Source organism: Gobius niger (assembly GCF_951799975.1).
Source record: "Gobius niger genome assembly, chromosome: 10".
Classification (NCBI taxonomy): domain Eukaryota; kingdom Metazoa; phylum Chordata; class Actinopteri; order Gobiiformes; family Gobiidae; genus Gobius; species Gobius niger.
Window position 1 is genome coordinate 7,397,068 of NC_136861.1, and position 72,089 is coordinate 7,469,156.

General features: G+C 41.7%; 1 protein-coding gene across 1 annotated transcript; it reads left to right on the top strand.

Annotated features, from left to right (window-relative positions):
• Positions 1–203: 203 nt before the first annotated feature.
• foxk2b (forkhead box K2b) lies at positions 204–33,101 on the top strand. Its single transcript, XM_079564442.1, has 9 exons — positions 204–928; positions 19,266–19,460; positions 22,321–22,474; positions 22,635–22,781; positions 25,666–25,859; positions 26,769–26,944; positions 29,759–29,998; positions 30,079–30,267; positions 32,674–33,101. Exons 1-9 carry the CDS (start codon positions 624–626, stop codon positions 32,910–32,912), a joined length of 1,839 nt encoding a protein of 612 aa, XP_079420568.1. The 5' UTR covers positions 204–623; the 3' UTR covers positions 32,913–33,101.
• Positions 33,102–72,089: the final 38,988 nt, after the last annotated feature.

Genomic DNA, 72,089 nt, shown 5'->3' on the forward strand with positions numbered 1-72,089 from the left:
AAAACTAGAGTTATTATTCACATTAAAACACTTGGACACCACAGTGTGTTAGATTAAATATTGTTTCACGGCTATTTTCTCCACTTTTTATACTGTTTTTAGCTAATATTAGTCAATGGAATGGTATGCTAACAGCTAAGCAAAGATGGCGTATCTCCATGGCAACTGTGAAATTCCCCGAACTCTGACCCTCTTTCTGTAGATATGTGGATATTTAACAGTGAACGTTTAAAAATTGGTTTGTTTTATTATTATGGGCGTTGACTGACAGCACAAAAAGTCCAATCCTTGCCGTCCCGCTGCACACACGCCCCGTTACTTTGCGAGAACCAATCGCGGGGCCGTACCGCGTCCCTCCGGCCGATCCAATCTTGCGACAACCCCTTTCTCTCAGCGCTGGTGGGCTGGAGCCGCTGTCCCCTCGGCCTCTCGCATGTTCCCCTCGAAATTTTTGTTTTGAATTCGATGCCCCCGTTGTAAGATTCGCTCCCGTAGCACCGCCACCGCCGCCGAGGCCTCACCGACCCCCGTGTGTTTTGTTTACCCCCCCCCTTCGGTCTCGCTCCTCGGTTATTACTATTTTTTTCTTTCTCCCCTCGTCCTCCTTTTAAAAAACTAAAAGCATGGCTGTGGTGAGCGGCGGGTCGTCTGGGCCACTTGCCCGACTGGAGGGCCGCGAGTTCGAGTATATGATGAAGAAGCGGTCGGTGACCATCGGCAGGAACTCCTCGCAGGGCTCGGTGGACGTCAGCATGGGCCACTCCAGCTTCATCTCCCGGCGGCACCTGGAGATATTCACCGCCAGCGACGAGGGCTCGGGCGGCGGCGGCGGAGGGGACTTTTACCTGCGCTGTCTGGGCAAAAACGGGGTGTTTGTGGACGGCGTGTTTCTCAGACGGGGCGCCCCTCCCCTGCAGCTCCCACGAATGTAAGTCCCCGATAAACACGGATAAAGTTTACCCCCCCACGAACGCCCTAATGAAGCCCACATATCCATTCGTGGTGCGGCACGTTGAAAGCCGTTACACTCGCCGCCTAGATGCGGCTCAGCCCTCGTGCGCTCCCGACTCACCCTCGATCCCGTCATTTAACGCACAATAAAGACACCGACGTGCGCTCGCTTTGCTTATAACTGTGTTTTTATTCCGTCTGGCCACGTGCTTTAGCCTGTTAGCCACCAACAAGTCCGCATCCTGTTCGCAGAGCCATTTTCTTTGTTGACATTCTTTAGCAGCATTAGCCTCCTGCGCTAGCTTTAGCCGCATTCCAACTTCTACTTAGCCTCGACGGGGCCTAAAAGAACGACCACAGTCACACTTTTAAGCCTCATTATCCAGTGTTTAGGGTGGTTTGTTTGCCGTATGTTACCACGTCTTCAAATACACCCGGTAACGTGTTTTATTTTATATACCGGGGCCAGCGCAACATGTTAGCTACATGCAGTCAACGTGTCTTTGGGTACAACAAGGCGTTGCTACTGGAGCTTTTTTTTTTTTTCTAAGCAAAACAATAAGTCACCGTTTGCCAGGGCTTACTAGGTCAACAGTAACACACACACACAGGGATATGCAGGGGAACGACGCTACAACTAATCAATAATCCGTCAGAATGCTACATTATGTTGTGTATTTGACTGGAAGCGTGTGCATGTGCGCTGTTGACACTCCTACTGTGACCTTTGCAACAATTCATTCACAATGCCATGTTGAAATATACCAAAATAGTGTTGCACTTTTTGTCAAATTCAGTAAATAAGATCAAAATGAAAGTATGCGTTTGCCTGCAATGAGAATGCTTGTTTGTGCGGTGTAAAGTGTCATTTTTCAGGCAAGCTACAAGATTGAGTGTAAAGACATTGTAGGAGTTGGTCTAATGCAAACCGTATTCACCTGTGGTTGCTTTAAATTAACTATAATGGGATAGAAGGGCTGCACGCTATTATTTAAAATGATCGTTATTGCAATATTATGGTTTGGTTTATTTTGTGCAATTTTACATTCATTTTGTCTTCCAAAATTCACACAGTGTGGATGCTCAAAATGTAGTAGGCTGAAACTTTAGGCTTATAAGTGCCGACTAGGGCTGAACGTTATGGATAAAATTTAATATCTCGATATTCATGCCAGATATCTTGATACGATACAATATAACTACGGGTTTGGTGAAAACAAAGCCTTTTTCCAAAAAATTAGAACACAATACAAAAGAAAATGAAAATCTTTATTGTTTATATCTTGCTTTTTCGATTTTAATATTTTGAATGTTCATATCTTGATATCAATACAATAACAATATATTGTTGATTTGTCGATATTAATATCTTGAATGTTCATATCTCGATATCAATACGATAGCGATATATTGTTGATTTGTCGATTTTAATATCTTGAATGTTCATATCTCGATATCAATACGATAACGATATTTCTTTCAGCCTTAGTGCCTTCCCCATATTCAATTCAATATACATTTACATAACATAATAAATTCTAAGGTCTAAATTACATTGACTTTAGATACATGCAAGTCCGTCCTGAGCTGAACAGATATAGATTTTTAGCGATTCAATCATCAGTTTCAAGCTTCAAAATTTGCCCTGAAGAATGTAGAATGAGCCAAAAGAAACAGAACAATTGATAGGACGAAGTATATCTATAAAAGAATCACTGCATCATTAATCTTACTTTTGAAGATGATAATTGGAGATTAATCACGGGTTTACACTGTAGTTCTTTCTGGTATAGGTTCCAATACCAATATCTAGTGTTGTTTCTAATTATTAAATTCAAAATAATTATCTTTTGGTCCTGTTATTTCCCTGTTGTCATTCCCATCTCCACTACAGTCCCCCCCCCCCTGTAAACAGCAACTAGCCATCACAATATTCACATAAACCTCCAAAATATGGCAAAAGTCTTCCTCCATCTTACTGAAGTTTATATATTTTCTTTGCAACTTGAGCCTAAAAATGGGCTAAGGTTCAGTTTTCATCATGCATTTTAGCCTTGTTTTGGTCACGAATTTGTCTTCTTTTTAAGTCTTGTTTTGACACACGTGCTGACACCTTTGACTTTGTAGATATAGCCATTTGTCTTTGTTTTCTTTTGTTAGCAGTGCAGCAATAGCCACAAAACAAAGTACAAGGGAGTTGAAAGTTTACATAAGTGGGTTGTTCATTTCCTAGAGCAAGTTTTCCGTTCAGAAATGCCCCAGGTTAAAATACTACTAATGGAGTTTGAGGACGATGGCCTTATGTCCTCGTTCGCTCTACCACGAGGCTTGTTTTTCAGCTTTCTCACATTGTAAACAAACTTCCCTGTATCTCGTATCTTGGTAGCTAACCGAGTAGCAGTTAGCTGTAACCACACACAGACACACACATGCTTGTGAATGGAGCCCTGAAACGTAAACAAATGCAGAGCCAGGTCCCGCCCTGCAGCCGACACCAGGAAATGGAGAGAAACTTTGGCCTGGGTTGGAATCGGCCAATGCCCTCGCAGCTTTCCACACTGACTGTTTGGAGTTAAACTGTTGGCAAGCCCAGTTTCTGCCTGTATTTATTTAACACGCAAACACAAGGAGGAGCGTAGTACAATGGAGTCATATATCCGTATTATGTATCGATGCGAGGTGCTGCTGCTGCAAAATGGCGCAAGTCGAGGCAGAACCATTTATCAAAGTCGCAATTTTAACGCGGTCACAATAAGCAAGTTGCCAAGTCTGCAAGTTTTTAAGTAATATTAGGTCTCCATTGGGCCCTATTATGTATAAAAGCTGCTTATCCGGTATTTACTGACTTTAAATATGAATTTCTTGGAACATAGTGACACGGCTCGACGAGTTTTTACAGCACAAGTTTGTCGAGAGTAGAAAATGAGGGTCTAAAGCTAATTAATCTTCCATATTTATTATTCAAAAGTTGCCGTTGTTGCTATCCAATTTCATTTTGAATGTTAAAATTTCCCCTCTTTCGTCTGTTGGAGTGTTTGCAAATATTAAGAATGTATATGTTTATTTGGCACAGATTTCTTTAGCGTTTGTAACATTAAAAATATAGATACAGACGGCGTTGCATCATCGAAGGGGGCGTGGCTTCGTCAAGGGGGAAAGGATTATTTTGGAAAACACAATCTTCCACTCTTTTAGCCATTTTCTGGTGGAATATGAACTTATTTACCACACATACATTAAATCAAGTGTAAATCGGGTCCATATGGATATTTTCTCACAGCAGATTGTTTAGTAGAAGTGAAAAAACGGCTGTTATAGCTAGCACTAGCTATCCGTTAGCATTAGCACGACTGTTATTTATATATTTTTGTGCTGTTGAACCACTTTGCTCCTCTCCATGTCTTTGTTTCTTTATTTAAACTATATTCATAATTCAGCATTTGTCAAAGTAGTTTTTGAATAATTAGAGAAAGTTTAGATTTTTCTCTAAACTTTCTTTAACTGTTTTCAAACATGACCATTCCAGAAATGCCGTCTGTGTCTATACGTTTGTTAAGTGACGTCACGACTTCCGCTTCCTGGTCCTAGCAGACCGGAAAATAAAAAAAACATTAAAAACTCTTAAAAACAACCATCAATATTTCTGAAACTCAGCGGAGAGTTACTGAACCTACTTATTTCTCAGACTCATTAGCCAAAAATGCCGCACCTACTGCTAAGAAAGTAATATTAAAGTCGCTACTTCCGGGGTTAGCGTAGCTGCTGCGCCGTTAGCATTTTTCTCTGCTAACCCGGATGTAACAATTTTAGTAAATAATACTTTTTTGGCATTTTCAGCTATTGGGCCTGATAAATACGAATGTACAGTAACTCTCTGTTGAGTTTCAGAAATATTGATTGTGGTATTCGCGTTTTTTTGTAGTTTCTTGTACATCTGCGAACCCGAAAGTAGAGCTGTGACGTCACCAGTTAACAAACATAGTATTTGTGAATTCAAATGGCTTTTAAAAAAAACCCGTTACATTTAACTTGCTGCTCTGGCAATATTGCAGTAGTGAATATGTCCAGCTCCAGCACACCCCTTTCGTTTGTGGAATCGCTGCAGATCTATGGCTGTAAATGAAGTCAGTTTTCTCATCGTGGCGGATGTTTGTGTTTCTTTTATTTTCTCAGCCTTTGACCCTCGGAGGCTCTGCCCTGGATGTTATTGTCACATGGTGCTGCTCTGTTTTGACTTGCGAGATATATTACGAGAGCACACACAGCTCTGGGCATTTATTTTTGTGTTTTTTTAGAATTTGTGTTAAATTTCCATCTCCGGCTTTGTAAAAGTGTCCACAACAACAGAAACTAGTTCACAATTTGACTTTTTTCCCCCCCCTCGCAATATGATTCTCTCACAAATCACAATTATCAGCTTGGGGGTTTGGAATCGACGGGTCTTTAGCGAGTGCTGTGGTGCTGTGGAGGTAAAAGCTCACGTTGCAGGTTTGTGTTAATGGTGCTGCAGTGGACAGAATTACCTTTTGTTTCAGCAAGCGTATATCTGCTCTATTTGAATGCCGTATTTTCCGGACGATAAGTCGCTCCAGAGTATAAGATGCACCAGCCAAAATATGCCGAATGAAGAAAAAAACTAGGTGTCTGATATGTTAGCGTCATATAAACAGTTCAGATAACTATAGAATAAAGAACATACCAAACCATCTCAGTCCAAATCACTAAATCCATTGAAATCTTCACCCTCGGTGTCACTTCTGAACAATCGCCAGGGCTACGACCTGGGCACGGAGGCGTAGCTGCACCTTTGACAAGCCTCTCCCGGCAGCACGTTTTTCAAGCTCTCATTTGCGGACTCGTTCCTCTAACTGTGGCCATCGAGCTTTTAGCCCGTGAATAGCTTTGTTTTGTTTTCTTCTCTAAGACTCACCTCCGCTTCTCGCTCGCGGCAAACTTTATTTCTGCGGCTCGATTAGCCTGCAGTGCCCTCTGGTGGCATGTGAAGTTATGTATTTGAATTTTTAAAAATAAGGGGGGAAAAATCACATTAGTCGCTCCCCAGCCAAACTATGAATAAAATGTCCCTTATAGTCCGGAAAATACGGTAAACATTTAAGGTCAGTTGGAAACAAGCAGCAAATCTTAAAATATCAATCTGAAATGTATTTTAACTGAAGTTTGACTGGAAGATGTACCCGGCGGGGGATGCATGCACTTTGACTGTTGGTCATGACTCAGAGTCAGTCCAAAACTGTGGATCAAAAACATAAAAATAACTGACCATAGATACAGGCGGCATCTCTGGAATCTCCCATATCTCCCAGTGAAATGACCATGTTTATAAACCATTAAGGGGGGAAACAATTTGGAGAAAAATGTAAACTTTTTTTTCACTTCTACTGAACAATCCGGAAAATATCCATATGGGCCCGATTTACACTTGACTTTGTTTATGTGTGATAAATAAGTTCATACAGAAAATGTTTTATAAGAGTGGAAAATTGTGTTTCTCTAAAGATTGTATTTTCCCCCTCGGCGAAGCCACACCCCCTTCTATAACGAGATGCCGTCTGTATCTATACGGGTTCATTTCAGACAATAATGTTTTAGGTTGACCAGGGAAGCATGATCACATCCACATTGCCATAAAAAAAAATGCAATCTTCCCTCCCCAATAGAAGCATAATCGCAGTTTGCTAAAATCATGTTTATGTTGCTCTTTCAGGTCAGAAGTTCGAACCTGCTCTTGGCCTCAGACTCATGTTTTCTCTGTTGTGTTTTGCGTCGTTTGAAAGGAGCGGGAGCTGCAGGTCGCAGCCTGCTCTGAGGCGCTCGCCGACATGTTGTGAAACTCTCCATTTTCCAAACAAACATTCACTCGTTTGTTAAACTCGGCCCATTTCCAAAAGGGTTGAGCTAATTAGGAAAAACGGCTAATTAAAATGGTCTGCCTTTTTACCTTGCAGCTATTCATGTTCTCAAACATGCATAATAAATCACCAAATCACCGTTATCCTAATATTATAAATTGACACAAGGAGATCCAAGAGGCTAAAATCATTACGGTTTTGCTTCTCTGCTAACACTGCCAAACTAAAAAAGGCATGGTAACTTAACGTTAAGTTTTAATCCTATTTTTTTTCTCATTTCAGCCTCATCCTGGCCTCAATTTGGCATTTTTTTGGGCACAATTCCTGAAAAATCAAACAAAAAATGTTTAAATTTTTTGTCTGATTGCGATATTCAAGACGGCTATCAAATATTGCAATTTTTGTCATATCTTAAAGCCCTTTCGCTAGGGATGCACTGATACTGTTATCGGGTATCGGGCTGATACCACATGCTTGTACTCATACTCGTTCTCATTCATGACAGGACACACCGCTCCACAGAGGAGAGAAAAGAGCTACAAAATGGAGAATTCTTTAGTGTAAATCCAATATTCCACATAGAGCTGACTTTATTACAGACTACACTCCCAAAATCGGAGTCTGTGCTGGATTTAACCGGAGCTAAATGTTGTTAGTGCTGCAGCGTCTGCAGTGATTACAGCATACAGGCTAATGTTGCTACCTAGCCGCTAACTCACGGCTAACAGTTCTGGTTATTCTTACGCCCCTGGTTTTGCCCAGGGGCTTATTCATCTGAAAACCTCACCCAGCGACCAGAAAGAAATCCAAAATAAAGAGATACAGCATGTCCATATTGAGCAAAAATGAGCTGCAGCAAAACAGTCAAAATGCTGAAGCTACTGGATAAGTTGCTATAAACACACGAGAAAATCCACACAGAGCTGAAGTAAAGGCGAAAAGAGACCATTTATCTGCAGTAATAAGTAACATCTCAATACTATTGTTAAAAATAGATAAATGAATAAAGCACAAGCATTGAGGAGCTTTTGGACATGAGCTGTTCTGTTCATCATGGACAGTGCAATACAAATTAAAAATAATATTGAATGAAAATAAATAAAATGTCATCTGTTCAATTCTGATATAACTTCTCTTAAAAGTAGACATTTAAATGAGTAAATGAACTAACCAATCTGCTGTGAAAAAGTCAGTCTATAAACCATCTGTTCACTTCAAAAAGTATGTAAAAGAACATGCCCTGTATTCGGTTTTGGCTAGGGCTGCAACTAACGATTATTTTGGTAATCGATAAATCTACCGATTATTTTTTACCATTAATCGATTAATCGCTTGGCTGTGAAAGGTGCATGGAAATTGTAATTTTTCAATTTTTTTTTTATCACATAGAGCTAAAGTGTCGGCGCTTGAGGACATGTTGATGGAGTAAACTTAAAGTAAACGTTTGTGGGAGGCTATTTGTGCTAATTCTGCTTACTGATTGGACGAGACAAAGACGGATATTTATAAAATTTTACAATGTACAAAACACTGCAGACCCTAACTTTAAAAACAAAGTAAGTTTTCATCCACATTACATCATTTACATGTCTTTTTTGCTCTATTTTAGTCTGTGTTTACTAGAAAACGATTAATCGATTACTGAAATAGTTGACAACTATTTTAGTAATCGATTAGTTGTCGATTAATCGATTAGTTGTTTCAGCCCTAGTTTTGGCAAGTACTTAAATCAAAGCACTCGTATCGGTTTTAGAAAAAGTGGTGCATCCCTACCTTTCGGCCTATGGATAAAAAATAGTATCGCAAGCTCCCATTAAAGTGAATGTTAAAGCACCTCTATCGCCTCTTAAGTGACGTCTTCCTCGGGCGTAAACAGCGGTGGTCGCTAAGGGCAGCGAGCAAGAATCTGTCACTGGAATGTTTAAATAAAGACCTCTGTCAGGGAAGAGTATAAATAAAGGCGACAGGAAGCGCTCGGTGGGAGAGGACACGTCTGGAACTGATTCAAGGAGGAAACAATGGAGTTCAAGCCGACGCCACTGAACTGGAATGAGACTTTAACAATGCTCAGTCTGTTTAACGTTTTTGTCTTTAATAAGTGTTTTGCCCAAGGACACAACACCCAGTTCTGTCTTGGATATAACGCTGTATCAACAAAGTACGTTCCTTTTGAATTCAAACAACAATCGTTTAGAATCGGTTAGAAATTGCGATATTGATCTAAAACAGTGGAAACAAGTGAATGCCCTCTTAGCTCCTTCCATCTCGACCTCTTGCTCCACTTTGCTGTGCAGCTGTTGCAGAAGAAAAGAGTAGATTGGGCCTCGTGTGGCTGTAGTGGAGCCATGGCAAGGGTTTTTCCCCCACAATGAGAGGATTAAGCTTTGCAAGATATGGGAGAGATGTGAAAGTATTTCCTGGATACGTAGAATCTCATGTGGAGCGTTCTCTGAGCGGCCACAGCCACTGGGGTAGATTCAAAGAACACTCAAAGATGTGTGAGTGGTGGGTAGACAACATGGTATAAACCTCCTAATATTAGATTTTTGCAAGGTGCCGCATTCGTGTTGAATTCTTCCACTTTTAAAACCGGATCCGAGTTGCCAATGACGAACTTTGTGTTTTGATCAAATCGTATCAGTAAAAGTTGTTTTTGCTGCAAAATGAATCAAACCCAATCTTTTGTTGCCATTTCCCGAGCACTACTCTATGGGGTATTTAGATCCGCTGCTGAAACTTTCATGTAGAAGAAGTATTTGATAAAACTCGCCTTTGATACGTCCATCTTTTGCGCTAAATTTATCCGGGCGTTTGAACGAGCTGAAGGCAGTTCTCGGCTATTTCTGGCGGCCCCGCGTTGTGTTTAAGAGCCGGGAGAAAAGCGTCTGCGAGGCCAAGAGAAAGAGAAAGCAGCTTGTTTAGACTAACGCCGTTTGATTCAGTGAAAAAAAAAAAAAAAAGTGCTTCTTTACAAAAAGAAAAATCTCGTCTTGTGTTGGCAGTGGCCTCGCATTCCTGAACCGTTTCTCAACTAATGGAGGGCAGGAACATGAATGGAGCATGTTGCAATCGGAAAGAAAAGGAATGGCAGCAATGACGCAAAGTGTGGTGCGGAATCGACCTTTGTGAGCTTTTAACCGTGTTATAGCTTTACTCAAAAAGTTCATTCTTTATCACTCCTTACTGTCTTTTCTCTACATAGATATTATTTCAAACCTAGAATATGTGAAAGGCCAAAGCTGAGGTGCCCAAAAGCAGGTTTCTAGGCCATGTTTATGCAAGTTATGTCCATTTAAATCTACACCTTTCTTTATTATGGCCACAGAATGAAATTTAACAGAACTAAACCTTTTAATTATGGTTAAAAAAACAACCCAACTATGATTGAGGGCAATGAAATGCAATTGTTTCTTTCTTTTACCCTGCATTTGACCCATGTTTCAGTTGGGGCGACCCGTCAGGAGCAGTGGGCGACCGCAGACACGGCTCCAGATCCTGAGCTAGGTTCGTACCTGGCTGGAGGATTAGCCTATTGCACCTGTTAAACGGATGTTTCAGGATTTTTGACGTAGGGCCTCATTTCCTAGTTATCCAGAGTGTTGCTGATTTCTGGAGATATTTTTTTTTTGTAATTCATGCAGTTCTTATATTTGAAGAGTTTCGTGGCGCTAGGCTAGTGCAAGGCTAGGGCATTTCTATGGTATCAGCTAGCCTGAATTAAAAACAATCTGACCCGCTCCACAGAGCACCTGAGGCAAATCACTTATAACACCAGACTAACCATATAAATGTCTGTTATTATATTTAATTATATTAATTATATATTAATAGAATCATTTCAACCATTTTGCATTCAAAACAACTTTTATTTGAGCAGCATCAGCTTCGTGGTTGTATAAGCTACGCAGCAGCGGAGTGATCTGCAAGAAAATGGTCCCTCAAAATGCGATCATTCATATGATGCAATGTCAATTTTATTTATAAAGCACATTTAAAAATAACCATAGTTGACCAAAGTGCTGTACAAGAACTAGGGCTGCTCGATTATTGAAAAAATAATAATCACGATTATTTTTGTCATAATTGAAATCACGATTATTCAAACGATTATTTGTTGCCTTTAAAAAAATCCATCCAAAAAGTGACAAAAATTCAACAAAAAAAGACAAAAATCCAGCATAAAAAATGACAAAAATCCAGCAAAAAATGACAAAAATCCAGCAAAAAAAGACAAAAATCCAAAAATTAAAAAATTTAAAAAAAAAAAATTGAAAAAAAAAATATTGGAAAAAAAATTGAAAACAATTATAATCGTTTTTTTGCGATTATGCTAATTTTGTAATCGTTTACTGTTGTAATCGAAATCGTAATCGAATTTCGATTAATTGCACAGCCCTAACAAGAACAGTAACAATATGTACAATAAACACAATAAAACTTAAACACAGGTAATAAAGGCACAAACTGTGTCTGGTCTACATGGAACCGAAGGCCAAAGCAAAAAGATGAGTTTTTAATTTGGTTTTAAACTCCTCTACAGACTGAGCCGAGCGCACATGTAGAGGAAGGCTGTTCCAAAGTTTAGGGGCCGCCACTGAGAAGGCTCGGTCACCTCTGGACACACGCCTGGATTTAGGAACAGACAAAAGGAGCTGGTCTGCAGGCCTCAGAGCTCTGGAAGGACAGTAGAGCTGCAGCAGTTCTGACAGATGGTCAGTTATATTCCAAAAGTCCACACAGACATTTATATGGTTAGTCTGGTGTTAAAATCTGGAACGTAAACTTGGAAATGGAATCGGGGCTTGAGTGAATTGTTACATCCCTAGAAAGATCCCATCCAGGTGGGAATCGAACCTGGGACCTTCACGCTGCACTACAGTACCTATATACTGCACTGTGATTAACTTGCAGCATGAACTGGACTGAACTGTGAGACAGCGCTACACCCCTTCTGATGATGAATTTCCTGTTTGGAAAGCGTTTATCTAACGAACCTTGAACGCCTTGAAGCCTTCACCTGATGGAACCTCACCCACATGGCCCACGCGGGTCCACCCGGTCTGAGGTAGAATACAGAGTGGCTAGAATAGCACATGTAAAGGATATTAAGCAGGTTTACGTTGTGATTTTCTGTCCAGTACAACAGGGGTAGGCAACGTCAGGCCCGGGGCCCTCCAGCACACAACCTGTGGTCCCCAAGATGATTTAGAGAAATATCATTGTTCAAATCAGAGATCAAGTACCGGTAAAGTAGTCTGAAAATGCAAGAAATAGTGTCAGTATTTTAATGTCCTGTCAGAACATCCCACTTGGTCATATATAATGTTAAACAGTAATTCTCTACTGGCGGGTTGGGACCCAAAACTGGGTCACGTAATCATTTTCAGTGGGTCGCGAGACTATAGGGAACTTTAATTCAATATTTTCCATCTGAAACTGCATGGAAACACTCACTGTGTCTGTTATAATGAATGTTATTGGGTTGTTTTGATCATAATTTCAGTCTTAATGGGAAATCTACGGCTTGTTCAACACAAACTTGTGTGGAAAATACAATATTTTATACGACAAATTACAGTTTTATTTGGGTCCTCGGCTCGTCATCCGAGGGTAATGGTGGGTCCCAAAGCCCTGCCACCTGAGAACTGATGTAAAACATTGGCATTTGCTGAAAATAGTTCTTTACTTGAGGGCAGGGTTAGGCAACTTTGCGTCGTGGAGGGACAATTTTCATCAAAACACCCAAGGGCCGAACCTCAACATTGTAGCCTAAAGTAAAGAACTATTTTCAGCAAATGCCACTGTTTTACATCAGTTCTCAGGTGGCAGGGCTTTGGGACCCACCATTACCCTCGGATGATGAGCCGAGGACCCAAATAAAAGTGTTGTTTATCAAAGCTTATAAAATATTATATTTTCTACACAAGTTTTTGTTGAACAAGCCGTAGATTTCCCATTAAGACTGAAATTATGATCAAAACAACCCAATAACATTCATTATAAGACACAGTGAGTGTTTCCATGCCGTTTCAGATGGAAAACATTGAATTAAAGTTCCCTATAGTCTCGCGACCCACTGAAAATGATTCCGTGACCCACTTTTGTGTCCCAACCCGCCAGTAGTGAATCACTGTTTAACATTATATATGACCAAGCGGGCTGTTCTGACAGTACATTAAAATACTGACACTATTTCTCGCATTTTCAGACTTTAACAGGTATCTGATCTCTGATTTGAACAATAATATTTCTCAAAATCATCTTGGGGCCAGAGGTTGTGTGCTGGAGGGCCGGATTCGTCCCCCGGGCCTGACGTTGCCTACCCCTGCTTTAGGCTACAATGTTGAGGTCCCTTGGGTGTTTTGGGAATGATGACATCGTCCCTCGCCTCCCCCTGCAGTCCAACCTGCTGGAGTTGATCCAGAGCGCAGAGCCAGACCCTTTCCTCACAATAGAGCCTCGCGACCCACTGAAAACGGCTCAGCGACCCACTTTTGGCTCCAATTCCACAAACTAAAACCCACTAGTCTAAACTGCAGCATTCGCAGTTCCTCTAAGGCCACACTGAGACTTGATTTAGTTCTGTGCACTAAGATCGCACAGTATTACCTAATTGATGAGCTAATTGCGAGCGTTGAAATGGCGTTTAATCTTTCGTCCCTTTTCTGAACCTCTCTCCGTAAATAGGCCACAGTCTGTCGCCGCGGAGCCGGATCTTTGTGTGAAACACCTCGCTGCACTCGGCGCCGCTGCCAAAACGGGGCCAGCCTCGTCAAAACCTGCCTCCGCAATTCAAATTAAATTACCGCCGCATTATCTCCGGCAGCTAATTAACCGGGCCGCACAGGGGAGCGCTTTGAAACGGGGCTTTCAGACGCCGCGCCGACAATGGAAGCTCAGGCCTCCTCTGTTTGAAGAATTAACGTGTATCGACAATTTCGACCAACCACAAAGGAGCAGGAGCTGGTGGTGTCTGAAGCTTTGTAAAGGGCCAAGTTATAAAAGCATTAGGAATAATCTGGCGAGATGCCAGTGGCTCCAGCAGAATAAGGTGAAAGTCTTGTTAGTTCCATCTCCGTCTCCTGACCTCAGTATCATTGAACCACTGTGGGGAGAGCTCAAACATGCAGGTCATGATAAACAGCCCAGGAATTTATTGGAAGTGGAGGCTTTTGCCAAAAGGAAAGGGCTGCTTTACCATCAGAAAAATAAAGAACCTCATCCACAACTACACAAAAGTCGCCGAGCTGTCGTCGATGATAAAGGAGGAAATACACAGTACTAAGAGCCGGGGTATGTCAACTTTTGATCAGGGTCATTTTGGTACTTACTTTTTGTCATTACGATTTAAAATGAAGGGGCGACTGTGGCGCTGTTTGTAAAGCGTGTCGTCTTGTATCGGAAGGTCGTGGGTTTGAATCCCAGCTCCCACAATTGCACGCTGCCGTTCTGTCCTTGGGCAAGACACTTCACCCACCTTGCCTCCAGTGTCTGCGTACACTGGTGTCTGAATGAGAGGCTGAATGGGTGACTGGTTCCTTACTGTAAAGCGCTTTGGCCTGATAAAGGTAGAAAAGCGCTGTGTAAGTTGAGTCACTTTTTCAAGGCGAGACACTGCAGGTGAATAGGGAAAAAATGCATATTTACAGATATCAATTTGAAACTTTTGCTGTCGATCACTGGCATAAATGTGAGAAAAAAATACATTGCAAGTTTTCTGTCATTTTATCTTTTCATATAAGAACAAGGTGTTTTATGCCTAAAAATGTCCCAAATTTCCCATCTTTTTGGCAACGAAATCTGAATAATGGATAGAGCTACATTCAAATGTATGGTTTCATTTTATTGATGAATGAGTTACCAAGACTTTCTCAGAGGGGATTTTGGATTTCTTGTTTAGGTTTAAAATAAGCTGTTTTTTAGTGGAAAACTTTGTAAAAATGTAATTTTTGCCTTATTTTTTGACATTCAAAACTTAATAAATGGGGGATAGTAAAAAATCCCTCTGAAAAAATCTTCCAAATATTGTTCAGTCCAAGGCTGGAAAATGTGAAGTCTTTAGGTCCGACTGACGTGGACATAGTGTCGCCACAATGACAGAAAAATGTGTTTGTAGAAAAAGGCCCTTGAAATTGCATTGTCCCATATAAGTCTATGGGGGAACATTGAATCAGCGTAATATTTAAACATGTTTTTGTGAAGATTAGGCATATTTTCTGTTTCCGGGTGAAAGCTTATATGTTCAGAGAACAATTTGGCCAAAAAACCTGAAAACTGAAAAAAAATTAGTTTTGCCTGTAGTGTCTCCCCTTAAAAAGAGCAAACTCAGATGTTTCAGCATAAATGGCTTCACACAAACAAAAAATCCTGCTAGGGTATGTAAACGTAAGACGACAACTGTATGCAAGTCCTCATTTGAACGCTAAGAACCTCCAGAGTTGACTCACTGAGCTTTAGCTGCTGAGACCTGCACCAGCATAAGGACCTGAATGAGAAGCTGGGACTGTGGAGTTAAGAGAGAATTCATTTTTGTTTTGCCTTTAGTTTGACCCGTGTTTGATTTACCTCAGATTTGAACACAAGGTCAGTGGTTCCCAACCTTTTTTCCCCTTGCTCTTCAGACTTGGATTGTGGCGTTGAAATGGTTTGTTGTCACTACAGTTTCTCCTGCCGCCGTGAAACATGAGCGCAGTGACGTGGTAAAGATGAAGGTGTTGTTTCTGGTTCTTGAGCTTCTTTTGAAATTCACCGTCTTACATTTGTTTAGAGTCAAACAAAGTCTGACGTCAAACAGTTAATTTGTGAAATGATGTGGAGCACGTCCTGCCTGTGTCTGTGCTATTCCTCTTTAGACCTGAGAGTTCCTCATTTATTTCCACTTCTTTATTTTCTTTATATAGGGTTATTTGTCTGAATTTTATTGAGATTACGTTAACATAGGGCTGCACAATTTTGGGGAAGAATGTAATTATTCTGAGCTCGTGTTTGTTAGAGCTCTAAACCAGAGTTTCCCATTTCAATATTAGTTTTAATGCTTTAAGTAAAAGGTTTATTAACCCCTTAACTCCCACCTGAATCGAGCACATTTTCTCCAGTTTGGCTTTACCCCAGTCCAAAAGCTTCTGGAAAAAAGCTGTGAAAATAGCAACAAAACTGAGACGAAAACAATGATGGAAATGTGACAAAAAAGTGGGAGAACATTGACAAAAAAGTGACGAAAAAATGATGAAAAAGTGGCAAAAATGTCACAAGAAATTGACGAGAAAATGATGAAAAAATTTACCAAAAAAATGACAAAGATGTGACAAAATGTGACAAAAAAATGACAAAAATGTGACAAAAAAATTACAAAAATGTGACAAAAGTGAGTTGAATACCCAACAAAAAAATGATGGAGAAAAAAATGTGATGACGTGAGGAAAAAGATCCTCTCGGTTCAGGTGGGAGTTAAGAGGTTAACTTAATTTTATATTTACTGTATTTTCTCTATGAAATGTAAACATAAACACCATATAACAAAGCTCCTAAGAGTGAAAAAAACATCTTCAATAAAAATAGCCTAGAAAAAAACTAGGGCAGCATTTATATAAATATAAATATTTATATAAATATAAATTGCTCAGTTATTGAGATTGCATGTTTCTTTTTGTCAACTTGAAATATCCCAATATGCTCGATTTGGTCTAATTCTATATCTCATTCAATAATATATCGATACATCTTAAATGTGGATATATCGCCCAGCCCTGGTCTAAACTAAACCAACAGGAATGAAGTTTACATTTCTTTGAAAATAGTGACATTGCTTTCATTCAAGTTTATAAAAAAATATGGTCAATTATGCTTCAATTGGCGGTTAAGCCGACAAGTTCTGCAATGTTTATGTCAATATTACACACATTTTTCTGCTTAAATTGTTTTCTATTGTGTCTAAACTGCTATTCAAAAGTATTAAGTGATGAAAAGAGACTCGTTGCCACCTGTACAAACCTTGAATCAGGTCATTTCAATCATCGTCCTGTTTTTGGTTTGTGTTTCCTTTAGTCTATTATATTGTTCTCAGATATTGTATTTGCAGCCCTGACTTAAGGCGGCGGTTCTGCGTTTATCTGGCGCTGAATGTGCAGATGTGGCCTGTCACACGCCGCCTGCTCCTCTGTGGATATTAAGTCATAATTTTACCGAGCCGCTGCTTTGTGTTTGTTAATCACATTCAGCGCTGAAACAGGAGACGGGCTGTTAACAAGGGATTCAGCTGTAAACGCCTCACGGTGCTGTCGTTACAGGCAAAACAGAGAAGACGGCCCCAGTGACGCATTCAAAACGGTGGCATTTTCTGTTTTAGAAAAGCTTGTTTGGGTTTGGAGGTTCTTTAGGAGTAAATCACACCTCATTTACAAACTTAAACTTATGCATTGGTTCATATATTTATCATTACATGGAGTTATCCTGCAGCACACGGCTCGTCTTCCTCTCTGTGCAGGACATGGACGTTTGAATCCAGTCCGAGGTCAGTTTATTGACAGGAGTTTCTGTGATCTGCTGGCAGGGCGGCCCGGGACTCTGAATGGAGTGATTAGCGCGGTTAACCCAATGCTTGGTTATAGACGGAGATATTAATTTCACTGTAGTGTACATCCACGATCATAACTATGGCTGAAATACAAACAAAAGCACACGTTGGAGCGCATGTCACCGTCTCTCCACTTGCTATCAGTGTTTATTTCTGCAGAAAAGTACTGAGAAGGTCCTGTAAAATGCGGAGTTGGACCACTGGTGAATGTTTAGGTGTACAAAAATGTATGGGGGCCATCTCAGTCTGTCTTTTAAATGTTTTGAATGGATTTTCCTATTTCTCTTCCTCAGAACAACAAAATTTGCCCAATTGCAGGCTAATGCTAATGCTAAACACAGAAGCACCTGCTGTACCCACTGAAACTACATTTCTTGCAGATATTGATGAAATAAGTTAGAACAGAAACATACTTGGATTTACACATTAAAGAATTAGTAACAGGAATGACGTGACATATTTGACCCCCCCTCTCCAAATGTCCACAAACAGTTCATAGAGTAAAATATGGAAGAGTGTGAGAGTCACTGATTGGTTTACATCTTTGGAAAGTCTCTTCTGAATGAAACAACTTCTTGATTCTGATGTCGTTGGACTGAACCATTAATATGTGGAGAGTTTTTGTAGTTTGGTAACAGGAATGACAAACATTCAGGGACACACATAAAACTGCAAATATTTCATAGAAATCAGATTTGTTTTAAACTTAAAAATAGTAAAATAATGAGATCTCTTAGTGGACAATGTAATGAACTGATTCTTTTGTCGTTCTAGCTACAATTTACACATTTTATACCTTATTAAAGATGAAAAATCACAGGTCAAAAACCCATTTTTATTCTCTTTTCTTAAAGGGACTATAGTATACAGAGTTTAAAAATGTTAAAATTAAGTTTTTTTCCTCCCCCTACATGTTAAATATTAATTAATAAACAGGAGACTAGTCTGGCGACCCTGTCGTAGAAAAGCTACTGCTTGAGGCGGGACTAATGTGGGACAACCGAAGCGCATAGCAGCCAATGAGAACATAGCAGATGTGACGACAGAAACAGCGACAAGAAAGTTGTAGTCTTTCGGACGTTAACAATGGCGCTCCTGCCACACGGAGTTCAGTAAATGACTTCTGTCGTTCATGTCAGAAAAACTTAAGAATACAAGCAAACCGGAGCATTACGTGAAGTGGTTGCTTGTGTTGAAAAACTAAAAAACAAACGCGCAACAACGGGACGCCCGTTCAGGGAGCTGCTCTGATTGGTCGGTTGGCTCCATATCGCTGCGTCACTTCCTTTGAAAGCGCAATGGAGTGTTGCCAGACCCTCTTCTGTAAAGAGGCGGAGTCTGGTTGGCGAGACTAACATGTTCCAGCCATGTCCTAATGTGTCGAATGAGCTCAGACCTGTTCACCACAACTGCCTCTAAAATCCTGCACTGTCACTCAAGAGGGTGTTGCTTCGGGTCTGAAGTGCCGTCATGCACGAGCTTTATATAGAAGGTGCAGTTACACGTATGACCTGAGGTGGCATCGTTTTGGCGGAGTGACTCAGATAAACCTTATTTTATCGTCTCAAATGTCATTCCTCTTTTTCCGGCACCTTAAGCCACAACAGGACCACATTTTATAGTTTTACACTTGAAATCGCTAGTTTTAGTTTAGTTTTATTTCTCTTGATCACTTCCTGCCTCCAGCTGATGTCACTGATGATGTCAGCAGTTAAAGGGTCTATATCGTGTTCTCTTGTGGGCTAAGCGCGTGTCCCAGCTCTAATATTCACCAAACTGACTGTGCTTAAAGAGAGCCCGTTTGCAGACGTGTTAAAGCTGTGCTGTGACTTACTTTGGCTCTGACCGGCTCGTGTCTCCTCTTCCCGCAGGTGCACGTTTCGATTCCCCAGCACCAACATCAAGATCAACTTCACGGCTCTGTCCAGCGGCAAGAAGCTGAAGCGCGAAGCTCCAGAGAGTCCGATCAAGGCGGTTCAGCCACAGATCTCTCCCCTCACCATCAACATCCCCGAGAACATCGCACACCTGATGAGCCCGCTGCCCTCGCCCACCGGGACAATCAGGTACTCCATCACTACTCAGGAGAAAGTACGTGAAGGAGTGTTGAAGAAAAAGGGCAGACATTAGAAAACATGAAGAGCAGTGTTAATTCAAGGTCTCACATCACTGCTCATTTATCAGCCATTAAACCGCCATTTCAAATGTACATTCTCACGGTATGACTTCATCTATCACAGAAACAATTTAAGAACCGGGAAGAGCAGAATCTCTTTAGTAAACTTCGAAAAGCCCATTGTAAAATCCTCTTTGGTCTGTGTTAATGTGTTGGTCTGGTTAAGAGTAATACACATACAGCAGACTCAGGGCTGTTGTTATTTGAGCCCATGTGAGAAAAGAGGCTCATGGACCTTTTTTTTTTACCTTGAGGCGTCACATGACCTCGGTGTGAGCTTGTGTTTGGTATCGCCAGTACTTGAAGACACTTTTTAGGCCAGATTTCACTCTTTAATTTCTTGCGTTTCTTTTCGCAAAGAACAAAGTAACTTGTTTACCTTAATAAATCCTTTCCTCTGGGGTAAAACAAGTGTTAAAGGAACAGGCCACGGTTTTTCGAGTTGATGTGTACCTGTCTGGTCTTTGTGCCGTGGAAGAGTGTGGTAGCTTCCAACTTCACCCCTGTTTGAAGCTATAGGAATACACTGGGAGAGGCCAAATGCGAACAACATCTTTGGTCGTATTGCGTGACTGAGGGCACGCACAAAGACCAGACAGGTACGCATCAACTCGCCTAAGCTCAGGTAAGTAAGTAAGTAAGTAATCTTTATTTATATAGCACCTTTCACAGGCAAAGGCCACAAAGTGCTTCACAGCACAGTAAAAGCAGAAATTACATACAATATAAAAAGGGGTCACAACAACACAGAAATCACAGCAGCCCAAAAGCAGCTAATTAAAAGCTTGAACAAATAAATGTGTCTTAAGTTCGCATTTGAAAGAATCAACAGAGTCAATAGAGCGCAAAGAGGGTGGAAGATCATTCCAGAGCCTGGGAGCAACAGCCTGGAAGGATCGGTCACCTCTAGTACGAAAACTCGTACGTGGAACCTTTAGCAGATTCTGATCCACAGACCTCAGAGCCCGCGCAGGGGTGTAAGGCTGGACCAGACCACTGATATAAGAAGGAGCCTGACCGTGCACGGCTCTGAAGGCTAGAACCAGAATATATCTCAGTTTGTAAAGATGGTGGCCTGTTCCTTTAATGGGATGATTGGGGTCTTTCATCTCCCCCTGGTGTCTCTGTCAGGAAAACCACCCTTGTTGCTTTTTTAATGACACATTTTTTTTGTGTGTTTGTGATATAACTGTGATCAAGCCACAAAAAATGTGACCAAAAAAGACAAAAGTCGATCTTGGCTCGTCGTCGCTCTCGTGTCACATTGCATTAAGTTGCGTCTTGTATTTTGTTTTTTGTTTTTATTGTATTTGTTTATTTGACACGGACATTGCGCATTAATGAACATTTCTGTAAATGCACCAGAATTGAAGGCTATTGTAGCATCTTTACAGCAGGTTATTGATGTAAATACGAGGTGGATTTTCATAAAACAAGCAGCGTTTTGCAGCCGTGGTCGATTTTATTTTATGTGGCCACTTTATATTTCTATCAGAGTTTCTGACCCAGCCTTGGTTAGTGTTCGTTAGCATTAGCATGCTCCCACTAGCTTTAGCATGCTATTACTAACCGCCAAATTTTGCACGGCGATCGAAAATACATTTAGGTTAAAACTAACTCAGATTGAATTCTCCAGGTACTTACAATGACATACAGCCTGCCCATAAGATTTAGATGGTAAATGTTGTGTTTTTAAGGCTTTGAGAGACAAAACTGGTAGTGAATGTATGTAGCCGATTTCGTATTTTTTCCAGTATCGACTCCAATATCCTATACCGGTATCGGATCGGTGCATTATACTAATAATGTCCCTTTTATTTGCACGTCTGTAAGCGTTTTCTCATCAGGCCTGTTGACGCACAGCTTGTTTGTGTAACCGGCTTCAGAAGGAGAGATGTGTGGTCTCTCTCCATTGTGGCCCAGTGCTGCAGACTGGGATTGAGCCGCTGAGTTTAGCTTCTGTCTTTAAGCTCTTAATCCATCGCCGCTGTAGTCCCGAGTAATCTGTGCCCCGTCTCCCAGAGGACCCGCACTCCCCCCGGAAACAAAGAAAGTACAAAAAGTCTGCACCGTCTGACCCTCTTCTCTCAATACATGAATCGTGCCAAAAATGTCCTTAAACAGAGCTGTTGGATTTAAAACAGTTCTCTTGGAAATTATGACATCGCTCGACTATTTTTTGTTTTTTACTGTAAATTATGTTTGTTTTTTTCCAAGTCGTGACTCCCAAAAACTAGAGATGGACCCACAGTGATTTCAAGCAGCAGAACAAATATATCAATATCAAATATAAGTCATTTTAGTTAGTTTTTAATATCTTGTTGTGCTGAAAAGTTGCTTGTTCCATTTCTGTCTTTAGAAATATCATAGTTGGGCTTTAAAATGGCATTAAAAACATTTCAGGAGACGTCATGGCTTTGTTCCTGTCGTGTAAAGGGAGACGGTAACATTGAGTTTTACTTGCGTAGTTTCAGTTTGATGAGTATCGCAGGGTAATGGAACATGTCGCGAATAAAAAATCATGAAAATGGCACAGTCTATTGTCTGAAAGCACTCCTTACTGCCACCCCCTGGACACCAGTGTTTGCAGCAGCATTGCACAAATACCTGGGCAGGCGATTTGTTTTCCAATGTTTGTTCCCCATGTATCTTGTAGACGATTTATTTCCCACCTCTATGCAGTAGTTTTGTGATATGTTGTGCAGCTCTGGTTCCGCTCGCCTCATGTGTGTTTTTTTTCCCCCCTCTAGTGCCGCTAACTCGTGCCCGTCCAGTCCACGCGGCGCCGGCTCCTCCGGCTACAGACTGGGCAGTCGGATGGTGAGCTCCGCCGAACTGCAGCTCATCAACGACAACTCCCAACCAGAGAACGACAAGGACCACTCCGGAGGCGACAGTCCTAAGGTACGGACCAGACCAGGGCGGAGCTGAGAGGGAACAGAGGCTGCAGTGATTGATCTAAGGATGAATCAGGCCATATACGAGACAGAAACTGGACTAACACGGGGCTACATCAAGACTCAATATTGCTTTTATAATGAAATCTGTCGTGGTTGTTTTCCAGGATGACTCGAAGCCTCCGTACTCCTATGCACAGCTGATCGTCCAGGCCATCACTCTGGCTCAGGACAAACAGCTCACGCTCAACGGCATCTACAATCACATCACCAAGAACTACCCGTACTACCGCACCGCCGACAAGGGCTGGCAGGTGAGTGTCTCGCCGAGCAAAGGCTCCAACTGCAGTGGCCTGTGCGGAAACGAGAGGAGAACCTGGGCGGGGGAGTTTCTATGGAGGTTCTGGGTGTAGTACTTTCAGTCAGACCAGGAACACTTGTAACTTAAGTATATGTGAGCTCGTCGATTCTTGTTTCCATCATGAGCAGAAGAATCTATGTTTTTCTGCAGAATCGCAAAGCCTTGCTTATTGTGCGCTGTGTCTCTTACTCAATTATGAATTTTCTGTGGTGAAAAGTGCGATCTGGAGCCTTTAGGCACACGCCACAAAGTTTGTTTTTCACCCAGTTCACCCCAGTAGTTTATTGATTGTTTTTCTGATATTTACGCAGACTCTGAAAGTTTGTGAAGGCTCTCCTTCGTCCAGGAAACTGTGACGCTTAAATCGCCGACTTGACTTGGTTTGGTTGAGTTGAAGACGCTTCGCTTCTATATTCGCAGAAGCTTCTTCTTCGCTCTTGTTGACGGTTTAAAGCAGGGGTGTCCAAACTTTTTTCATGGGGGGCCGCATACTGAAGCGTACACAGGGTGAAGGGCCATAGATCGGTGGTTAGTGCCGCCCCACACCTTTTATTTATGCGCAAAACCTTCATGCCAGCTCTGTCTCACAATAAAAGGTTAGTCATTTGGTTAGAATTGTGTAGAATTATTACATTTCAAATAAAAAGGACTATCTCTGTTGATGTGTCCCGATTCAGCAAGAAGGCAGAGGGCCGCACTTTGGACACCCCTGGTTTAAAGGGACTATAAAGACTTTAAAAATGTTAAAATTTTCCTCCCCCTACATGTCCAACAATGTCCTAATGTGTAGAATGAGCCCAGACCTGTTCACCACAACTGCCTCTAAAATCCTGCACTGTCACTTAAAAAGTGTGTGTGTTGATTCGGGTCCGAAGTGCCGTCATGCACGAGCTTGATATAGAAGGTGCAGTTACACATATAACCTGAGGTGGCAGTAGTGAGTGACTTGCATTTAGCCCCTTTAAGCTTCACGAAGAAGTAGGGCTGTGCAATTAAACAATTCAATTACGATTATTACACTAGATGATTACAAAAAATAATCAAGATAAAACGATTAAGGATGCCCTCTCGCTTGTCCATCTGAGGCACAGATAAATTAAGGTTCAGGTAAACTTTATTAATCCCTGTAGGGAAAATCGTTCTCTGACCTGTAGGTGCAGTGAGCTGCCAGCAGAGGCCGGCGCTCGGGGACTCCTCCAGATGTGGAGCCAGGCTAATATTCAGAAACTACTGGCTGTAGGATACATGTTTTTAGTGGTAGGGGAAACCGGAGTACCCGGAGGAAACCTACGCAGACACGGGGAGAACATGCAAACCCCACACAGAAAGGCCCCGTCGAGGTGGGAATCAAACCCGGGACCTTCTAGCTGTGAAGCACGAGTGCTAACCACTGCACCACTGTGCCCTACTGCGCGGTTTGTTTGAGAGCATCTGATCTGCTGAACTACCAAAGCAGCGTGATAACTGTTGTATTCGTTGAAGGTCATTTGAAGAATTTTTATACACAGCCCTTGAGATAACAGGAGTGCATTATCTGCCTCTGCATTTATAACTGATAAGTGCTCACCTTCTGCTGAAAGGAGAACAGAACTTTAGAGTCTAAAACTCTTATTCAGGAGCAGATCTTAAAGGAATAGGCCACCGTTTTTACATACTGAGATATGTTCTTACCTCACTTTAGCCGAGTTAATATATCCCCGTCTGGTCTTTGTCCGTGCGCTCTGTCAGGCAAACGGAGCACATACGCAGCCTCTCCCACATGTCACATAGCTCCAAAAAAGCTCACGATAGAAGCTACCAAGCTCTTCCACGTGTTCCCTATTTAAATAAAGTTACGTGAAGTGTTTTCATGCGAAGTATATTTACACAGAAATGTAGCATGTCGATTTTATAAGCAAATAAAAAGGGGCACTATATTGTGAGGCGTAATGATACGAGGAGCAAAACGTCCGAGCAGTAACTCCTAAAGACTTCCCCCCGCTCACTTCCGTCAATAACCTTTAGGTAGCTTCTATCGTGAGCTTTTTTGGAGCTATGTGACATGTGGGAGAGGCTGCGTATGTGCTCCGTTTGCGTGACAGAGCGCACGGACAAAGACCAGACGGGGATATATTAACTCGTCTAAGGTTAGGTAAGAACATATCTCGGTATGTAAAAACGGTGGCCTATTCCTTTAACGGACCTCAAAGCAAACTCGCATTATTTCATGCTGCTGGAATGATAGTTTTTGTTCACATTTCAGAAGAAGACTCAAAAGTGAGCGTATGTGGAGTGTTTTGTACATTTCAAATTTCATAAAGGACAATTATCCAATAAGGCGATCGCTTCAGTGGGTGGAATAAGTTGTGAAGAAGGTCAGGTGCTCTTCAGGATCAAAAAGGAGAAGTGTAGGCACGAAAAAGAGACAAATCCCAGGCTCTCTGATACCTTAACAGTCCTTTTATTGAGTGGACATGCGTTCGATCTTCAGTTCATACAACTCTGGCTCTCACCACTTTATAAACACAGCTTTCACCATCTACATCACTGAGGTTCACAGAAACTTCTTCTTTTGAAGCTTTGAGCAAATAAAGTTCAGCTGCAATTACTTTTTAAAGCACCAAGAGCCTCCTAAAAACACTGTCTTAAAGTTTCCTCCATCAGCAAGTCCTCAAGCGGCACCATTTTAGCTTTATATGGAGAAAAGTTTGAAAAAAGTAAAATCTTTTATGCAGCTTTCACAGCCAAGAGATGAATCGATTCAACAAGTGCCATAATAATTGTTAGTTTCACCCGTAGAGTGAATCAGCTGCTCCTTGTTTCTCTAAATGTCCCTCTTTCTGATGTGTGTGTTGCAGAACTCTATCCGTCACAACCTGTCTCTGAACCGCTACTTCATCAAAGTGGCGCGGTCCCAGGAGGAGCCGGGGAAGGGCTCGTTCTGGAGGATAGACCCGTCGTCCGAGTCCAAGCTGGTGGAGCAGGCCTTCAGGAAACGCAGGCCCCGCGGAGTGCCCTGCTTCAGAGCCCCGCACGGCCCCCTCTCGTCCAGGTCGGACACCACCACACCACGGATCATAGATAATAGAGATAGAGATTATAATGACAATAATAAGAAAAGAAAAGGAAAAAAACAGATCTTGGGCATAAGATCGTACCTCTACACTAATAATCTCTCAATAATTTGACGATATATTGTGCAGTCCTAGTCATGTATGTCACTTACCTTCAGCAGAGGTTTGGAGAATGATCGAATAATGACTAATGTAAAGACTTTGCAGAGCATCAGTGCATTATAACTCTTCCAGGTAATTAGTCTGATTGCTTTTTTTAGTCTGAAATCTTAAACCTTGGGTAGGCAACGTCAGGCCCGGGGGCCAAATCCGGCCCTCCAGCACAGAACCTCTGCCCCCCAAGATGATTTTGAGAAATATTATTGTGGAAATAAGAGGTCAAATGCTAAAAATAGTGTCAGTATTTTAAAAATGTCCTGTCAGAACATCCCGCTTGGTCATATATAATGTTAAACAGTGATTCAGGAAGTCTGCTGGTGGGTCGGGACCCCAAAGTGGGTCACGGAACCATTTTCAGTGGGTCGCGAGTCTATAGGGAACTTTTACTGCATGGAAGCACTAACTGTGTCTGTTAAAATGAATGTTATTGGGTTGTTTTGATCATAATTTCAGACTTAATGGGAAATCTACTGCTTTTTAAACAAAAGCTTATGTGGAAAATACAATGTTTTATACGATAAATGACAAATTACAGTTTTATTTGGGCTTGTCATCCGAGGGTAATGGTGGGTCCTAAACCTTCCACTTGGGAACCACTGATATAGTTCTTTACTTTAGGCTGCAATGTTGAGATTTGGCCCTTGGATGTTTTGGCAATGATGCAAATCGGCCCTCCACAACCCAAACTTGCCTACCCCTGTCTTAAACGATCTTCTTTGTCCTGTCAGGAGTGCACCGGCGTCTCCCAACCACTCGGGGGTGCTGTCTGCTCACTCCAGCGGCGTGCAGACCCCGGACAGCCTGTCGAGGGAGGGGTCACCTGTCCCTCTGGAGGTGGACACTTCAGCCCCCGTGGTGCAGCCCAAACTCATCCAGGAAACACGCTTCGCCCACAGCACGTCAGGTACGACCGGCAAATACCCACAATTTTAACACTCAATGTTAAAGCCACACTTCTTTGACCGCTCCTTTGAGGCTGCATTTTGGTGCTCTAGGCAGAAATATTTGATGGTGCAAACTTTAGGCTGGACATTGGTGAAGAAAAGACTGCATTTTGCCTTTCTTTGCTTCTTTAAAAAGATTCTTGTGTTAAAACTCCCTAAGGTTTTGTATGATGTACTTGTATTCAGTTGCTCCATACATAAGTTAACACAAGACACGCAGTAAATGGTCATTTTACTCTTCCATCATGTAAAACCCAGACCGGACAGAAGGCTGTTATGTTCAGAGGAATGAAATCCTGGAACTCTCTGCCTAAAGACATTTGAAACATTGCAGACATAAACATTTTTAAAAAGACTTTGTTGTCACACTGCAGTTGTAATCCATCCATCCATCCATCCATCCATATTTTTATGCTGTTGTGATCTGTGATCATTGTATGAAAATGTGATTTTATAATCTGGACCCCAGGAAGACTAGACATTGTCAAGGGCAATGGCTAATGGGGATCTTAATAAACAAACAAACAAACAGAAAAAAACCAAAACCAAAATAAATTAAAGAAAAAAATAAGGAAAACTGGAGGAGTTGCCACTTTTGAAATTACACAAATAATATTGTAGAATTCGGGTGTATTCAGACCAGAAAAGTTCTTTGCTCCGCTTGTTTGTTCCGGATCAAAAGCAAAAAAAATGTTTTCGTTGCGGTCAAATTCAGACCGTACTTTTTGCAAGTGAACTATATTTTGTAAACACATACCCGTGTGTGACGATCAAGGCTCCCATTGGACAGCAATGACCACAACAAATGAAATAAAAATGAATATTTCATGCTTACTATGATAATATAAGAAACATAAGAGACTAAACCACTGACCATTAACCTCAGCTTCACCGAGTGTCTGGAGGAAGAGGTGTTTTGTGTGGATGAAGGGTCGTCTGCTGAGCTGTTTCTATTATGTTCACGGGACAAAACTGTTGGTCTTGTTTCTCTACTCTTCTTTAATGCGTCTCGTAAGTTTATTCCACTTTGTTCAGGAGACGCTCGAGGCCCCTCTCCTTCATTTTCTCGCTAAACATGCTGAACACAGCCACATTTTTGTGTGTCTTTTCTAGCAGTTGGGTTAGTGCATCTGCCCAAACATCCAGGAGGCTCAGTGTCTCCTCGAGGCTCCAGGTCTGTCCACGGCTCATTATTTGTAGCATCCATCCAGTATTAGCGTCTGCAGCAGCAAAGGGCTCATTTTTCCCACGGTGCCTTGCTACGGTGGCTTGTTAAGCCCAAAAAGGTGCATGTATCCTGGAGTTGTTTTAGATCAACAGTGGTTTCACATCTGAAGCGAACTGGACCAGAGTCCGTTTGGAAGCGGACCGAGACCACCTGAAAAAGTGGGTCTCGGTCCTCGGTCCACTCCTGTGTAAAAGGTCCGGACCAGCGTTCAAAACGAACCCTGGTCCGTTTAAAGTGGACCAAACAGTGCAGGTCTGAATACACACTTAAATGAAATGAGTTTCATGGTTGGTGTCCCCCAGTTTCTCTGCTCCGCCCCTGCAGCTGCAACACACTTCAGCTCAGACCTGTCTCTGCGTCTTCCCCCTTTCCTTTCTCTCTTGCCACCAGAGAACACGACATGATGCAAAAGTTTATTAAGGACATCTGAATTTACTTTGTGTGAAGTCTCCTCTTGCGGCACAGGGATTCCCACATGCGCTGTATCATCGGTCGCATTGGCACACTTTTCTGTTGCTCTTCTTTCTCATCGTTCTCATTGAATACAGTCAGTTTTTTTGTCAAATGCTTTTAGAAAACAGTGGCTTAAAAACTGCAAAGCCATTCAATCACAGTGGCCTCAGTGTGGTTCCCCTCGGAGACTTTATGAGAGTATACATGTGTTTCCAATGACATCACGCATAGTTCTGGTGGCCATTTTGAATACCAAAGTAGAATTGAGCAGCACTACAACAGGTAACGATCTCTTCTCAGGATGAAAATGAAAGGCATCTGATTGACAGTGGCATTTTTAAGTACTCGCTCAAGAAGATGACAGTAAAAACACGGCCCCAGAGACGCACGTTTATGTGATATAACCAGAAAATGTACGGATGTAGCAGCTCTGTCTGTCGAGCTACAGCAGGATTTACTAAAGATCTGCTTCACTCCTCAGACTAAATTAACACGTCAAAGAGGAAACAGAAAACCTTTCTGTTGACATCACAAACTGTAAAAAGAGAGACTCAGTCTGAGTCAGTGTTTAAGCTGCTTAAGACGTTAGCATGCTACCGGTTAGCAACTGTCAACCAACTGCTCAGCTCTGACCTCTGTCATATGTTGTTTCCAAGGCTAGATGTTTGGACTGTGGTTCAGGGCTTTCTCTTGGAGAGGCTTATCGTGTTGAAGCTAAATGCTAACCGGTAGCATGCTAACGTCTTGAGCAACACTGACTCACTGTTTCTGGGGCCGTGTTTTTACTGTTTTCTTCTTGAGCAATGATTTCAAGTACATAAAAATGCCACTGTCAGTCTTCTTTCATTTATATCCTGAGAAGAGATATTGTTGCATGTTGTAGTACTGCATAACTCTACTTCGGTATTCAAAATGGCTGCCAGAACAACAAAAGTCACATGACAGAAAGGCATGTATAGGGAGCAGACCTGCCGATGTCAATGGGAGCTTATAACATTGATTTGAAGTTGAGGTGATTTCTTGCACCATACCCCTTCAGTACTTGTACTTCCGTTTGAATGGTGATAAAACTTCTCCCCCTCCTTGGTGGCAGGTTCCCCGGTGACCAGCCAGCCGGTGTTGATCGCGGTGCAGAGGCAGTTACCTCAGAGCCTGAAGCCCGTCACGTACACCATGGCGTCCCCGGTCAGCAGCTCCAGCTCGCAGCCCCCTCTCCAGACCGTCCACGTCCTGCAGCAAATCCCCACCCAGATCCAAGCCGGGTCTGTGCTCCAACCGGCCACGATCATCAAGAGCGAGGGCCACGAGAACGGAGATCACGCCGACATCAAAGGTGAAGGTCAAACTCAACCACTCTGCAGCACAATCCGGAGAGTTTGCTTTTTAACCGACTGTTCCTTCTCTTTGTTGCAGTGAAAATGGAGACAGTGCTGCCCATGGTGAGCTCTGCACAGGTCATACAGAGCCCCCAGAACCCGTCGCCTCTGCAGACCCTCACTATAGTCCAATCTGCTCCAATCGGGACGCATCAGCTGCCCATCAAGACCATCACCCAGAACGGGACCCACAGCCTCGCCACTGCCATCCAGGGGCACAGCTCAGGTACTGCACAGATAGCCTGATAAACCAGACCCACCTTCTTTCTGCACGAAAGAAGGTGGGTCTGGCCACGCACGGTAGACAAGTTGTTGATTGGCGGCTAAGGCCTAGCCGAACCAATCACGACCGTCACAGAGAAATGAGAAGGTTACGTCACTCGCTGCACCTCTATGTTTTTAGTTCAATTAACGTTAACATCTGCCAAAACTAATCATGGGATGAAGTAGTCAAGGATTTTGCCTTGCGTTCTCCGCGTGAGTTTATATTCACTTCATATTTGTTTAATTGGACACGGCTGTCGTCACGTCCGCTAATCGCTAATTGGTTTATTTCACTGACAATCTGCACGCGTTAGGCCCGCCCCTTCAAACTGCTCCAGTTTCTCCGTGACCAGACTAATTCCCTGCATGGAATGGACAGGGAAGAGTATGGCAGAGCCAGGCAACTGCACAGATAAGGTCTTCTTCAATATCGTTTACCTGTCTCAATATATCAAACTTCAAATTTTAGACCTTTGATTTGATCTGGAGTTTTCTACCAAGTGTTTATTTCATAGATAAATCCTTTAGGCCCAGACTTCCATATCCATGAACACGTCCTATATCTTAGGAAGCGCCCAGAAGAGGAAACTTTCCACTTGACCCCAAATCTCACGACCACAGGAGCAAAATCTGTTGGTCATTTCCGTGATATTCAAAGTATGTTTTGGTGAATGGTGGAAATTTATCCAAGTGATAGCGATGTTTATTTAAATCACAGATCTTTTACGGTGCAAAGGAAGCAAGGTTCTGTTTGTGCACATTGTTTTGGCGACATAGGACTCTTTATATTGGATCACAAAACAGTACTTTCTGTGAGTCTAATGTGAATCTTATTTTTTACTTATTTAGTAAATTTTTGCAACACGGGATCTGAAAATGACATATATTTTTTCTGTATCAGGTCAACAAAAACAAAAAAATCACTAAATCAGATACATTTTTGATATTGGGGGTTGATTTATTTTAGTAGTTATCATTTGAAATAAGATTTTAAGAATTTCTATGAATGCATTTCTTGTGTGTTTGAAAAGTTAATCCGTGGTGGTTAACAGTGGTGGACAAGTACCTGGTTATAGCTTTCGTTGATTGTCACCAACACACTTGTCTGTGAGCACAGCTGTTTTGAGCCAACATATATGCAGAAATGCAAATAAACTTTCAGCCAAACCTAATCTCCCCCTCATTGTGGACAGACAGGCTGTGTCCGAATGTCCACACAACTCCCTATATAGTGATTTATATAGTGGAGACGCCATTTTGTAGGGGTGTCCGAATGTCCAGAGAGAAAAAAGTAGTGAACTCAAATTTCCTGCAAGGCATTCTGTAAAGTAGTGAGCATCAGCATCAATGATCACAATGCTTTGCGAGAGTCTGAGAAGAACGTCTGGTCACTAAACAACACGACTGAATGAAATCAGCTGTTTCAATCGTGTGGCGTATTTTTCATGAATAAAAGACTTACATTATATAAACGGTTACAGTGAAGAGATGCTACCGTTAGCTGCTTACCTATTAGCTAGCGTCCTCTGTCAAAGTAATCCAAGCCATTTTCTTCATTCATGTAAAATCCATGTGAAATAAGACGTATCTGCCTCGTATTTATCCATAAATATTCCACAGTCTCTTGAGTTTTGTTGATCTTTATCGCAGAAATACATTATTCCCGGAGTTTAGTGAACTCATTCTGCCGGGCTGACCTTCTTTCTGCACGCCGGAGTGATTTTATTTTTTATTTTTTGATTGATAGTTTTAATTTTAATTCAAATGTCAAATAAAGCGCTTGCAAAAGTGCCTAAACTGTTGTTCTGTTTCATAAAATAAAATAAATAAAAATAATAATAATAGGTGAGAAAGTGGTGGGCTTCTTTCCGAATTGCCAACAGAATGAGTGCACTATATAGTCTACTATATAGTGCGGGTCTATGTAGTGAATTAAGGATTAGGGACTAGGGTGGATATTTGGACACAGCCACAGGCTCCGGTACGAAACACATTATGAAGACAATATCATTCGGCAAAATTTGGCTCTTTGGATTCAGCAGAAATTGACCTAAATTGTCCGAAATCACCTCACAAAACTGGGATTCCAAATTTGTTGTAAACCAGTGTTATTTATTTAACGTATTCATGTTGCCCACCGAAGCCTCGTCATGTCGACACCTCGATCACTCCGGTCGAGGGTGAGAGTAAGAACGTAGATCGATCGGTAAATCAAAAGCATTGCCTTTCAACTGACTAGACATTTCCCCAATCTGTCTGTCAATCTCACGCTCTTTCACAGTCTGTCCAATGTTCGATATTCCTTCCAGAGAAAACCATTTATCTCATCAGACTTCCACACTCACTGACCCCTCTCTGTGTTTCGCAGCAGCGGCCAACCCCCTGCACCTGCTGGCCGCCCACGCCTCGGTGTCCGCGTCCCTCCCGACGAAACGCCACAACGGAGACCAGAGCGCGGACCAACAGCCCGACGCCAAACGGCCCAAACCGGACCCCGACCAGGCCCCGCCCACCTCCGTCTCCTCCACCACCTCTCCGCCATTCGCCTCCTGTCCCCCCTCCAACGACACGGCGGCAGCTAACGACCCGAGCGGCGACCTCAACTAAAAAAACCCTCCCACCCCGACACTCCCCTCCAGAAAAAACATCGACAGAGTTAAAAGTTGCTTGTAATCTGAACTTAAACGGTTTGAGTAGTTTGAACTAGATCCATTTACTTACAAAGGCTAGTTGACTCAATGCGTTTTTCTTTGTCCTAGGCACAAATATCATGGTAACAGGATGGAAATTGCATGGAAACTACCATTTTATTACAAAGAAATTGTCTTTTTAGTCTCTACAGTGGGTTATCGATAATTCAGACTACATAACATGTTAAGAAATTGTTCTGTAATTTGAGCAGTTTCAATGAAGTTTAGATTTACTTCACATTAAAGAGACTTTTGACTTGGTAAAAGTAGTGTTATTTTATATTCCATCATAGTAACACTCAAAAGTTGACCAAAGCTGCTTTAAAAGTAGCTAATGAGACGAAAACAATGACTAAAATCTCCAGGCTTTTTTGTCAACTTAAAAAGACTAAGTAAAAATGAAAAGGAACTAATAAAAGATTGAAAGAGCCTCATGTCATCTAAATTCACTGCCAAAGAAACAGGTCAGTGCATGTGGGAGAAGAAGCATGAAGCAGGAAATATGATTAAATATGTTAATTAGATTTACTCAAAATTCCAAGTAAATTTATATCAAGTTATTTCCATCATTTTACCATGTTATTTATTACTGTGCTGCAAATAGAAGCTAAAACAAAAGTTAAAATTCACTCAAATGTGTCACAAAGTCTAGTCAAGGATCTAGTTAAAACTACTCGAACGAAGTCAAACATTTGGAACTTAAAGTCTTTAACTCCTGTCGATGTTTTGAAGTGTGACCCACCCCCCAAATTCTACAACACTTTTCTCCTCCTCCCCCTCCTCCGTTATTTGTTTCTCCGCTCCCATCGTCCGCCATTCCATGACTCCCGCAGTGCCAAAACGGAGAGATCTTTCATTTCGCCCTCGTAAAGACTATGGCTGTCGATGGCTTGAGAAACGGGGCTGCACAGCTACGCGGGGAAAAGTGTCGGGACGATCACGGAAAATACGACTCGAGCTTTAGATTTTAAACACAGCGATTGAGGCTCAAAAACGTGCGAGAAAATGGTTTAAAATGACACTTCGCTTCTCCATGTGTGTGATGTTGGCGGCTGGAGGGAGAGAATTACATTTGTAAATTCTATAAGTAAAGACAGACGGCATCTCTGGAATCGGCCATATATGGTCATGTTTGAAGGGGAAAACAATTTAGAGCATATTCCTTAATTATTCCAAAACTACTTTAACAAACGCTGAATTATGAATATAGTTTTCTACTAAATAAAGATACAAAGACATGGGGAGGAGCAAAGTGGTTCGACAGCCCATAAATACATAAAAAACTGAGAATGCTAACTTGATGCTTCATGTTTGCATTGGGCTAATGCTAACGGTTAGATAGCGCGAGCTGAGAAAATAGAGAAAATATCCATATGAACCCGATTTACACTTTATTTATGTGATAAAGAAGTTCATATTCCACCAGAAAATGACTAAAAAGAGTGAAAAATTGTGTTTCTCTAAAGGTTCTATTTTCCCCCTCGGCGAAGCCACGCCCCCTTCTATGACGAGATGCCGTCTGTATCTATACGGTGTTGGAAAAGACGCTACTAGAAGTGTTTTTTTTTTAACAGTGACTCTGACATGAAAAGGAAATTCATCTGGACAAGAAATTTTAAGTCCGGTGTACACAGTCTTTTAAGAAGTTGTAAAATTGTGAGCTACTCCTCTCCACTGCGCAAAAGTTCTGTCACTGCGATGGTTTCTCTTTTTAAATCCCCGGCTCCCTGTACAAAATAGGACCTTATTGAGCCACAACTTAAAGGGGGCTGAGATCAATGCAAACTTATGTGACTTTTTAAAGCGTTTTTACCTTGCTATAGTTTGTTCTCTCATCAAAAACGGACCTTTAGCGTATCTTTGAGTAATCTTTGAGTCTTCCCGGTGGCAGTGGCAGCTCCCAAAACAGCTTCTCCTAAGGTCCTACGTGTCCAAGAAATAATTTCCCTCACTTCTCGAGATAGTGATACAGATGTGTTTGAGATTATTAACAAATACCTCCAAAAAAGGGAATACCCGCCCTTTAAGAGAGAGTGATTTTAGTCTCAAACGGGCAAAATCGTGCAGTGTACACCCGGTTTAAAGTGTTGCCATGGTTCTATTCATAAAAGTCTCAGCTCTGACGCGGCAAATATCCTCTGCTCGGTCACTGACATTACACACATGTAGTAATCGCGCAAATTTGTCCTTGGAAAACAGAATAGAAGAATAGAAAACAATCGCGATTCCAATCCCATCACAAAAGATTTTTTTTTTATTCCGAAGTCCGTGCGTGCTGTGCAGCCCGGGGTCGAGAACACACTTGGAAGCCAGGACTCGGGAAGAGCGTCGTCATCTGGATGTAAACCACAGGCCTTAAAAAAAAGAAAAAGAAAAAAAAAAATCACCGTTATAACCAGAAGAGCTGCTGATTCTGAACTCGACACGGAGCGGGAGAGCGAGCCGTCGCCCCAAAATGGACGCCCAGTGTTTCCCACTCACAGAGGAGGCTACGGCAATGATTTGGTTTGACAAAATGATGCTTTTTTTTCGAACATAAAAGCAAGCAAAAAGGAGGAAATTTAAGCCGTATTGGACGTTTTTGTACACTGTTAAAAATTCTGCATCTGAGCGGGAAATTAACACTTACTTTTCCAATAGACTTTTTTTTTTTTAAAAACACCTAAATTATAAAGTAAAACTGTGGTTTCCACTGGTATTGAATGAAATGAGCAGGTCACATTTATCCATTTAGTAAAGTCATGTTAGTCCTGCCTGGAAATCGCAGCCAATGGAGTCATTAAATTGTTCCAAAATGAAGGCTTTAAATGTCATTAAGAAGCATTGCAATGGAAACTAGCATTAAAGTGATAGTCTGTAAGTTTGCAAAGTGGGGAGAGATGGCGTAAAATTTTAAAGTAAACAATCAAATTCCTCCCCTTTTTAACCAAAAAGCCCTCCCTTGTTTGCAAAATGAGAACCAGAGGAACAGCATTTTCCAAACAGTCAAGCTCCTCCCCCCTCTCTCTTGATTGGACCTGACAGGCCGGTTCACAGGAAAAGCTAGTCTCATTGGTCAAAGTGGTTCCGGATTCTGATTAGTTGCTGAAATCAGCCAGCAAGGGACTTTCGAATTTTTATTATTTAATATTACTTAAGTTACCTTAAATTTCAGACCCAGGCGGTCAATTATACACAATCCATTACATTTGTGAAATATTTAAGCTTACAGACTCCCACTTTAAATCAATTTTTTGGGGCAAATACAGACATTGCTTGACTATGCTGCATAACTTGGTCAAAATTGTGCACAATATCGCGCAGTTTTGTTCCCCTTTTGGATGGAATCTTACTAAATTAAATGTACTCAGATTGTTTAGTTTTCAGAACACACAATCTCGTATTTGTGCACCTGCTCTTTTTGAATTTGAAAAGTCTGCTGGAAAAAACGTACTGCTCCGTTAGAAAAGGCGTTGGTGGGAAACGCTGCGGCCGCCTCGTTACCTCAGCTCAGCAGGGGGCAGCAGAGCGCTCCTCCTCCCCGCTCCGTCAGGCCTTATTATTATTATTATCCCCCGGCTCTGGAGCGATGGTCTGGATTTTGACGCATTTGTTGTTGATGGGTTTTTGTTTTTTTTGTTTTTTTTTAAAAGGTGAAAGAAAATAAAGCGAAAACGATCGAGCCAAAATATCCTCTGGCAGCTCAAAACGGCCCGGTCTCCACCAAAACAGAAAAGACATTTTTACCGTTAAAAATTTGTGGGTTTGACTTGGTTTATGTGGTGAGTCTTGATAAAGATCACTCTTGTTTTTTTTAGTTTCCTCTACAGGCTTGTCCATTGAACTCCGCAAAGTCTTTTTAAAAATTTCTTCAAAAGCTTATTGGGTCAAACCGTTTGCAAATTAGAATCCATGTAGCTTTTTTAATTTTACTTTTTATTTGCGTTTACGTTGCCCAGGCCTTACATTATTTCTAGTAAGATTACCTGCAAGTAGAGATAAGATTTTGTGACTTATGTGGTTGAAATATTAAGTGCACTTTTCTTTCTCCTCTTGCAGATGATACGCTTTGATGAGAAATATACTATACGTGAAACCAGTGAAATCTCGGCACTTATTACTGCATTTAAACTACTTAAAAATAAAAGTTTAAGACGTTTTTACCAACGCTGCTGGCCCGATACATGTTTATAGTAGATAGTTACATTTCTAATTTTTTTTATGCTTTTCCTTATTTGACATATATTTTTATTTTTGTAGTTGCGCATTGTATCTGTCGATTAAATTTCCATGTATTTAACAGAATTATACTTGTTTTTGTACTAAATGTTTTACTTACTAAATTTATTTAACAACGTCGACTTGTAATTTGAAGTAAATATATCAAGTAAGATGAACTTAATTGTCCTTTTTCAAAATGGCAAGAATATTTTACGAAATGTCAAGTTGTGTTCAAGTGCTCCGTCACAACTTTAAATTATTGAGCGGTTTTTAAGTCTTGCCCGATTATAAAAGCGGATAAAACCGTGTTGTTTCTTTGGTGTTTTGGTGGAGACTCGGCTAAACCTTTTCATTATCGCAGTAGATATGCAGTATTCTGTTGTGAACCATAGGACTTTTTCATAAACACGTCTTTTTAAGTAACAAATGTAATATGCGCTGTAAAAGAAATATGTCTACGTGAGTTGAGGTGACTTGAGTTGGGGATACTCAGATGTTTCGAGTAGTCTGGACTTGATTGTTTTAACTTCTGTTAAGATATTTCTTACTGGTTTGAATATTTACTTGGACATATTTCTTTATAAATGGGGGCTGTACACTGTTAAAATGATAAATATTGCAATTTTTCTCCAAGTAGCCTACCAATCCCAGTTGTGTCAAATGAGACTTAAAACATACTATATCTGGATCAAAGTGAGAAAAATCATGGCTAATAATGAACTTTTCCCACATTATTGAAGTTTTTGTACATGACAAGTCAGATTAAAGACGTTAGTGATTTTGCAATATTTTTCTGGACCCTACATCACCAGATTTTGCCGTTAACAATAATTTGGCGAAGTTTTGCAGCTCTGCTTGAAATCAAAATTAACAGTATCCAGTAGAAAAAGCTTGTCTCACTGCAAAAAGGGGAATCTTGATAAGTTAAAATGACTGAAATTAAGAATATTTTACATTTTTTGAACAACAAAAGCCTGTGGAATTTAGAATTTTTGCACTAAAAATAAGAGTCATTTCAAATAAATTAAGTTTTTTTTTTTTTTTTACATTTTAAGTGCAAAAATACTTGTTCTACTGGCAGCATTTGTTTACTTATTTTTTTAAGTCATTTTTACTCATTTCTAGGTTCCTTTTTGCAGCATTGTCCAATTTACTAAATCCAATCTAGTTCAAACTACTCGAAACACTTGTGTTTTTTAATCTGTCATCTCAGGTCATGTAGACATGACTTTTTACAGCACCTGACTCTCAAAATCCCATTTATACACACATTTTTTACTTTTTTAACCCAATAATCTCACGCATTATCATTTTGTAACCTCTCCCTCCCTCTCTCTCTCTCTCTGTCGCATATGAACTCAATGTTAAACCTACATATTTTAATAATAATTATTGCACAGATATTAATAGCCGATGATAAATATATGAATCTTTGCGTGTGTAGTTTATCAGATGTGATCCCCTGCATGTAACCACAAGAGTTTACTGTAAAAACCGAACAAAAAGGAAAAAGACCAGACTTGCACTTGACCCTCACTGTAGAAAAACAAAGTCTACTCGAGTTACTTGAATTTTTTGATGGATAATTTCAGACGTTTGTCTTCGTTTATGTATTTAATATATGAGTTTTATGAGTTTTCTGACTGGTTTCCTATGTGTTTTATACCTATTTAGATTTATGTGATTATTAAAACATTTTTCTGTCTGGTTTCAAGCCATCTTGCAAGTGATATTTTCACTGGAATTAAGAATATTGTTCATTCATTTGAGCAATTCTGACTCTGGCCCGCTACCGTTAAACAATATCAGTATGGTGCAAAAAAAAACTTTTAGGTACTACTGGTACAAAAAAAAAGTATCGATAAACATATTTTTCTTGAGATACTAAGTTTTGATGCCTGTTGGGTCCATGGAGAAGAAAGTAAATTGATTAAGCTCAAATAAATGATACAATTTAACAGAAATATGGAATAAATTATGGTTTAAGATGACAAATATTTTAGTATAGGAGTCAGAAAAGTTTTTTTTTTTTTTCAGGTTTCCAGTATTGTTAAAGTACAAGTATAACAGTAACAGGTCTAATTCTGACTCGCCAGGTAAAGAATTCTGCCAGCGTAACAAGTATTTTTGCACTTAAGATTAGAAAACAAGATCCTATTTCAGAAAACTTAAACTTTTAAGTGCAAAATACTTGTTCTGTCGGCAGATACTTAAAGACTTCCCTGCTCAAATCAAGGAATCGTCATACTAGAATCAAGAGAATTGACATTGAATTTGAGTAGATTTGGTTCTTTAAAATAATTTGCCAATGGAACAAGAATCACTTTTTTCTTGCCTTTGACTATTTTTTTTAAATGTTTTTCTTATTTTAAGAGTAGTTCAGGTAACTCCTCTCATGTTAGGCAAAATAATGCTTGTTCCTTTGATAATCTTATTCCAATAAAGTGAAAACCTGCTCAAAATCAGCCCAAACTCTCTTGATTCAAGCACTTCGTAAGTCATTTATCTTGTTTTTAGTTTTCCCCATAAAGTAAGAAGCATCTACGTTCATTGGCGATAGATTAGAATTTCAGTCGTCCAAACTATCTTTTTATAGTTTTCCAAATACTGTAATCTGGATTTAGGGTATTAATCTTGGAAACCAGTCAGAAACTAATCTTTTTAAGTGAAATAACCCGTAGATTTTACTCGTCAAACCTACTGAAACCAACTCAAAATTTCAAGTTGATTTTAACTCCCGTGGATTTTTATTTTTGCAGTGTTTTGTAATTTTTTTGTTTGTTTTATTTTTTACTTCCTGTTGTCCCCGTAAGCCCCGCCCTTCTCCTTCCTGTCCCGTGTTTCAGATGAGGCCGTCTCGATGTTGTGGTTGTTTGGCAGATTTCCCTCTAAACTTCTATCATTATTATTATTATTATTATTATTATTATTATTATTATTATGACATTCTAATATTAAAGTTATTGCTTGATCATTTCTGGCGACCCGGCGAGTCTGTCGATTGTACACGTTCCAAGTCCATAGAAAAGAAAAAGAGAAATTGATGTTGTTTTTGCTTCAGTGGAGAAATGCTTTTTTTAAATAAATTAATTTAAACCCAATGGAGTTTCCTGTCGTCCATTGAAAAAAAAAAAAACTTTTTACTGAAACTCAAAGCTCTTTCTGCAGGTTCTCGTTTGGATTCTGAATCCACAGGAGATGGAAAAACACACACAGGTACTTTACAAATACTGTACGAAGTATCTCTCTCATGGCTGGACTGTTGCTTAACCTCTTAACCCAACATTAACCGAGTGCATTTTCTCCAGTTTTACAGGCGAGTGTGACACCTCAATTGAAAGCCAAGACTCTCAAAACTGATCTAAACGGATCATTTTCCTTTTGTTGTCATCACTTTTTGACGTTCTTTTTCATCACATTTTTACCTCTTTCATCACATTTCTTGCCTCTTTTTCATCAAATTTTTTGCCTCTTTTTCATCTATTTTTGCCTCTTTTTCATCACATTGTTTGCCTCGTTTTATCACATTTTTTGCCCCTTTTTCATCACATTTTTGCCTCTTTTCATCTATTTTTGCCTCTTTTTCCATCATTTTTATGCCTCTTTTTCATCACATTGTTTGCCTCTTTTTCCATCACTTTTTTGCCTCTTTTTCATCACATTTTTTGCCTCTTTTTCCATCACTTTTTTGCCTCTTTTTCATCACATTTTTTGCCTCTTTTTCCAGCACTTTTTTGCCTCTTTTTCATCATATTTTTTGCCTCTTTTTCCATCACTTTTTTGCCTCTTTTTCATCACATTTTTTGCCACTTTTTCACCACATTTTCTGCCTTTGTTTCACCTTTTTATGTTACTTTTCTGTTGTTTTTTTTGTCACTTTTATTGCTCTTTTGTGGTTTTATTTACACTTTTTTCTCGCTTTTCTTCTGTTCTGTTCTTCTGTTTTTGTCGCTATTTTAACGCCTTTTTCCAAGTTTGGGTAAAGCCAAACTGGAGAAGAGGTTCAGGTGGGGATTAAGAGGTTAAGTGAGTGTTTCCCTCAACACTGAAGCTGAGTGGCTTGTTGTGTTTGCAGTTTCACAGTGGTCCGCACGGGGGCAGTAGAGGCCCATGTGCAGGGCTGTCAACTGTGGAAGAACTGCTTGATTTTCCTGTTAAGTAAAAGCCAAGGTGAAAATTTCTCTCCTCAAAGATACTATGTTTGGAATAATAATAATATATTGCATAACAGGAGCATGTTTTTAAGAAAGTGGGTGGACATATTTTAGATTATTATTATTAATATTAAATCATTTATTATTAAATTATTACATCATTTACAGATTGTCGTCCAATGAGTTTATAAATACAGTACATACAATTTTCCTGCTTCTTCCAGATAGTTTTATCAAGTCATGAATGCCATTTCAATGAGTTTTGTACATTTGTGTGTAATGTTCTTCAGTTAACTTTTGCGACTGTTTTTAAACCACAAGATGCATCATGTGGTAAAGTTTGTCGCGGGCCACTTACACAACTACTTTCCCAATATTTTTTATTCTCTTTTTTTTTTACGTTTATACATCAGTTGCATATACTTTCCATTGTTGTCTTGTTCTATTTGCCCCTTGCTATATTGTTTTTCTTACAATAAAAAGAAGTAAATGTACTTAGGTTATAGTTTAGGTGTAGAGGTGTTATGAAATGATTACTTTTACTCCTCTTTGAACATGGGGGTGAGGACTCTCAGCTGATCCCCACAAAAACATAGCAAACGTGTACGAAAGCTTCTTGCAATATGGAACACATACAAATACAGATGATAGATGTGAAACTGAAGTAGTTTTATTTTTAGATCAAGAACAAGTGGCTTCATATTGTAAAGGCACTGAAACAGATCAGGTGATTAAAAACACTGAAAGTCACAAGCACACGTTTGCACTGATCTCATGTTTAGATTCATTTCTGCAGCGTTTAAGCTACGATTGACATTTATCCATCTGTTGTAGCTTCTTAACCTCTTAACTCCCGCCTGAACCGAGAGGATCTTTTTCCTCACGTCATCGGATTTTTCATTTTTTTGTTGGGTATTCAACTCATTTTTGTAACTTTTTTGTCATTTTTTGTCACTTTTGTCACATTTTTGTCTTTTTTTTGTCTGTTTTTGGTCAATTTTTGGTAATTTTTTGTCACATTTTGTCATATTTTTGTCATTTTTTGGTCATATTTTTGTCATTTTTTTGTCACATTTTTGTATTTTTTTTGGTAATTTTTTTGTCAATTTTTATAAATTTTTTGTCATTTTTTGTCACATTTTGTCATATTTTTGTCATTTTTTTGTCATTTTTTTGTCATTTTTTTGTCAAATTTTTATCACATTTTTGTCCCATTTTTGTTTTTTTTTTGTCCCATTTTTTACAATTTTTCATAATTTTTTTTTTCAATTTCTTGTGACATTTTTGTGTAATTTTTGCCACTTTTTCGTCCCTTTTTTTGTCGTCAATGTTTTCCCACTTTTTTGTCACATTTCCATCATTGTTTTCGTCTCAGTTTTGTTGCTATTTTCACAGCTTTTTCCCAGAAGCTTTTGGACTGGGGTAAAGCCAAACTGGAGAAAATGTGCTCGGTTCCGTTTTATACTCACTACTGCCACCTCAGGTCATACGTGTAACTGCAGCTTCTATATTGAGCTCGTGCATGACGGCACTTTGGACCCGACACGTTTTTGACTTACAATGCAGGATTTTAGAGGCAGTTGTGGTGAACAGGTCTGGGCTCATTCTACACACTAGGACATTGTTGGAACATGTAGGGGGAGGAAAATACTTAATTTTAACATTTTTAAACTCCGTATAGTCCCTTTAACTTGTCTCACACCATCAGGGCATGACATTAACACCGTGCTATATCGCTGCGTTACCGTGAATCTGTCTTTTCTGTGTATTAGAATTCAGCCGCCGCTGGTGCTGATGCTGGTGCTGGTGCGGCGTGGGAGTCCGTCGCCATGGAGACCAGGGGCTTGCGTCGCCGTGGAGACGCCGGAGAGAGACAAAGGCGCGTTGGAGAGCGGGTGTGAGGGGGAATGAAGTGGAGGATGAGGAGCTCGGCGCCACAGTGGGGCATGTTCGCAGAGCTTTTAGTCATTTTCTCTTTTTTTCCGCTCTATTTTTTGCACCTGGTTTTGCTGGTCGTAAAACATGCATTTTCACCTGGAATGACATAATGGCCTGATGTTCACATGAAGGTGTTTGTCACCATTTCTCTTCAACTTGTAACTGCATGGAGTCCTTTCTCACATTGTGCCAATGAAATTTGCATTTAAAGTAGTAAATACAGTGGGAGGAAAAAGTATGTGAACGCTTTGGAATGACTCACATTTCTGCCTAAATTTGTCATAAAATGTGGTCTGAGCTTTATTAATCCTAGAACACTATCGCTCAAATTCAGAAAAATCTAATCAGTCTCCACAGGCAGCAGTAAAAAGGTGTCCTTTCAGCCTGGACTTGAGGCCTGTGTCAGATCCTCACTGAGGCTGTTCAGACTTTTGCTGCATGAACCTGAAACGCAGCCTCACCGTGTTTAGTGGTGACTCTAGGAACCACCAGGAGACCCCTCCCTGGTGGTCTCCTGGGAGGGGGACCACCAGTTTAGACAATAAACTGTGTCATGTCTACTAAAATGAAAGAAAAGCATCATGAGAGGACCAGATGAAAATGCTCCAAAAATTAGGAATTTGGGAACAAAAAATTCCTAAAAAATAAAATAATGTAGATGGAAACTTGGTTTTTGGTCGACCCATTCCTGGGATATGTGAGACTTTCCTGGTGAAGGCTCAGTGTCCTTGGCACAGACAGCAGCAGGAGAGAGAAACAAAATATGATATATATATATATATATATATATTTTGAATGGGTATAAATGAGCAGCCGACTAAAATAACTACAGTATGTGTTACTCACTTGCTGTGAGCGTGTGAATCTTGAAAAGGGCAGATTAAATACACTAACCCTGCCCTACCTTCTATCACTATTGCTGGGTGAAAATCACCCAAACATGTGCCTGTAGGAAAAAGTGTGTTTTGGAGGAAAACACCCAGGCCATCAAAGATGTCAAAGACAAAGCTGAAGCTGCAGAGACCCAGGACACTCAAGTAAACTCAGAATCATGAAAATCACATAAATGTATTTGCTCGGGTGAAAACCACTTAAACTAATACAACCCAAACAATTACATTTATCACATTTTTATTGGCCATAACGTATAAATATTCACAGGAGAGCATGGAAAAGTACACCCTTGTATTAAATATCTGGCTGACTCTTCTTTACTAACTTTTTTTTCTTTTGCCTTTATTTAACCAGGAAAACCCCACTGAGATTAAGAATCTCATTTACAGGGGAGTCCGGGCCCAAGAGGGGAACCTATTGCACATGTTTTTGTGGCAGGTTTCCTCCGGAGTACCTGGAGGAAACCTACACAGACACGGGGAGAACATGCAAACCCCACACAGAAAGGCCTCGTCCAGGTGGGAATCGAACCCGGGACCTTCTAGCTGTGAAGCACGGGCACTAACCGCTGTGCCACCGTGCCGCCCTCACTGCTTTTCTGTAGTTGCAGATGAGACGCTCACAACGATCAGGATGAATCTCGGACCATCTTTACAAAACTGCTGCAGTTCAGTGACATTTCTGGGGTTCACTTACTTTTTCCTCCGTGTCCTGTGAATGTTTACATGTTATGCCCATTAAAAATATGATAAAATGTAAATGTTTGGGTAGTATTAGTTTAAGAGGACACTGTTAACAATACGGAACAGCACAAAACATTCGACAAACAAAGACAGAATTACAAAACAACACAAAACACAGCAGACAACAGTCTTGACGAGACAGACAACACAATGAATTCCAAAAATAAAATTATAATAATATTTCATGGCGCTGGGATTATTTTCCCTTCGCGTTTCACGTGCCACGGCTCATGCTTTTCCCTGACATAAAACAAACAGCGCTGTGTGATGATGTCATGCTCAGTTTGCTTGTGCAGGTGTGAGGGCTGGCCAGCAGGGGGCAGGTGTAAAACAGAGACCTCTCCTTAATCGAGGCAAACTTGAAATCATCTGTACTTTAATGACAGTTCAGGAAACAGAAAATATCAGTATAGTTTTTAATTAATACATAAATAAAATAAAGATAAGGCAACAAATAATCGTGATTATTATTTTTTCCATAATCGAGCAGCCCTACTAGACAGTACTTCAATATAAAGCAGGCTATTTGTTAAACGCAAGCTACTGAAATGTTCCTCTATAAATATGTGTCAAATCGGCTTCTTTCTTGTTAGGTTATACTTCGATGTCGCTGGTTATATTCTTATTTTGTAACTATCTGTTTCCTGGAGCCGGGCCACGTGGGGCACACATAACTATCTCTCTCCAAATGTGGAGTAGATCAACTCCAGCAGTGAGGTAAGCAGCCGGGCCACGTGGGGCACATATAACAATCCCTCTCTAAAGGTGAAGGAGACCAGGGAGATTGTTCTGGACTTCCGGACAGCGCACATCCAGCATAATGCTTTGTGGAGAGGGTTCCTGGGTGTGCACTGCCAGAGGCTTGTCGTTAGGTAAATGCTTGGAGCCCAGAGAGACGGCCTGGTCCCGAGGGAGGACAGTTTGCACAACCACTAAAGTGTGATTACATCATGTAGTATAGATGTATAGTGCATCATTGATAGTGATCATAACATTACTATAACTCGGACGCGATTCACTCGGTCCTCAGTTATGGTTTCATGTCATTTCCAGTTGAAAGGATTTGGCTTTGGGGCTTTCATTTTGACTCTACATCTCTGCTATTACTTAACCAAATACTGTGTGCTACTTTGATTCACTTTATGGAGTTTAAGTTACCGATCGATCTTTGTTCTTCCCTCACCTATTGTAGCAGAGCGAGGTTTTTAGCCTTAGATTTTAAGACATACAAATTCCATTGAAAAAGTGTTCCATTAGTTAAATAGAATGTAATTGTTATAAACTGCTTTTAAAACATTGAACAAAGATGTACTGAGTCCATGAGATACAGATTTCACTGCTGCTACTACTACTACTGTAAAGGTGAATAGTTGCAGTTACAGATGTTTGGTTGGAAAACATACCAGTTAGATCCACTTTTCGTGTGATGTACGAAGGGAAACGTTCATCCACAGGACCAGGAGAACTGCAGACCCAATCTACTGTGCTGCTACTGCAAGCTACTGCGAAGCTACTGCGAAGCTATTGCGATGCTACTGCAAAGCTACTGCGAAGCTATTGCGATGCTACTGCGAAGCTACTGCGCTGCTACAGCGATGCTACTGCGCTGCTACTGCGCTGCTACTGCGCTGCTACTGCGCTGCTACTGCGATGCTACTGCGATGCTACTGCGAAGCTACTGTGCTGCTACTGCGAAGCTACTGTGCTGCTACTGCGATGCTACAGCGATGCTACTGCGATGCTACTGCGATGCTACTGCGATGCTACTGCGCTGCTACTGCGATGCTACTGCGAAGCTACTACGATGCTACTGCGCTGCTACTGCGCTGCTACTGCGCTGCTACTGCGATGCTACTGCGATGCTACTGCGCTGCTACTGCGATGCTACTGCGATGCTACTGCGCTGCTACTGTGATGCTACTGCGCTGCTACTGCGTTGCTACTGCGATGCTACTGCGAAGCTACTGCGCTGCTACTGCGATGCTACTGCGATGCTACTGCGCTGCTACTGCGCTGCTACTGCGAAGCTACTGTGCTGCTACTGCGAAGCTACTGTGCTGCTACTGCGATGCTTCTGCGATGCTACTGCGATGCTACTGTGATGCTACTGCGATGCTACAGCGATGCTACTGTGATGCTACTGCGATGCTACTGCAATGCTACTGCGCTGCTACTGCGATGCTACAGTGATGCTACTGCGATGCTACTGCAATGCTACTGTGATGCTACTGCAATGCTACTGCGATGCTACTGTGATGCTACTGTGATGCTACTGTGCTGCTACTGTGATGCTACTGTGATGCTACTGTGCTGCTACTGTGATGCTACTGTGATGCTACAGCGATGCTACTGCAATGCTACAGCGATGCTAATGTGATGCTACTGTGATGCTACTGCGATGCTACTGCGATGCTACAGCGATGCTACTGTGATGCTACTGCGATGCTACTGCGATGCTACTGCGATGCTACTGCGATGCTACAGCGATGCTAATGTGATGCTACAGCGATGCTACTGTGATGCTACAGCGATGCTACTGTGATGCTACAGCGATGCTACTGTGATGCTACAGCGATGCTACTGTGATGCTACAGCGATGCTACTGTGATGCTACAGCGATGCTACTGTGATGCTACAGCGACGCTACTGTGATGCTACAGCGATGCTACTGTGATGCTACAGCGATGCTACTGTGATGCTACAGCGATGCTACTGTGATGCTACAGCGACGCTACTGTGATGCTACAGCGATGCTACTGTGATGCTACAGCGATGCTACTGTGATGCTACAGCGATGCTACTGTGATGCTACAGCGACGCTACTGTGATGCTACAGCGATGCTACTGTGATGCTACAGCGATGCTACTGTGATGCTACAGCGATGCTACTGTGATGCTACAGCGACGCTACTGTGATGCTACAGCGACGCTACTGCGATGCTACAGCGACGCTACTGCGATGCTACAGCGACGCTACTGTGATGCTACAGCGACGCTACTGTGATGCTACAGCGACGCTACTGTGATGCTACAGCGACGCTACTGTGATGCTACAGCGACGCTACTGCGATGCTACAGCGACGCTACTGCGATGCTACAGTGATGCTACAGCGACGCTACTGTGATGCTACTGCGATGCTACTGTGATGCTACAGCGACGCTACTGTGATGCTACAGCGACGCTACTGTGATGCTACAGCGATGCTACTGTGATGCTACAGCGACGCTACTGTGACGCTACAGCGATGCTACTGTGATGCTACAGCGACGCTACTGTGATGCTACAGCGACGCTACTGCGATGCTACAGTGATGCTACAGCGACGCTACTGTGATGCTACAGCGACGCTACTGTGATGCTACAGCGACGCTACTGTGATGCTACAGCGATGCTACTGTGATGCTACAGCGACGCTACTGTGATGCTACAGCGATGATTACGAGTACATAAAAATGCCACAGTCAATCAGTTGTCTTTCATTTTCATCCTGAGTAGAGATATTGCTACATGTTGTTGTACTGCATAATTCTAGTTCGGTATTCAAAATGGCCGTCATAACAACAAAAGTCACATGACTGAAAAGCATGTATAGCTTTAATATCCCATGCCTACTAAACCCACAGTGACCCGTGGGGCCCACAGAAAACCTTTCAAAGTAGCCCAGATAAAGCCCAAGCCCAGTCAGTCTCCATGTTGCACACAGAGCTTTGCAGGTTTAATCCCATCGTACAATCGTTTGCTTTAAATGTTCAAGCCTCTGCCCATTTAAACAGCTTTCATAGTCTGCAGTGTGTTAAACATTATAGTTCCTCTCTCCTCCAGACGATGGCGCTGCAGAGTTGCTCCTGATGTCGTCTTCCTCCGCCTCCTCTTCTTCTGCGGCGCCGGGGCAGGCGAGGACACGGGGGCACGCTGGGATACGCCGCGGATGAAGCCGTGGGAGCGGCGCAGACGGATGCTCCAGTCTTTTTGGGAGACGTGTCGTTGCCAACGGAAACGGTTTCTAGGGCAACAGCTGCATCCCCCAAAACAAATGCTCGAAAATCTGCAGCGAGGGTGTGAATGAGTGCGAGATGACAGTGCAAAAATAACACAGACGCTGCAGAGCAAAATCAGGATCAGCCATGAAGCTATACATGAAACGATTTGAAAGCTAAGGCCTACAAAACGGAGCCAAGATTTTTCCTTGCGTTGTTGCCACTTTTTCATCATGTTTTTCTGCTTTTTGGTCATGTTTTTGTCGGGGTTTTTTGTCACGTCATGTTTTTGTCGCTATTTTGATTCCAGAAGCTTTTAGATTTGGTTAAAGCCAAACTGGAGAAAATGTGCTTGGTTAAGGCGGCTGATCTGAGTTAGGAAGTTGTGTTTCACTCGCACAGATCTTACACATATTTTTGACCGGAGAACTTTATACTGCATGCCAATGTGGTACCTCATTTGAAAGCCAAGACCTTCCAGTTTCTAAAAAATATAAGTGTAAGATCTCTCTACCCGTATCCCCCCTGTACACCTCTGACATCAGGTACAACTCTGAGCTGTGTCACTCACAGGAATATTCTGATGACACAGTCGGGTACCCTGGTGATTGATGAAGTATCACAAGTTATATTTAGTCTGGGGACCAGCAGTTTATTTTCTCGTAGGACAGGTGTGGTTTACGATCGTCCATAGCCGTTTATTGGCCGCTACGAATGTCTATCGATTTACCGATCGATCTACGTTCCCACCCTCACCTATGGTCATGAGATTTGGGTAATGACCGAAAGGATGAGATTGTGAATACAAGCGGCCGAAATGAGCTTCCTTCGCAGGGTGGCTGGGCGCACCCTTGGAGATCGGGTGAGGAGCTCAGAGTAGAGTCGCTGCTCCTTCACGTCGAAAGGAGCAGCTGAGGTGGCTCGGGCATCTGTTTCGGATGCCTCCTGGTCGCCTCCAGCGGGAGTTGTTCCAGGCATGTCCTAGTGGTACAAGGCCTCGTGGAAGACCCAGGACACGCTGGTGGGACTATGTCTCCGAGCTGGCCTGGTGTCGCCTCGGGGTCAGAACAGCTGGAGGAGGTGTGTGTGGACCGGGAAGTTTGGGCATCTCTGCTGAGACTGCGGCCCCCGCGACCCAGCCCCGGATAAAGCGGAAGAAAATGGATGGATGGATGGATTTATACAGTAGATTAGATCAAAGTAGACTTTGAATATTATGTTTTATCTTTGCTTAACCAGAAAAGCTTCACTGAGATTTGAGAATCTGTTTTTCAGGGAAGTGTCTTAAAGAGAAACCTATTGTACCTAAAGAGGAAACTTAAGCCACTGAGGAAAACGTAACGATAACTCTGCACTGGAAACCAAACCAGGACCTTTTCACTGTGAGGCCAGAGCACTAACCACTGTGCCACCATCCATCATAAATATAATCACTTATCAATCACCGTCTTTTGTTTATCACCTTTTATTATGATCAAAGACTTGCTTTTACCGACTTGTATAATATTATGAAATCCCTTTCCTTAAACATTCTCTTTATTGCACAACAGCATTACATGTTTTCCAGCATTATCTAATAAATTGCATAAATATTTTCCCCGTAATGAGGAAGCCTTTCTGTTTGAATGAGGTCCTCCAGACGCCGCTGACCAGGGACGGCCCTCAAGGTCGAGGTCACTTTTCATAGGGGGAACAGGGTCAAGCCTTGTTATGTGCGCTCCTCCGTAATATTATAACATCGACTTTCTGCAGGGACGACTTTTAAAAACATGTTTCACAACTTTCAGGGCAACAAATCACCATGCAGTATAAAAAAATGAAAATGAATGACCTCAAAGGTAACACTTTACATTACAGTGGTACTTCTAGGTCCTTATCGTGGTACTTAAAGGATACTATAGTGAGAATTACAAGGTATGTACTTCTAGATACAGTCGTAACTCTTAGTAATGAAGGTTGTACTTCTTGTTTTCCCTAATGCTGCTTTATATTGTTTTATAGTCACACAATCCTAGAAATTTCGTCTGTTTGTAGAAGTACCACATTTACTACCTATGAATTGCTGCTGTAGTATCCTTGAATTACCAATAAGTACCATAGATGTATCATGTATCACTGTAACTACTAGAAACTATCACTTAAAATACCAACGTAAATAGAAGTACAACCTTCATGGTTAAGAGTAAGAGTGTATCTCTTAGTAATGAGAGATACCCTAATCCCTAACCCTAATTACTAAATACCACTTTAATTACCACTGTAAATAACACTGCAAGTACCACTGTAAGTACCAAGAACAACCACAATAAGTACCACTGTCATTGCTAGTAATAACCACTGTCAGTACCACTGTAAGTACCACGGACTTACAGACCTGTAATGTAAAGTGTTCCCCAATAGGGTAAAGAATATGTAAGGATTAAACAACTCGGAGCCGTGCATTAGACGGTTATAATGCACGACGCGGAGTCAAGAACACCACGAGTGCATTATAACCGTCTAATGCGGCTCCTCGTTGTTTAATCCGCTTATACCAGGGTCCCACAAACGTAACATTTATAATAAATGTTTTTTTCATTTACTAAACTCACTAAATATGCCAGACTACGGGACTATTTTGTGTGGGTTATTAGCCGGTCACTGAAGGCTGGTCTCAGAGCGAGTCATTCTCCGCAGCTATTACGAGGATCTCAGTCAGACGCAACGAAACAACATCAGCACAGAATCACAACACAACAGGACTAACCCGGAAACACTTTTCCGTGGAAGTAAACACCGATATGCGGCACTCGTGGGCAGGAGTTATTTCACTTTTACGCTGTTTAACCTGAAGCTAAAGCTAGCTAGCTCAACCAGCTCAACTGTTTATGGAAACAGCTGCGGTGGAGTCGCTCACACCTGGGCCCCCCCAACTGAAACTTTTATGTTTGACTTTACTAATCCAGACAAATATGTTTAAATGCAGGATCATTTTATGTACGCCTGAAAATGATGAATAGCCTTAACCGTTTTCAATAGAAATGGTAGCTCGTATTTTATTAACAGCAGCTAACCTAGCTGCTCACTCTCCTCTACAAACATTTATCAAACGTTTTGTTTTGGCCAAAAACATTGAAATTAAACAAAATCCATCTCATACGTTCCTGTCAGTCACTAATTACGCATTTATCTGATTCAGCTGTGTCATCCGTTGCTATGGCGATGCCACAGCGGAGTGATATCCCAGTGATTTAACTACCGGACTACGTGTGCGGTTATACCAAAATAATGCACGCTTGTTAGCAACGACCAGCCAATCAGAATCGAGTATTCACCCAGACCATGGTATAAATAAGTTTATATTCAGCCAGAAAATGGCTAAAAAGAGTGGAAAAGCCACGCCCCCTTCTATGACGCGATGCCGTCTGTATCTATGGCTTTTCTAAATGAGATGTAAATGAGCCCTATTGTCACTCCGAGAGAGGTGAGAACAGCCCAAAGGTTTAGAGGCCGATTCCTCTCTTTGACATATTTCCAGTTCTTAAATTCAACTTGCCACATCTTCTTTAAATGTGATCAGATTTCCATGTGTTACACTTTGGAGACGACACTTTCACAAGCTCTGTCCCGCTCAAAATGCCCCAAAACCCTGTTGTGTCCCCCGTTCTCAAGATGGCTCACATTTCTCGTTTATCTTTTTCACGATCCTCTATTATAATTGTCCGAGTTTCACTTTCTTACACTTACCTGTGCAGGAAAAACTAAACTGGACTCTTCAGGTTAGTAAGACGCTCTCGGTTTGGTATTTTCTCTGTGCTTTGTTATCGGCTACATCCAAACTCAATGAGAAACAGCGCCACCCACAGGCCTGACACATGAACTAAGGCGGTTTGTGAGCGGCTTCACTTCCTGAGCTGGAAAGTTTTAAAATGACACAAATTGTCAGAGGCTTTTAGTGTTAAAAGTGTTATAATCATCCGTGTAAAGTGCTCCTCCGGCGTTCAAATTCCCTCTCGTTACATAAATGACATGTTTTTAGAGCCGACTTGCTCATGAGCGCCACATCACTAACAGTCTGGGTACATTTTAGTGCGTCCAGAACCATCAGCGCTGTGTGGAGGTTTCTTAGACAATACCGTATAATGGCCCCCCCCGTCTGAGAGGGGGACATTAGCGCATTCTTCCATCTAAAAACCACCCGTTTCATGCGGCTAAGAGCACTCCAGCCTGGTCTCGGAATGTATTTTTTCTTGCCTTTCGTAACGCCATTGTCTGAGTGATGTAAGACGGAGCGTTGGAAACGAAAGAAAAGTGGAGCTGAGATGGGCACTTCAGATCTTACGTCAAAGAGTTATGAAAGTTACAACACAATCCCCCCAAAAAAGATTGTTTTCGTTGGCATGAGATAGATTTTCAGTTAAATATTTTGATGCTGGAAGAGCGCCTTGGTTTTGCATTTCTTCTTTCTCAAGTGTTAGCTCTAAACATCAACTTCCAGAGCGCTTTGATGTGAGATTTTCTTTACGCTCTTTTGGTCTGTGAAGTGCAGAGACCTGAGCACTGGACTAATGAAGCTTCAGTGCAAAGTCAACCATGAAGACGCACCTGCAGCCTTCATTCATCGCCTCATCAACGGCTGCCTTTGCCAATCATAATCACGCCTTCGCCGATCATACTCACGGCCCCAGCTCAAGCCGCACCTGCTCATTCTGCTTCAGCCACTCATCGCCCAGGATCCCCCTTCTTAAAGGGACTAGATGCAAGTTGGAGATTTCTATACTCACTAATGCCACCTCAGGTCCTACCTGTAAATGCTGGTATATTAAGGGGGGGTATTATGCAAAATGGACTTTTTCAAGCTTTACATCATGTTATTATGTCATTCCCTCATTAAAAACATGCCTGAAGTGTTGCCTTGGCACATTCACGTGTTTTTGAGTAATCTGTAAAAACTCTGATGGCGGCCATTTTAGGGATAGGTTTGCCTGAGTCCTCCTAGGAACGCCCCCACCTCCTGGAGACGCCTCCGAGCTTTCGTCACCAGCCGAGTAACCAACCACTGCTCCTCAGCAGAACCCCCTCCCCACTGATGCCACAGACAGCGTGTGGAGGGGGCGTGTCTGAAAGAGTCAGAGGTTCTTAAAGAGACAGAGGCCTATTTCAAGACATTCGCTACAGCCATTTTGAGAGAGCAATTTTATACAAGGCAGTTATTCTAATTTACTGCATTTACAGACCAACGGGAGGTTTCATCATCATTGTAGTGTGATATAGACTGGTGCTATGTGATTGAAAAAAGCATAATACCCCCTCTTTAAGGGAAAAGGCCACCGTTTTTACATACTGAGATATGTTCTTACCTGAGCTTAGACGAGTTCTTTTGTACCTGTCTGGTCTTCATGCGTGCCCTCAGTCACGTAAACACAGCACAGACGGCGTTAGCATTTAGCCTCTCCTCCTCTCCTCTGTAGCTCCAAACGAGGTGAAGATAGAAGCTACCAAGCTTTAAATATGGTTACATGAAGTGTTGCACTATAAAGTATAATTGCACAAAATTAAGCAATGTGGATTTTCTAAGTGGATAAAAGGGGGAACTATATTTTAAGGCGTAATAATACCACAAGTAGTGCCACATCCACGCAGCAATATCTTAACTTTACTGTGCCGACGCCCCTTAGGTCCTTAAACCTAGAACCAGTGTTGGGCAGATTACTCTGGTTTTCTGATTACGTCTTTGACTCTCTGAATAGCAGTGTTAATTTTGACAACATATTTTATTTTAGTTTTAGTCTTAGTTTTTTGACGAAAATGTAATTTTAGTCTAGTTTTAGTCGACTAAAATTGCATGTAAATTTAGTCGACTAAATTTAAAGGGACTATACAGAGTTTAAAACTGTTAAAATGTAAAATGTATTTTCCTCCCCCTACATGTCCTAATGTGTAGAATGAGCTCAGACCTGTTCACCACAACTGTCTCTAAAATCCTGCACTGTCACTCAGAAAGGTGTTACTTCGGGTCTGAAGTGTCGTCATGCACGAGCTTATTATAGAAGCTGCAGTTACACGTATGACCTGAGGTGGCAGTAGTGAGTATAAAATGGCAAACTTACATCTTGTCGACTTGCATTAATAATATTTATTATGATCATTTTTAATCAAGGCGCTCTGCTTCACGTTTCTTAATGTGAGTCTCATTTTTATTTAGTCTTGCATAAAAATGCAAAAAACACAAATATCTGGACATTTTAGTCATAGTTTTAGTCTCATGAAGATCTATTAATTTAGTTTTAGTCGGCAAAAATATCACTTTGACTAAAATGACGACAAAATATTTTAGTTTTACTTTAGTTTTAATACCACCTCGTGAAAGCCTGATCCAGTCAGAGCCTCATAACCTAAAAGTAGTCTAGTTACAGAAGAACCTCTTAATTCAGCTTTACCCAAATCTAAAAGCTTCTCGACTGCCTATTTGAGTAACGTGTCATTTGAAAGCTAAGACCTACAAAAAACACATCTCATTTTTCCTTGCATTGTTTTCTTTTCTCGTCACATTTTGTCTGCTTTTTCATTGCACGTTGTTGCCAATGTTTTGTTTTGATTTGTTGCTCTTTTTATGCTTTTTCTTTTTTACTGCGTTTTTTACTCGTTTTGCCACTATTTTTACACTTTTTTTCCAAGAGGCTTTTAGATTTAGATTTAGATGACAGAATTTCTAGGCGCAGCCAGGGGCCGGCGGGTGTCCGGTTTGGGAGCCTCAGAGTCTCATCTCTGCTGTTTGCGGATGATGTTGTTCTGATGGCTCCAACGAACCAGGACCTCCAGCACGCACTGGGGCGGTTTGCAGACGAGTGTGTAGCGGCCGGGATGAGGATCAGCACCTCCAAATCTGAGGCCATGGTTCTCCACCGGAAAAAGGTGGCTTCCCCTCTTCAGGTCGGTGGGGAGTCCTTACCTCAAGTGGAGGAGTTCAAGTATCTCGGGGTCTTGTTCACGAGTGAGGGACGGATGGAGCGTGAGATCGACAGACGGATCGGTGCGGCGTCAGCAGTGATGCGGTCGCTGTATCGGTCTGTCGTGGTGAAGAGGGAGCTGAGTCGGAGGGCAAAGCTCTCGATTTACCGATCGATCTACGTTCCCACCCTCACCTATGGTCATGAGATTTGGGTAATGACCGAAAGGACGAGATCGCGAATACAAGCGGCCGAAATTAGTTTCGTTCGCAGGGTGGCTGGGCACACCCTCCGAGATCGGGTGAGGAGCTCAGTTACCCGGGAGGAGCTCGGAGTAGAGTCTCTGCTCCTCCACATTGAAAGGTGCCTGCTGAGGTGGCTCAGGCATCTGTTCGGGATGCCTCCTGGTCGCCTCCCGCGGGAGGTGTTCCAGGCATGTCCTAGTGGGACAAGGCCTCGTGGAAGGCCCAGGACACGGTGGTGGGACTATGTCTTTGAGCTGGCCTGGTGTCGCCTCGGGGTCCCCCCAGAACAGCTGGAGGAGGTGTGTTAGGATCGGGAAGTTTGGGCATCTCTGCTGAGACTGCTGCCCCCGCGACCCGGCCCCGGATAAAGCGGAAGAAAATGGATGGATGGATGGATGGATGGATGGATGGATGGATGGATGGATGGATGGATGGCTTTTAGATTTGGGGAAAACGTGCTTGGTTAAGGCCTTCTTGCTGTGAGGCGAGAGCTCTAACCACTGAGCCACTGTCCTGACACATACAGTACGTTCATGTTATTCAACCTAATAAAGGCGCTGATTATCGAATCTTAAACCATCGCAGGAACTTGAAAATGCTAAACCAGGATGAGACCGCCTAATCCTTCCCATAAATGGATCGTTGTCATGGTTACAGGCGTGTCACATGACCCGCGCCCGTCACTCCGCGTGTGACTGTGCATATATTCACTCGTTTAGCGATTGTGACGCCGTTCCTCCAGCAGAAATCACAGAAACGCCGTCAGCCTGTTCTGACAAATGTACTTCCTGGTGGAGCAATGATGTGTTCGAGGTAACTGGGATTTTTCCCACAAGAAAATGCCGAATGTCAGGATCCAGTCCTGGATTTGGAGATCTCCGTGTTTGTGTGTTTGGCTGCTCCCTTCTGCGCAGGCTGGCTCCTCCTTTCCTGGGCGGGATGTGGGCATGGCCAGACCTTGGATGGCAGATGGCACACCTGTATCCCATTCCACCTTCATCAGCAGTGTGTATATAAGCCTGGCTCTTCATCCCTCGTCGCCAGTTCATTGTTACCAAATCATTGTTAGTTACTATGGCTCAGCACTAGTATTGTGCATTTCTCTGTTGTACTTACACTTACCTTATTTTGTCCAGGTGCCATCGCTATTGCCGGCCTGCCTGCATACTTACCTGCCTGCATACTTACCTGCCTGCCTAATTACCTGCCTTCCTGCCTGCATACTTGCCTGCCTGCATACTTACATGCCGACTTACCTGCCTGCATACTTACCTGCCTGCCGACTTACCTGCCTGCATACTTACCTGCCTGCCTAATTACCTGCCTTCCTGCCTGCATACTTACCTGCCTGCATACTTACCTGCCGACTTACCTGCCTGCATACTTACATGCCGACTTACCTGCCTGCATACTTACCTGCCTGCATACTTACCTGCCTGCATACTTACCTGCCGACTTACCTGCCTGCATACTTACCTGCCTGCCTAATTACCTGCCTTCCTGCCTGCATACTTACCTGCCTGCATACTTACCTGCCGACTTACCTGCCTGCATACTTACATGCCGACTTACCTGCCTGCATACTTACCTGCCTGCCTAATTACCTGCCTTCCTGCCTGCATACTTACCTGCCTTCCTGCCTGCATACTTACCTGCCTGCATACTTACCTGCCTTCCTGCCTGCATACTTACCTGCCTGCATACTTACCTGCCTTCCTGTCTGCATACTTACCTGCCTGCATACTTACCTGCCTTCCTGCCTGCATACTTACCTGTCTGCATACTTACCTGCCTTCCTGCCTGCATACTTACCTGCCTGCATACTTACCTGCCTTCCTGCCTGCATACTTGCCTGCCTTCCTGCCTACTTACCTGCCTGCCTACTTGCCTGCCTTCCTGCATACTTACCTGCTTGCATACTTACCTGCCAGCCTGCATACTTGCCTGACTTCCTGCCAGCCTACTTCATCGGACCAAAAATGTCCTCAAAAACAAAGTAATGTTTCGTCTGTATAATAGTATAGGCCTTTAGAACGCTGTGACATCACAGCGTTCTAAAGGCCTATACTATTATATAGAGGAAAAAATATTTTGTCTTTGAGGACATTTTTGGTCTTGTACAGAGAAATCATGGACCCAGTGACTGATATTAATGATCATTTTTCTAATCCATACATTTTATTTTTTGCTACGACTTGTGAAAGTGTAATGCTGTTAATAGGAAAAACTGGCTCCTGCCCCCCTCTGGGCCCGATGACATCATCATATTCTAGAACCTGCAACCCAGCAATAGAGTTTGGGATGGAATGTTCTGAAGTGAACGTTACCAGAGAAACCGGCCATGTTAAGGAGAACTCTATGGAGGTTATTGGGCATCGCCAGACTGAATATCACAAGTGATTTTTAAATCAATAGATCCTGAATGTGATTTCTGTGAAGAAGAAAATGAAGCTGTTCCTTTCACTGAAGATGTTCAGATTATGAAGATAATGTAGCGTTTATTAATAGATTCACAATCCATATGATTCTTTGAGGTAAATTCCATATTCACAAATCTTAAAGCATTTCAATATTCAATAATTAAATACAAACTAAATCAAGAGATGAACATGAGTTAAAACCAGTATGAACGCGCAGCAGGTGAATATGGCTAACACACTGTAGTGTCCACATGTTTATATAGTTAGGTTTCCATCAAAGAAAACGAGCATCTGTGTAAAAGTCGCATAATAAAAATAAATTTAGATGTGTTTCCATCAAAGAGTTGTTGTGAAAGACGGGCGGTGTTTACCTGGTTACGGCAGTCGTCTGAATGGCGCAATTACAGCATTTACCCAGCAGAGGGGGCACTGTGTGTTTTATGTTCTCGTTTTGTTCTTGTCATAATTAGTTGCTTGTTTTTACTTGTTATTCCCCCTTTTTTCCTCCAAACATGACCATGGTCCTTATGGTCATACAATAACTATCAAACAGTTACATGACAGGAAATGTCTCCAAAAACGAAAGTCTGTATCCTTTTTTGTAAATTTGAAAACCCCAAACTGGCCTTGTGATGTTTCTTTTGGAGTCAGAGCTTCTTCCTCTCAGAGTTCCCTCTCAGCCCATGTCGGTGCAGGACTTACTCTGGATAATGACAAACTCTGACCAGGTTCAGCATCTTCACCAGGTCTTTTGTTCTTGGGTTGATCTTCACATTTCAGACGCAGCACGTTCATCTCTGGGACACAGAACTTCTGTCTGATCTGTGTGAAGACTGGACATTTCCATCATTGTTTAAACCAATGAACCTGAACCTTCAAGTGTCTTGAAATTACACCCAAGGATGAACCAGACTTGTGCTTCCAAAGTCACGCCATCGTCATCTGGGCTTTAACAGTATAGTAATCTTAGTGTATGTAAAAAGTGATAAAACATTGTGTAGAAAATTCTATCTCTCATTCTCCTGGAATTAGACAAATACAAATATTGTTTTAAATTCTAATTGACCTAAAAGAATTAAAGCTAATTCTGGTTTTATGTCAGACAGTGAGAAAAAAATTGCAAATGTGTCTTTTCATGAAGTGTATGTAAACATATGGTTCTCATTGTAAACAATGAAAACAATATAAAAACGAAATAAAACAATTCAATCGATACAACTCATAAAAATACAAATTTGTCTAAAATAATATAACAAAATTAGTAAAAGCAAAAAAAACATTGCCATAGGCAGCAGTAAAAAAGCATGCTTTCAGCCAGGACTTAAAGGGACTATACAGAGTTTAAAAATGTTTAAACTAAGCATTTTCTTCCCCCTATATCAGGGGTGTCCAAAGTGCGGCCCGGGGGCCAAATGCGGCCCTCAGACCAATTTTTGGTGGCCCTCTGCCTTCTTGCTGAATCGGGACACATCATCAGAGATAGTCCTTTTTATTTGAAATGTAATAATTCCACACAATTCTAACCTAACAACTAACCTTGTACTGTGAGACAGAGCTGGCATAAAGGTTTTGAGCATACACTGCGTTCCAAATTATTATGAAAATGACATTTTTCTAAGATTTTCTAAATTGTCAACTCAAATGAGAGTCAGCATAATTTTTAAGTCCTAGTGAAAACAGTATTTTTTTCAAAAATAAATATAGTAAAAACCTCAAAATCTACTGTTCCAAGTTATTATGCAACTCATCGTTTCAATACATTTTAAAGCTTGTAATTAACTAAAAATGGTCATTTGTTGAATTTGTAGCATTAGGAGGTCATATTTACTGAAATCAAAAGCTATTTCAATCAAAAAAATATTAACAGGTCAAGTTATATTTTAACATAGGAGACCTTGTGTGATAGCAGCTTCAAAATTCTTAAATCCATTAAACTTGTGAGTTTTTGGACAGTTTCTGCTTGGATTTGTTTGCAGGATGTTAGAATAGCCTACCAGAGCTGCCGTTTGGATGAAAACTGCCTCCCACCCTCATAGAAGATTTTTTTGTTGAGGCTCCAAATGTTCTCAACAGGGTTGAAGTCAGAGGAGGAGGGGGTCCACATCATGAGTTTCTCTCCTTTTCTGCCCATAGCAGCCAGTGATGCAGAGGTATTCTTTGCAGTATGACATGGTGCGTTGTCATGCATGAAGAGGATTTTGTTCGGGAAAACACGACTCTTCTTTTTGTAGCATAGAAGACAGTGGTCAGTCAGAAACTCCACATATTTTTCAAAGGTCATTTTCACACCTTCAGGGATCCTAAAAGGGCCTAAAGGGGCCGACCAGCTCTCTCACCATGATTCTGGCCCAAAACATGACTCAGCTACCTCCTTACTGACATCACAGCCTTGTTGGGACATTGTGGCCATTCACCAACCATCCACTACTCCATTGATTTGACCATCCAGGGCTACACGGCCTCATCAGTGAACAAGACTGTTTGAAAATGAGTCCTCGTGTATTTCTGAGCCACTGCAGCCGTTTCTGTTCATCAGCATTCAATGAACTGTTTAGGGGAGGCCCGGATAGAAGGTTTATGGACAACTGCAGCCTCTGGAGGGTCCTACACCTTGATGTTCGGGAGACTCCAGAGGCACCAGCAGCTTCAAATACCTGTATGTTGCTTTGTAGCAGCTGTTCTCATAATCTGATGTGTTTGTCTGGCAGAAACCGTCCTCATTGTGCCTTTATCTGCACAAACCGGAGTGTGCTCTAAATCATCCACAAATCTCTTATCAGGATGATGATTACGCTTAATCTTTCATGAAATATCGAAGGTTTTCATACCTAGACCAAGGCATTCAACTATTTCACGCTTTTCATCAGCAGAAAGTCCCTTTTTCTCTACCATATTGCTTGAAAATGATGATCTGCATAATAAAGTGGAACACCCTTTTTCAGTAGTTTTTCCCTTAACTGGGCAACTAATCATCCCAGGTCTCTGAGATTTATGTCAGTGATTCATAGAGACAGGACAAGACAGGATACCATCCATGAGTTTCATTATTATTGCTTTTTTTTTTACCTTTTTGACACAAAAATCCAGCTCGAAGGTCCCGGGTTCGATTCCCACCTGGACGGGGCCTTTCTGTGTGGAGTTTGCATGTTCTCCTCGTGTCTGCGTAGGTTAATCCTCCAGACAGGTGTTTCTGACCACCAGCCTGGCTCCACATCATGGAGATGGGTCCCTGAGCGCCGGCCACTGCTGGCAGCTCACTGCTCCTACAGGCTGCCCCATGCGATGCTGAGGATGGGTCAAATGCAGAGAACTAATTTCTCTACAGAGATTAATACAGTATCAGATTTAGATTTAGATTTAACTCTGGGACCCACCAGGAGGCCCCTCCCTGAGGATCTCAGGGCCCGAGCTGGTTCATACGGCTTTAATATCTCAGAGATGTGCTTTGGTGCCTGACCATGAAGAGACTTGTAACAAGCAGAGCTGTTCTGAAGTCTATTCTCTGAGCGACAGGAAGTCAGTGCAGAGACCCGAGCACTGGGCTAATGTGGTCGTATTCCCTGGTTCTGGACTTAATTCGTCATCGAGCTCTGGGGGAAACACAGGTACCCCCTCTGTGTGAACGCTGGCAGCTCACCCAGGTCAGACCCTCACGTGTTCTGCGAGGAAGTGCCTTTTGTAACAGGAGGAAGTCGGACGTCTCTGTGTGCGAGCGAAGGTTCACGGATCCATCGGAAACAAGGTCAGTGGACTTCAGCTCCTTCTCACATGTTGGACTGAATCTGCCGCTTTTCACTTCCCCGTTTCACGTGTCGCGGATCGACCCAGACTCAGCGGCGCGCGGTCACGTGCCGCCGCCGACCTGCTGTCCGCTAAAAAAAAAACAAATCTAAAAAAAAAACCAACGTATCGCCATGACAACGGGCACCAAGCGGCTCGAGGCCCCGTCCAGGCAGCGGCACACGTGCTGCACTCTCCTCTCCCAAGGCCATGTGTGAAGCACCGAGACGAGGGACGTGATGGACGTGATGGACGTGATGGAGGAGGAGGAGGAGGAGGAGGAGACGTCACGCGCTCATATGAAGTTTATACAATATTCTGAATACTCCACGTGTTCGGTCCTCGTGTTCATTAGATCATTCATTACAAAATACAGAGTCCTTTTTGCATCACTCAAAAGCCCTGGACAACTGAAAGGTTTATTTAAACCGCGCATTTCGCACAATGCTCCTGCCAAAGTCGGTCGGCCCAAGGTCTGTGCCCTTTTATCCATATGTATGTTTTTATTGCTTTATTGCTCAACAACAACAGGAAACAGGTAAACATAACATGAAAAGGGAAGAATATACATTACAGTGGTGCCAGTAGTAATAATACACATGACACACACAATATGAGTTAGAAATATTACATTATGCAAAATGAAAACTAAACACATGTAGAAATAAGTGACTTTTTTTTTTTTTTTTTTTTTAAATAAGTAAATTTGTCCATGATTTGATTCTAATTTCAGGTAATCTGTCCATGGGAAAAAAAGTTGATATTTGTGCCTATTTTACACTTAAAGGGATATTTCAGGATATTTGGGCCTCATTTCCTAGTTATCCAGAGTGTTGTTGATTTCTGGAGATATTTTTTTTTTAATTCATGCAGTTCTTATGTTTGAGGAGCTTCATGGCGCTAGGCTAGTGCAAGGCTAGCGCATTTCTATGGTATCAGCTAGCCTGCGTTAAAAACAGTCTGACCCGCTCCACAGTGCACCTGAGGCAAATCACTTATAACGCCAGACTAACCATATATATTTCTGTGTCCATAGAATCATTTTAACCATTTTGGATTTAAAATATCTTATATTTGAGCAGCATCAGCTTCGTGTTTGTATAAGCTACGCGGCGGCGGAGTGATCTGCTAGAAGATAGTCCCTCAAAATGCGATCATTCATGTGATGCAAGGTCAGTTATATTCCAAAAATGATTCTATGGACACAGACATTTATATGGTTAGTCTGATGTTATAAGTGATTTGCCTCAGGTGCACTGTGGAGCGGGTCAGACTGTTTTTAATGCAGGCTAGCTGATACCATAGAAATGCACTAGCCTTGCACTAGCCTAGCGCCACGGAACTCTTCAAATATAAGAACTGCATGAATTACAAAAAAAAATATCTCCAGGTACCAGCAACACTGGATAACTAGGAAATGAGGCCCTATATCAAAAATCCTGAAATATCCCTTTAATATAGAAGCTGCAGTTGCACGTATGACCTGAGGTGGCAGTAGTGAGTATAAAAATAAAGTAAACATAAATCATTGCACTCAAAACTTGATACTACGAGATATTAAAAATAAATAAATCTTGATTTACTTTAAATAAAACCGTTGCAGTTATTTTATCTTTATTTAAAGCTGCATTATGCAACTTTTTGTGTGGGAAAAAAAAAAGTTGATATTTGTGCCTATTTTACATTCCATATATAAGCTGCAGTTACACATATGACCTGAGGTGGCGGCAGTGAGTATAAAAATAAAATAAATCACTGCACTCAAAACTTGATACTACTACTAGATATTAAACATAAAACAATCTCGATTTACTTCAAATAAAAAACGTTGTATCTTTATTTAAAGCTGCATTATGCAACTTTTGTGTGGAGAAAAAAAAGTTGATTTTTGTGCCTATTTGACCTTGTAGTGACAAAGCGGCTGTGTGAGTGGTCAGCACGGCACTTTTACTTTCTACAAAGTTCTAGTATTAATTGTTTGGAAGGTTTTCACTGCTGATCGGAAACCCTACAAAACAATTGGAGCCTTGTAGAGGCCACCGTGCTCGAAAGTAAAGGTGCCATGCTGACCACTCATACAGCCGCTGGGTCATTACAAGGGCAAATACACACAAATATCAACTTTTATTTTCCACACAAAAGTTGCATAATGCAGCTTTAAGTAAAGATGAAATAACTACAACGGTTTCATTTCAAGTAAATCAAGATTTATTTATTTTTAATGTCTTGTAGTTGTATCAAGTTTTGAGTCCAGTGATTTATTTTATTTTTATACTCACTACTGCCACCTCAGGTCATACGTGTAACTGCAGTTGTGCTGAACAGGTCTGAGCTCATTCTACACATTAGGACATGGCTGGAACATGTAGGGGGAGGAAAATACATCATTTAAACATTTTTAAACTCTGTATAGTCCCTTTAAATCTGTAATTTTGGGGCAAGATATTTACACTTAAAGAAAATTTCACTTATGTCAAGGTTACTTTCTGGAATGTAAGATTTCCCAGTGTTTGTCGTGTCCTTAACCTCTTAACTCCCGCCTTAACCCAGTGCATTTTCTCCAGTTTGGCTTTACCTGAATCTACTGTAAAAGCTTCTTTACTGGAGCTTATAGCCTATTGGCCATTTGAAAGCTAAGACCTACAAAACTTATTGTTTTTTTGGTCAGTTTTGTCAGGTTTTTGTCCATTTTTTTTTTTATTAACATTTTTTGTCACTTTTATGTCACTTTTATATTGCGTTTTTTGTGGCTCTTTCATCACTTTGTTATTGTTATATTGTTGTTGTTTTCCTGGCATTTTCTGTTGCTTTTTGTCGCTACACTTTGTTAAAGAAGCTTTTAGATTTGGGTCAAGCCAAACTGGAGGAAACAATGGGGGTTTCGAGGTTAAATGCGATTACTACTGGACTCCACATACATTTAATTAAAATATTTGTGACTTTTCTCACCATATAAACACTCCTACGATAACCTCTGCTCTTTCTTAGCGCAATGAACTTTGACCTGAAAGTGTTGCATCGGTGAGGCTGATGGGAAAGGGACACGTGCGACAGGTGCAGCCTTCTGAACCTGCAGTGCTCCTGTCTGCCTTCAGGGGGCAGCATAAATGCATTAACAGTGGAATCACACAGAGCTGTCCATCACATGTCACTGTCACTGTGACATCTGTGACATTTCAGGCTCAGACTTGAAAAGTGTTTGTTTTCGCACTTTTGGAGATCGTTTTGGCAAAGACACAGTTTCAAATTAGTGTCATGAAAGTAAACAAAACACTTGACGCTTTGCCGCTGAAAGATTTAGAAGAAGAAGTAAAAGTGTTGTGGGACAAAACTACAATAAAACATTATGTCAATAAACTACTGGAGTGTCCTACATGTGCTTGAACCCACCTCTCATTCTGCTTTACTGATTCACTTTTTCATGGCTATTTTTCTGGCTTTTTCTCAGATTTTTGTCACATTTTCATCACATTACTGTCACTTTTCTGTTAGCAAGGCAAGTTTATTTGAAGGGCACGATTCGTACACATACTCAAAGTGCTTCACAGTGGCATAAAATTACAAGAAAACTGATCAAATCAACAAAACATCAACAAGAGCTCTGGCAGGAGTATAAAGAAGTGTTTTCAGTCTGGATTTGAACATTGTCAGAGTCGAGGCCTGACTCACATCCTCGTGAAGACTGTTTCAGATTTTAGATTTAGCCTCATCGTGTTTATTATTGACTCTGGGAACCACCAGGAGGCCCCTCCCTGAAGTTCTCAGGGCCCGGGATGGTTCAGACGGCTCTAACATGTCAGAGATGGACTTCGGTGCTAAACCATGAAAAGACTTGTAACAAGCAGAGCTGTTTTAAATTCTATTCCCTGAGTGACAGGAAGCCGGTGCAGAGACCGGAGCACTGGACTAATATGGTCGTATTGGTTCTTGTCAGGACTCGGGCAGCAGCGTTCTGGATGTTCTGCAGCTCTGACAGTGAGGCCGTGACAGTCGTCTAACCTGCTGGAGACCAAGACATGGATAAGTCTGGTTTTGACACTATTCCTCTGATCTGAGCCATGTTTTTCAGATGATAAAAACCCGCTGATGTTATTGCTTTGTTTAAGTTCAGGTCCATGATCACTCCTAGACAGTGTTAATTTCGTCGACTAAAATATTTAGTCTTAATTTTAGTCAAAGGCATATTTTTGACGACTAAAATTGGACTAAAACTAAATTAAAAGTTTTTCATGAGACTAAAACTATGACTAAAATGTCTAGATATTTTAGTCGACTAAAATAAGACTAAATAAAAATGAAAAGGAGAGACTAAAATCCTCCAAACTTCCACTGACCGTCTGAAAGAGCCTCAGATCATGTAAATTCCCTACCAAAGGAGCAGCTCTGAGCTCTGTTCATGTGGGAGAAGCTCCATGAGGCAGAGGAACAAGATTAAATAGGATTATAGTGATTATTATAAATGCAAAGTTGACTAAATTTAGTCGATAATATTCAAAAAAATTTACTTAGTTTCCTAAAAGTACTTAGTCTCCTCCTGGAACCGCCACATTATGTGGTGGAGGGGTTTGAGCACCCGCATGATCCTGGGGGCTCTGCTGTCGGGGGCTTCGTGCCCCTGGTCCGAGGTGACGGGTCAGACAAAGAGCGGTTCAGAAGCCGCATATGAGAGACCAACAGGCCCGGTTAGAACATGAGGCCGTCCTTCTGTGGACCCACCACCTGCAGGGGGCGCCATAGGGGGCTGGTGCCATGTGATCCCATGACCCGGCAACGGACAAGTGGAAGAAAATGGATGGATGGAAATGTACTTAGAAACTAGTTACTAAACTAAAATTGAAGACATTTTTTTGACTAAATCTCGACTAAAATTGAATAACATTTTCATCAAAAGACTAACACTGCTCCTAGATTACTAACCTGATTTTTTGGTTTTAGAGAGAGAGACTCAAGGTGACTGAAAACACTTTGTCTTTGTGTCAAACAATGTGAAAACAATGATCTCAGTGTAGTTGTAGAAAGTCATTTTGCCTCCACAAACTGATCCTTTCGAAGCAGTGTTGCTCTTTTTTGGCTCGTGTTTTCATCACTTTTAAGTCTAATTTCTGTGTTGCTAATTTTGACACTTTTTTTCCCCCCAAGTTTTGAGTAAAGCCATTTAAGCCAAACTGGAGGAAAAGTGCTCTGTTCAGGCGGGGGTTAAGAGGTTAATGATCTTTTTGGATAGACTTGTATTTAGCGTTTCTGAACCTGCCGGACAACACTGCGGTTTCCTGTCAAGATCGTCTCTCAGATTATTGCCCTCTCCTTCCTTAGCAACCAGAGCGTCGGTAAACAAATAAACTGTATCAGGAAGTTGATCAGAGTCGCTGCTGCTCTGGGACGGTGCGGAGAGCGCGGATCCCGGGCCCCAGCAGCAGCAGCAGCAGCAGCAGCAGCAGCAGCAGCAGCAGCAGCAGCAGCAGCAGCAGCTCGAGCGCACATTCCTCGCACCGGGAGGGCCTCACGCACAGGGGCGCAGCGAGGTGCTCCCGTGTCCGCTCCTTTAATCACATTTTCGGCCGCCTCTAAGCCACGGAGCCGGAGCTGGAGCCGGAGTCTGCAGGGCCGGGTCCTGCAGACCGGAGCGCGCTGCAGATTCAGGCCTGCACATTTAACATTCCACCCCGTCCCACCTGCTCAGAAAATGTCAATAAAGTCAGATTTACAGAGAGAATGACAGATTATCCACCAGACGTTGAAGGAATTGTGACAAAATGAAGGTCTTTTAAACTCTTAACCTGAACCGAGCACATTCTCCAGTTCAGCTTCACCCAAATCTAAAAGCTTCTTGAAAAACGGCGTCAAAATAGCGCCGAAAATGAGACAAAAGGTACAAAAAATCATCAACAACACGGGGGGAAAAAATGACTAAAACACAACAAAAACATGAGGAAAAAGCATTGAAAAAACATCAAATATACTTGTGCGGTTCACTATGTTTAGATTCTGAAAACGATATACTTTTGGAAACCTGCCCTGGGTAGGCGTAAGTTTGCGTTGAGGCCGATTTTCATCATCGGCAAAACACCAAGGGCCGAACCTCAACATTGTAAAGTAAATAACCTTTTTCTCCAAAGTTTTACATCAGTGGTTCCCAAGTCGCGACCCAATGCTACCCTCGGATGGCAGGCCCAAATAACCCAAATAAAACCTTTATTTATCATATATCGTACAAGCAGTTGATATGCTTTAAAAAAAACTGAAATTCCATGCAGTTTCAAATGGAAAATATTGAAAAAAAAAGTTCCCTATAGACTCACGACCCACTGAAAAAGGTTCCGCGACCCACTTTTGGGTCCCGACCCACCAGTTGAGAATCACTGTTTTACTTAACATACTGTAGGACCAAGTGGGATATTCTCCCTGGGCATTTTAAAAACACGTCTTGCATTTTTAGAGTACAGTAAAGGGAATTTGATCTCTTTTTTTCATTATAAGAAGAGTTTCTCAAAATCATCTTGAGGGCCAGAGTTTCTGTGCTGGAGGGCCGGATTTGGCCCGCGGGCCTGACGTTGCCTACCCCTGCCTTATGGTATAAGCAATGAGGAAAACATTGTTCCCATTTGCCCTAGTCATTTGGTAACATTGTGCATTCATACCATTTTCCCATGGGGAGTTCTGGTCATCGCTACGGCAACGGCAAGAAACATATGACAAGGATTTCATTGACTTTTTTGATTGGAACGACCAAATCGAATTTTCTGCCAAACTAAATTTTTTACTCCCCATATAAAACTGAACAAATGGAAAGATTGTTTTTTCTGATTGCTTATTTGACAAAGTTTTCAAAAATGTATAGTTTTGATAATCTCCACAAAAATCCAACGAAATTACAGAGTAAACTGGACTATATGACAAAAAAGTGAACACAACGCTGCGACAACGTGAAAAATCTTCCATCACTGTATAGGTCTTAGCTTTCAAATGAGACGTGATTTTTCCCTTGTCATTTGGTAACATTGTGCATTTATAGCCTACCATTATCCCATTAGAGTAAATGGGGAGTTCTGGTCATCGCTACGGCAACGCCATGAACCATACGACAAGGGTTTCATTGACTTTTTTGATTGGAACGACCACATGGAATTTTCTGACAAATTTTGTTTAATTTCCGCCAAACTACATTTTTTACTTTCCATATAAATGTTATTATTGCTACTATGGCACTTTTTTGTTTTTAACATATCAGAGAAAATGGAAACATTGTTTTCAAGTTTTCAAAAATGTATAGTTTTGATACTCTCCACAAAAATCCAGAAAAATTTCATAGTGAACAACAAATCTTATATCACTTTATAGGCCTTAGCTTTCAAATGAGAGCTCTCCAGTCAAGAAAATATTTAGATTTGGGTAATGCCGAACTGGAGAAAATGTGTTTGGTTCTTGATCTTTCAGGCCATAAACTCATCTTAAACTTCCCATGACAGTTCGAAAGCGCCTCATATTAATACAACTCACTACCAAACGAACAAGTTTGTGCTTTTTTTTCTGTCAAATTGATGTTGTCTTTATCATATTTTATTTTAATCCCCTTTTTGCCTTTACATCATCGAGTAAACTTGGACTAAATCTAAGCCACATTCTTCATTAATCGCCAAAAACAAACCCTGGCCCTGAATCCGCAGCGCTCCGGTCTGCAGCCTCTCCTCTGAAACTTTGTGAGAGCGCACGAGAGTCTGTCCGCGCTCCTCACATGTCGGCCCACGCTCTCGGCCCGTGTTGACGCCCCGCCCCCCGTCGCGCTCCGGTCCAATCCCGGCGCAGCTCCTCGCTCCGCGGGCCCCTCCCTCGGTCCGCTCCGGCGCCGGGATCCAGTCCGTGTTTTGCGCGCAGCATGTACCCTTCTCTCCTGGAAACTAGGTCAGTGTAAGCTTTGTATTATTCAGCACGGCCAGGCATTTTCTTCACTGTGATCTGGGTGACACGCAGCAAGGAAGGGAAAAAAATATTATGAATTACAGCCGCCGGTGGAGCGAAACAACTGTTGCTATATAGGCCAACGGATAAAGTTTAAGTGACTTGATTTGCTAATTTCAAGGTGCACTCGGCAATTTATTAAAATGTTTCTTATTAAGTCACCAAAGTTCCTCTGCTCCGATGGAAGACGCAAACAAACTTCTGCCTTGTTTCTGTTATGATTTCTGTCATAATTACAACAAAAGTTCACTTAATTTGAATGTGCTCCCACTACACACACAGTTAGCAAACTTTCCGCACAGCAAGAAGGTCCCAGGTTCAATTCCCAGGCCCTTTCAGTGTAGAGCAAGCATGGACAAACTTTCTTTTGCAAAAGGGCCATTGGGTCTTTGAACTCGTCAGGTGGGTCGGCCACGGTTCAGGGTTTTTTAAACAGGTTTGATTCTCAATAGCAGTGATGTGACGTCCATGACCGACCGGCTCTTTTGAACGGCTCTTTAAGGTGAACGTTTCGAACCAGATCTCAATTGTGCCAATTTTACACTGAACTCCCCCGAACGAACACAAGAATCAGCCCAACAATGGACTAAATGCACTAAAGTCAAAGCTAGATGCACTATGTCGTCGTGGTGACGTGTAAACAAGCAGCAACCTCCCTCTCTCTTGGTACAGCAGAGTTTCTCGCCTTTTTCTGCGAGCTGCATTTGTGGTTTCTGTGTTCCACATTGTTTTATTGGATACTTTTGTACGTCTTTGCCGTGTTTTTGTGGGGATCGGAGGATTTTTTTTTACTGCAGGGAGTCCATACGGGTCCTGAAGAAGCAGCTTCTTAAATGTAAACAAACAGCTAGCTAATGAGCTAACGGCATTTGAGACCCTCAAATATCTTCTTCTGAGACACTGAAAAGGCACCAAGAGCCCCCGCACCTGCAGGACAGTGGTGGCGTCACAAGAGGAGCTACAGGAAACAAGGAAGGGACAAAGGAGGAGGTATCCGGGCAAGACTCCCAGCTAAGCCACACATGCCTATCCCTACTATTGTTCCGGCTAATGGATGTTCACTGCAACAGACCAACTGCAAAGCTCTTCCCAGAAGGTGGTGAAAGACTGTTGTGGAGCGGAGCGAGCTGTGCAGGAGGAAGAGGAAGGAGGAGCTGACCAGTGCAGGACAAATAAAGACATAGAGACATGGAGAGGAGCAACGCTAACTAGGAGGCTAACGTATGCTTCATGCTACACATGCTAGTGTTAGCAACAAGTGCCGTTTATCGCTTCTACTGAACAATTTGCTGTGACACGAATTTGGATTGACTTTATTGGTGTGTTTGTAAAAATGTTTACAGTATAGTATAGTATAGTATAGTATAGTATAGTATAGTTTAGTACAGTATAGTATAATATGCTTATAGAAAACGTCTAAAAAGAGGGAAAATGTGTGATTCCCATGAGAGCTTTTGTTCCCCCTCGGCCCCCGGAGAGGCTGATCCCTTGTGTGACATGGTCTGTATCTATAGTTCGTCTTTTAGCTGCGTCTTTCCTCCAGTTTTTGCCTTGGCACCTGTTCCACAAACTCCACCAAAAGGCGTTATTTGTCCACATTGTTCTCATCTCGGTTCTGTTGTTCCTTTAGTGAACAACTGCGGTCCATTTGCAAAAGAAATTCTACACATGAAAAACCTTATGTTGTGTCACGAACAGTGCTGGGTTGAAGCGTACTAAGGGAAAAACGTAGCCTGAAAGTTCATGAAATTGATCCAAAGAGGTACAGTGTTAATCCCACAAAATTCAATCTATTTCTAGAAATGAAATCAGGTATAGTGCATTTAGCACTGTCTCAAAAGGACACTTTCCTTCATAA

Excerpts from the sequence above, each read along its gene's own strand:
- foxk2b (XM_079564442.1), top strand. The coding sequence starts at position 624 with ATGGCTGTGGTGAGCGGCGGGTCGTCTGGGCCACTTGCCCGACTGGAG. Across the intron at positions 19,461-22,320 it reads TCGCCCACCGGGACAATCAG|TGCCGCTAACTCGTGCCCGT; the intron begins GTACTCCATCAC and ends TCCCCCCTCTAG. Across the intron at positions 26,945-29,758 it reads CTTCGCCCACAGCACGTCAG|GTTCCCCGGTGACCAGCCAG; the intron begins GTACGACCGGCA and ends CCTTGGTGGCAG.